Genomic DNA, 72089 nt, shown 5'->3' on the forward strand with positions numbered 1-72089 from the left:
CCCTGTCGTGTGTCCAATTAGTGATTTATGACCACATGTATTGTTTTACCTGGAAGAAATTGCTTTACAAATGCTGGAGTGCTTTTTCTACTTTAGGCCTTGTAGAAATGAGAAAGAAATAGCTAAACCTACATTTTCTTTGATAAAATGTAGATTTTAATTTTCACGGCCTACTTCCAATAATTTCTGCAATAAACCTGTGGGGTGAAAATGGTCACTATACCCCTAGATAATTTCCTTGGGTGTAGTTTCTCAAAAGGGGTCACTTTTGGGGGATTTGACAGAACGAAAAGCGCAGTTGACTACAGTATTGATTCATTCAGGGTTCCGTTCTGACGGAAAGCTCAGATGGAACACCTGGACGGAGCCCTGACGCACATGTGAACGGAGCCTTATTAAACTATTTTTACTTTTTGAAATACAGCTGCTTTGTATTATGTATACAGAGCAGCCATATCTAGCGCTGAGTCCTGAGTCCGTCAGGTCAGTGGGACTGATGGGTTCAGTGTCAGTGGGTCCTGCGTGTCTGACAGTTCATGACTTAGATGTGATCTATAACAGGTGGATCCTGTGTGTCAGAGACCCAGGACCTGCTGACACTGAACCCATCAGTCCCACTAACCTGACGGATTCAGGTCTCAGCGCTAGATACGGCTGCTCTGTATACAGAATACAAAGCAGCTGTATCTCAAAAAGTAAAAATTGTATTTCATAAAAAGTATTTTAGAAAGTTGCACAAAACACACTGACTGATTATTTAAAAAACAAAAAAAAGATTTTAAAGGTGTGCATAGCTTTAAAGCTGTTGTCCGGAATACAAATTAAACATTTTGTTGAAGCAGCAGGAGGAGTTAAAATAAAAAAAAAAGAACTTATACTTACCTCTCTCCTCCCAGGAGTGGAATCCCCAGCCAGAGCATTGCCGACACTCTGGGTGGGGGATTCCGCTTCAGGAGAAGCCCCTCACGTCACTGTCCATATAGTCCCAGGCAGAGCACTACTACCAATCTGCCCCGGGACTCCTGCTCTGCTCCTGACCTCACTGTCCATATATGGACAGTGATGTCAGGGGCTTCCCCAGAGCCGGAGTCCCAGAGCAGAGCGCTACTATAACTTTGTCTGGGACTCCAGCTCTGCGCCTGACATCACTTTCTATATATGGACACAGTAGCGTAAGTATCCGTATAGCAGCTGCTACGGGGCCCGCAGCATGAGCCCCCCCATGGCCAGAGGCTCCGCTAGCAGCCGCTATGGCTGCTACAGCGCAACGCCACTGAAGGGGTTGTTCCTACAAAAGATATGCATCCCCTATCCACAGGATAGGGGATACATGTGGGATCGCTGGGACGACGAGCGATAAGGAGAACGGGGGACCGAAAGTCCCCCGAAGTTCTCCATGACAAACCTCAGACTTCCGAGGTCTGTCGGCAGCTCCACAGAAATGAATTGTGCACCGGTTGCGCATGTGTGACCAGCGCTCCTTTCATTTTTATTGAACTGCGCAGACCCCGGAAGTCCAAGGTTTGTCATGGAGAACTTCGGGGAACTTTCGTTCCCCTGTTCTCCTTATCGCTGCCAGCGATCACACATGTATCCCCTATCCTGTGGATAGGGGATACATCTCTTTTGTAGGACAAACTATAAGCCTTTTTTTTTGGGGGGGGGTTGGGGGCTGTATGACGCGATCTACAGGGGGGGCTGTAAGGCATTATCTATAAGGGCTATGTATGGCGCTATCTACAGGGGGCTGTATGGTGCTATCTATATGGGGGCGCTGTGTGGCAGAATCTACAAGGAGGCACTTTCTACAAGGGGGGGGGTTGTGTGATACTTAGGGGAGGGGAGTCAAAAGTCTGCTAGTTACACCCCAGTATGGACAGTGATGTCGGGAAACCCCATAGCCGGAGTCCCATAGCCGGAGTCCCAAGGCACTGCTCTGGAACTCTGGGAAAAATGGTACTAGCACTCTGCTCCGGGACTCCGTCTTCTCCAGAGCCGGAGTTCTGGAGCAGAGCTGCTTCTAGCGCTCTGCCTGGGACTCCTGCTCTGCTCCTGACATCACTTTCCATATATGGACAGTGATGCTGTGACGACAGCAGCGTCAGCCCCCTGCGACCGAGTGGGCCCACCCACCAAGGGTAGTGGGCCCCGGCAATCAGCCGGGTGCTGACGCCGACCCTGGTAAGTATGGGCTGCTTTTTTATTTGAAGCCACCCTCTCCTGCTGCCACATAAAAAGTTTAAACCCGGCCAACCCCTTTAACCTGTATGGCGGATGTGCATTCCAACAATATTGCATGTGCCACTGTGTGTTATCTGTGGTGTTACGTAGGACTGCAGGTAACCTCTGCTATATTATCTGTACTCAGAGAGTTATCACTGTGTACATAGGACTGCAGGTAACTATCTGTAATGTCTATACACTGTGTTCCAAATTATTATGCACATTGGATTTAAGTGTCATAAACATTTAATTATTAGTTTTTCAATTAGGCTGGGTTCACACGACCTATTTTCAGACGTAAACGAGGCGTATTATGCCTCGTTTTACGTCTGAAAATAGGGCTACAATACGTCGGCAAACATCTGCCCATTCATTTGAATAGGTTTGCCTACGTACTGTGCAGACAACCTGTAATTTACGCGTCGTCGTTTGACAGCTGTCAAACGACGACGCGTAAATTGACTGCCTCGGCAAAGAAGTGCAGGACGCTTCTTTGCAACGTAATTTGAGCCGTTCTTCATTGAACTCAATGAAGAGCTGCTCAAGATATACGAGCGTCACAGACGCCTCGCATAATACGAGGAGGAGCATTTACGGCTGAAACGACGCAGCTGTTTTCTTCTGAAAACAGGCTGTCATTTCAGCCGTAAATGACAGCTAGCGTGTGCACATACCCTTAGGGTATGTTCACACGATGAGAGGCATTTACGTGTGAAAAGACAGACTGTTAACAGCTGCCTCGTTTCACACGTAAATGCTCCTCGTAATTTACGAGGCGTCTGAGACGCTCTGAGACGCTCGTAAATCTTGAGCTGTGCTTCATTGAGTTCAATGAAGAACAGCTCAAATTACGTGGCAAACAAGTGCCCTGCACTTCTTTGCCGAGGCAGTCAATTTACGCGTCGTGGTTTGACAGCTGTCAAACGACGACGCGTAAATTACAGGTCCTCTGCACAGTACGTCGGCAAACCCATTCAAATGAATGGGCAGATGTTTGCCGACGTTTTGCAGCCCTATTTTCAGGCGTAAAACGAGGCATAATACGCCTCGTTTACGTCTGAAAATAGGTCGTGTGAACCCAGCCTTAGGCCTCATTTACACGAGCGTATTATACGCGCGTGCGACGCGCGTGCTTTTCACGCGTGTCGTACGCACCTATAATAGTCTATGGGGCTGTTTAGACGATGCGTGAATTTTGCGCAGCGTGAGTGCGTTGCGTAAAACTCACGACATGTTCTATATTCTTGCGTTTTTCACGCAACACGCACCCATTGACTTCAATGGGTGCGTGAAAACAACGCATGCCACACTGACGGTCCTGCGTTGCATGCGCGAAAATCACACAAGAGCTGTCAAACTCCTGAATGTAAACAGAAAAGCACCACGTGCTTTTCTGGTTACAAACATCCAAACGGAGTGTCAAATTAGAGATGAGCGCACCGAACTTCACCGGGTTCGGCCGAACTCGTTTTAACCGAACCCTGCAAAAAATGTTCGGGTACGCGACGTCAGGAGACAGTCACTGCCCACGGTGCTGAAAGACTTAAACTGTTTCAGCACCATGGACAGTGACTTTCGATCACAATATACATATACGTGTAAAAAAAAAACAGAAGTTCTGACTTACCGATAACTCCCGGCTTCTTCCTCCAGTCCGACCTCCCGGGATGACAATTCAGGCCAAGTGACAGCTGCAGCCAATCACAGGCCAAGCACAGGCTGCAGCGGTCTCATGGCCTGCCGCGTCATCCTGGGAGGTGGGGCCGGATGACAAGAGAGGGACGCGTCACCAAGGCAACGGCCGGGAGACCGGACTGGAGGAAGCAGGCAGTTCATGGTAAGTGTGAACGTCTTTTTTTATTCACAGGTTGGTGTAGATTGTGATCGGCATTCACTGTCGAGGGTGCTGAAAGAGTTACTGCCGATCAGTTAGCTCTTTCAGCACCTTGGACAGTGACGGGCGTCGACTACCTCATCTCTATGATGGCGGCTGCGCGAAAATCACGCAGCCGCGCATCATACACGGATGACACACGGAGCTGTCAATTGCCTTTTGCGCACGCAAAACGCAGCGTTTTTTTGCGTGCGCAAAACGCACACGCTCGTGTAAATGAGGCCTTAAACTCATGGATGGTATTGTGTCTTAGGGCTCTTTAGATCATTGTAATCTATCTCAGACACCTGTGATAATTAGTTTGCCAGGGGTGCCCAATCAAAGGAAAACTACTTAAAGAGGCTCTGTCACCAGATTTTCAAACCCCTATCTCCTTTTTGCAGCTGATCGGCGCTGCAATGTAGATAACAGTAACGTGTTGTTTTTTTCAAAAACGAGCATTTTTGGCCAAGTTATGACCTTTTTTATATTTATGTAAATGAACCTTTCTTATGTACAACTGGGCTTGTTTAACCCCTTCCCGCATTTGGACGTAACTGTACGCCCGAAAACCAAGTGAGTTCCCGCAGACGGGCGTACAGTTATGCCCTGGAGATAAAGCGAGCACAGGAGCTGTGCGCGCTTTATCTTCAGCGGCTGTCAGCTGTTATACACAGCTGACATGCCGCTGCGATGGCTGTTACCGCCAATCGCAGCCATTTAACCCCTTCGATGCGGCTGTCAATGACGTCCGCCGCATTGAAGTGGTTGACAGAGGCGGTGGCGATTGTTGCTATGGTAACCAGGAAGCCGTTACTAGGCTTCCTGGTTGCCAAGGTACGGAAGCCTATTAGGTCCTGCCCGAGGCAGGACCTAATCGGCTAACCGTCAAATGAAAAATGACAGTTACGATGCACTGGACTACATAAGTAGTGCAGTGCATCGTACTGGGGATCAGAAGACCAGATCTTCAAGTCCCCAGGTCAGTGTAAAAGAAAAAGTAAAAAATGTAAAAAAAAATGTGAAAGAAAAATAAATAAATAAAAGTTAATAAATAATAAATAAATAATAAAAACAACACTTGCCCTGTTTCCCTGATCAACTCCTTTATTATTAAAAAAACATGAAAATCTGAAAAAAAACTATACATAATAGGTATCGCCGCGTTCGGAACGGCCTGATCTATAAAAATATCACATTACTTTTAGCGCACGGTGAACACCGTAATTTTTTTTAATAAAAAACAATGACAGCATTTTATTTTTTGGTCGTCTTGTCTCAAAAAAAATGTAATAAAAAGTGATCAAAAAGTTGCAAGTAACGCAAAGTGGTACCAATAGAAACTACAGTTCGTCACGCATAAAACAAGCCGTCCCGCAGCGATATTAACGAAAAAATAAAAAAGTTATGGCTGTCAGAAAATGGCGACACTAAAACATGATTTTTTTAGAAAAGAGTATTTTTATTGTGGGATCGCAGTGAAACGTAAAAAAAACAATATAAATTTGGTGTCGCTGTAATCGTCTCGCCCCGCAGAATAAAGTTAACATGTTGTTTATACTGCACGGTGAACACTGTAAAAAAAACAAAAAAAAGACACGTGCTGGAATGGCTGTTTTTTGGTTTCCTCATCTCCCAAAAAATGGAATAAATAGTGATAAAAAAATTGCATGTACCCCAAAATGGAACCAACAAAAATGACAGCTCGTTCCACAAAAAACGCGCCCTCACACACGCCCTAACGGAAAAATAACACGTTATGACTCTCAAAACGCAATGATGCAAAATGATTCTAAATGACGGCCCAGACTCATTTTTAGGTCCAGTAGAATTTCACTAAATACCCCACATTGTCATTTGCTGGACCCCACAGGTGGACCCTGTAGATGCAGCGGAGATGAGGAAACTTTAGGGCCTTGTGCTTATAGGGCTAGTGAAGAAGTCAAACATTAGGCAACACTGGAGCGCAGATATTTTGTAAAATACCGAATAAACCCGGCCTGTGCATAAAGGATTGGTTCACAGAGTACCACACCAATCCATGGATTATTCATTCACCCCATTATTACATCATCCTATTATGCCCTGATGCACTCCGCCCAGCTTACATATACCCTGATGTACTCCGCCCAGCTTACATATACCCTGATGTACTCCGCACAGCTTACATATACCCTGATGTACTCCACATAGCTTACATATACCCTGATGTACTCCACATAGCTTACATATACCCTGATGTACTCCGCCCAGCTTACATATACCCTGATGTACTCCGCCCAGCTTACATATACCCTGATGTACTCCACATAGCTTACATATACCCTGATGTACTCCTCACAGCTTACATATACTCTGTACTCCGCCCAGTTTACATATACCCTGATGTACTCCGCACAGATTACATATACCCTGATGTACTCCGCACAGCTTACATATACCCTGATGTACTCCGCACAGTTTACATATACCCTGATGTACTCCTCACATATTACATATACCCTGATGTACTCCGCACATATTACATATACCCTGATGTACTCCTCACAGTTTACATATACCCTGATGTACTCCTCACAGCTTACATATACCCTGATGTACTCCGCACAGCTTACATATACCCTGATGTACCTGCACAGATTACATATATCCTGATGTACTCCGCACATATTACATATACCCTGATGTACTCCTCACAGATTACATATACCCTGATGTACTCCTCACATATTACACATACCCTGATGTACTCCGCACATATTACATATACCCTGATGTACTCCTCACATATTACATATACCCTGATGTACTCCGCACATATTACATATACCCTGATGTACTCCTCACATATTACATATACCCTGATGTACTCCGCACATATTACATATACCTTGATGTACTCCGCACAGATTACATATACCCTGATGTACTCCTCACAGATTACATATATCCTGATGTACCCGCACATATTACATATATCCTGATTTACTCCTCATAGTTTACATATGCCCTGATACCACATATGGGGTAGTCTGGAGAACCGGCTTAACAATTTATGGGATGTGTGTCTACGCTGGTACAAGCTGGGCACAACTCATTGGCCACTGAAATGGCATATCTGTGGAAAACAGCAATTTTCAATCTGCAACATCTATTGTTTACTCATTTTTGCAAAACACTTGTGCAGTCAAAATGCTCACTACACCCCTAGATCAATTCTTTGAGGGATCTAGTTTCCAAAATGGGGTAATTTTTCTGGGGGTTCCACTGTACTGGTACTATAGCTCAATGCAACATGGTGTCAAAAAATTAATCTTATAAAATCTCCACTCCAAATACTAAATGGCGCTCCTTCCCTTTAGAGCCTTGCTGTGTGTCCAAATAGCAGTTTATGACCACGTGTGGGGTATTTCCCTACTCTGAAGAAGTTGCTTTACAAATGTTACGGTGCTTTTTCTCCTTTATTTGTTGAGAAAATGAAAAATTTTTAACTAATGCTGCGTCTTATTGGAAAATAATGTAATTTTTCATTTTCACTGGCCATTTCTAATAAAATATATGAGACACATGTGGGGTCAAAATGCTCACTAAACCCCTATATGAATTCCTCAATGGGTGTAGTTTGCCAAATGGAGTCACTTTTGGGTAGTTTCCACTGTACTGCTACCTAAGGGGCTTTGCAAAAGCGACATGGTGCAGAAAAACCAATCCAGCAAAATCTGCTCTCCAAAAGCCAAATGGCGCTCCTTCCCTTCCGAGCCCTGATGTGTATTCATACAGTACTTTATTACCACATATGGGGTATTTCCGTACTCTGGAGAAGTTGCTTTACAAATGTTATGGTGATTTTTCTCCTTTATTTGATGAGAAAATGAAACATTTTTACCTAAAGCTACATCTTAGTGGCAAAAAATGAAATTTTTTATGTTTACTGCCCAATTCTAATGAAATCTATGAAACACCTGGGGGGGGGTCAAAATACTCACTACACCCCTAGTCGAATTCCTCTAGGGGTGTAGTTTCCCAAATGGAGTCACTTTTGGGGGGTTTCCACTCTACTGGTACCTTTAGGAGCTTTACAAATGCGACATGGTGCCGAGAAATCAAACCAGCAAAATCTGTACTTCAAAAGCTAAATGGCGTGCCTTCCCTTTAGAGCCTTGCCGCTTCCCCAAACAGCAGTTTGTGACCACATGTTGGGTATTTCCGTACTCTGGAGAAGTTGCTGTACAAATGTTGGGGTGCTTTTTATCATTTATTTGTTGAAAAAAATAAAAATTTTGAGGTAAAGCTACATCTTATTGGAAAATAATGTAATTTTTCATTTTCACTGCCCAATTCTAATGAAAGGGTATAGTTTCCCAAATGGAGTCACTTTTGGGTGGTTTCCTTTGTTTCGGCACCACAAGACCTCTTCTAACCTGACATGGTGTCTGAAATATAATTTAAGAAAAGGAAGGCCCAAAAATCCTCTAGGTACTCCTTTGATTCTGAGGCCGGTGTTTCAGTCCAGTAGCGCACTAGGGCCACATGTGGGATATTTCTAAAAACTTCAGAATCAGGGCAATAAATATTCAGTTGTGTTTCTCTGGTAAAAACCTTCAGTATTACATGAAAAATGGATTAAAATGGAATTTCTGCAAAAAAAAATGAAATTTGCAAATTTTCCTTCCACTTTGCGTTAATTCCTGTGAAACGCATAAAGGGTTAAGAAACTTTCTAAATGCTGTTTTGTGTACTTTAAGGGGTGCAGTTTTTAAAATGGGGTGATTTGTGGGGGTTCCTAATATATAAGGCCCTCAAAGCCACTTCAGAACTCAACTGGTCCCTAAAAAAATAGGCTTTTGAAATTTTCTTGAAAATGTGAGAAATTGCTGCTAAACTTATAAGCCTTGTAACGTCCTAAAAAAATAAAAGGATGTTCAAAAAATGATGCCAATCTAAAGTAGACATATGCTAAATGTTAGCTAGTAACTATTTTGTGTGGTATAACTATCTGTCTTACAAGCAGATACATTTGAATTTAGAAGATGCTATTTTTTTGAACATTTTCTCTAAATTTATGTGTTTTTCACACAAAAATATTGAATATATCGACCAAATTTTTTCACTAACTTAAAGTACAATATGTCACGAGAAAACAATCTCAGAATCACTTGGATAGGTAAAAGCATTCCAGAGTTATTACCACATAAAGTGACACATGTCATAAGGTCCAAAAGTGGCTGCGTCCTTAAGGGGTTAAAGTTATTTCCAACTGGGCATGTATTGTGTGTGTACATCTGGGCATTTTTACTTGTTTTACTAGCTGGGCGTTGTGAATAGAAGTGTATGATGCTGACGAATGAGCATCATCCACTTCTCTTCGTTACCACCCAGCTTCTGGCAGTGCACAGACACACAGCGTGTCCTCGCGAGATCACGCTGTGACGTCACTCACTTCCTCCCACAGGAACTTCATTGCGTCGGATGAGCGAGGACACGCTGTGTGTCTGTGAACTGCCAGAAGCTGGGTGGTAACGAAGAGAAGTGGATGATGCTGATTCGTCAGCATCATACGCTTCTATTCACAACACCCAGCTAGTAAAACAAGTAAGAACGCCCAGATGTAACGAACACAATACACGCCTAGTTGGACATAACTTTAAACAAGCCCAGTTGTACAAAAGAAAGGCTCATTTGCATAAATATAAAAATGGTCATAACTTGGCCAAAAAAGCTCGTTTTTTAAAAAATAAAAAAAGTTACTGTTATCTACATTGCAGCGCCGATCTGCTGCAATAGGAGATAGGGGTTTGAAAATCTGGTGACAGAGCCTCTTTAAGAAGGACGTTCCACATTATTAAGCAGGCCACAAGTTTCAAGCAATATGGGAAAGAAAAAGGATCTCTCTGCTGCCGAAAAGAGTGAAATAGTGCAATACCTTGGACAATGTATGAAAACATTGGATATTTCAAGAAAACGTAAGCGTGATCATCGTACTGTGAAAAGATTTGTGGCTGATTCAGAGCACAGACGGGTTCATTCAGATAAAGGCATAATGAGGAAGGTTTCTGCCAGACAAGTTAATAGGATTAGGAGAGCAGCTGCTAAAATGCCATTGCAAAGCAGCAAACAGGTATTTGAAGCCGCTGGTGCCTCTGTAGTCCTGCGAACCTCAAGGTGTAGGATCTTCCAGAGGTTTGCAAGTGTGCATAAAGCTATTATTCGGCCACCCCTAAACAATGCTCACAAGCAGAAACGGTTGCAGTGGGCTCAGAAATACATGAAGACTAATTTGTGATGATAGTGATGATATTGATGAGTGCCGTGCAACCCTGCATGGTCCAGATGGATGGAGTAGTGGATGGTTGGTGAATGGATACCATGTCCCAACAAGCCTACAACGTCAGCAAGGAGGTGGTGGAGTCATGTTTTGGGCTGAAATCATGGGGAGAGAGCTGGTAGGCCCCTTTTGGTTCCCTGACTGTGTGAAAATGACCTCTGCAAAGTACGTAGAGTTTATGACTGACCACTTTCTTCCGTGGTACAAAAAGAAGAACCGTGCCTTCCGTAGCAAAATTATCTTCATGCATGACAATGCACCATCTCATGCTGCAAAGAATACCTCTGTGTCATTGGCTGCTATGGGCATAAAAGGAGAGAAACTCATGGTGTGGCCCCCATGTTTCCCTGACCTCAACCCTATTGAGAACCTTTGGAGCATCCTCAAGCAAAATATCTATGAGGGTGGGAGGCAGTTCACATCAAAACAGAAGCTCTGGGAGGCTATTCTGACATCCTGCAAAGATATTCAAGCAGAAACTGTCCAAATACTCACAAATTCAATGGATGCAAGAATTGTGAAGGTGATATCAAAGAAGGGGTCCTATGTTAACATGTAACTTGGCCTGCTAAGTTTTTTTTGATTGAAAGAGCTTTTGATTTCTGTAAATATGACCTCCTGATGCTGCAAATTCAACAAATTACCATTTTAGTTCTCTTTATAACCTTTAAAATGTTTCGATCTCTGTTGTGCATAATAATTTGAAACAGTGCATTTTGAGTTTAAGGCTATGTTCACACGGAGTATTTTGGGGGAGGAATATCTGCCTCAAAGTTCCAAACGGAATTTTGAGGCAGATATTCCTCCCCCAAAATACTCCGTGTGAACAGCAATTATCGCGCCGTTTTTCGCCCGCGGCCATTGAGCGCCGCGGGCATAAAACACGCTTTCTCCTGCCTCCCATTGAAGTCAATGGGAGGTCGGAGGCGGAAGCGCCCGAAGATAGGGCATGTCGCTTCTTTTTCCCGCGAGGCAGTTTTACTGCTCGCGGGAAAAAGACGCCGACGCCTCCCATTGAAATCAATGGGAGGCGTTCTCGGGCCGTTTCTGCCGAGTTTTGCGACGCGGTTTCCACGTCAAAAAACTCGGCAAAAGACCCCGTGTGAACATAGCCTTTTACTTCTAAAAAAAAATCTGTTATCATTAGGAGATTTGTTCAATAAAATTTGCATTATACTCCAACGGTTCATGGCTTGAAGATTATACTGACTGTCATTTGCATCGACTATTTAGGAAAATCAGCGAAAAATAACATTTGCATAATAATTTGGAATGCGGTGTATACTGTATGTGCCTGTGTGGGTATATTTGGGTCTGTATGTCCATATATTTACCTACATGTATTTGTATATGACCTATTATGTGTGTATACATGCCTCGTGTGTGTGTGTGTGTGTGTGTGTGTGTGTGTGTGTGTGTGTCTGTATATATATATATGTATGTATATTTGCCTGTATGTCTAAATATGTGCCTCTATGTATGAATAGTATATATGTTTCCATATGTGCGTGTGTGTATATATATATATATATATATATGTATATGGGGTTAATTTTTTTGGTTTGTGGAGGGCAGCAATAGAGAATACCACACAGGGCGCCACCTAACCTAAGGCCGTCCCTTCTCATCGGTACCCTGGCAATTTAATTGCCGGGGTTCTGGTGGCTGCAATGGCAACTGAAGGCTTAATACTGGCCTCCCGGTCTGCCTAGCACAAAAGCCATTCAGGCCATGCCTGGAGGCAGGGTCTGAAAGGCTTCCGTAGCCGACGGCAAGATGGCACCAGCTCAGGAGCTGAGCCAGCGTCATCAGCGGTGGATGTCAGCTGTATGTCACAGCTGACATCCACCTGTAACTGCAGGAAACGGAGCTAGCTGCGATCCCTGCCATTAAGCCCTTGCGATCGCTGCATCTTAGAAGTTGCTAGCAGATCGGCAGCCCTGCCAGGCGATAGCAGGGCTGCCGACTGCTGCTACGGCAACAGGAGGCCTAACAATGGCCTTCTGCTCTGCCATTACGAAAGCCGATTAGGCCCCGCCGGGAGGCGAAGCCCAATAGGCTTGCTGTCAGTGAATGACTGACAGATCTAATACATTGCACTACATAGATAGTTCTAAAACATATAATAAAAGTTTCAAGTAATAAAATAAAATAAAATCGCCCTTTTCCCTTATCAAGTCCTTTATTATTGAAAAAAAAAATACACCATACATATTTGGTATCACCACAATCGTATTGGCCTGAACTATTACAATTATTATGTTAATTATTCCACGCTGTGAACAACGTAAAAAAATTTTAAAAAAACTATACCAGAATTTCAGGTTTTTGGTGACTTTGCTCTACAAATATTGGAATAAAAAGTGATCAAAAAGTCACATGTATTGTAATTAATTGTACGTAATGTAAGTAATTGTACCTATAAAAACTATAGTTTGTCTAAAAAAAAAAAAACCTTCATACAGCTCCGTCGCCGAAAAAGTTTAAACTTTATGGTTTTCACAACTTGGCGACAGAAAAAATACATTCTTTTTAAAAAAGTAATTTTATTGTGCAAAAAGTTGTAAAACTGCTATAAGTTTAGTATCGCTGGAATTGTACTGACCCGCAGAAAAAAGTTAACATTTAATTTATAACGCATGGTGAACTCTTTTTACAAATAACTAAAAAAACTTTGCCAGAATTGCAGTTTTTTGCTCACCTGGCCTCCCAAAAGATAAGATAAAAAGGGATCAAAACGTCGCATGTACCCCAAAATGGTACAAATAAAAATATGCAGTTGTGCAGACCCGAGGGGAACATTTCTAGAGGCGAATTATCAATTCCCTAAAATTAGGGAACTAGGAAGGGGAGGGCCCAAACATATCTCCTGGAAGCGAGGCTGCCCGCATTATACCAGGACAATACTTTCCAGTAAAATTCCCCAAACTGCAAAGGTGCGGAGTGTGGACCAAAATGGGGATAAGAAACGACACCATTTATCAGTGCGACACCGGCCTGTGCAGAAAGGATTGCTTCACAGCGTAACACACATCTATGGATTACTTTATTGTTTTTTTTTACCCCATTATTATACCACCTGACTATGCCCCTGATGTACTCTACCCAGCTTACATGTACCCCCACATTATAAACTGAAATAGCAGTAATACTCTAAACAAAACTTCTACCAAGCGAAACCAAGCTCCAAAATCAAATGGCGATCCCTCCCTTCTGAACCCTACAGCGTGCCCAAACAGCAGTTTACTTCCACATATATGGCATCGCCATACCCGGGAGAACCCTTTTAACAATTTTTGGGGTGTATGCCTCCAGTGGCACAAGCTGGGCATGACATATTTTCCACTGAAATGGCATATCTAGGGAAAAATGTAAATTTTTACTGTGCACCATCCACAGCGCAATCATTTATGGAAAAGACCTGTCGGGTAAAAATGCTCACTACACCCCTTAACAAATGCCTTGTGGGGTCAAGTTTCCAAAATGGTGTCACTTCTCATGGGTTTCTTTTATTACCTCACATCAGAGACTCTGCAATTGTGAACCAATACTTAGTAATTAGGCCTCAATTTTACATGGTACTCTTTCACTCCTGAGCCATCTTAAATGTCTAGGCAAAAGATTAGAGCCACATGTAGGGTGTTTCTAAAACCGGGAAACACAGCATAATAATTAGAGAGCCGTTTTGTTATGGTGGCACAAGCTGGGCACCACATATTGGCATATCTATGGAAAAAATCCAATTTTCACTCTGCACCATCGAGTGCACACTAATTTCTGCAAAACACCTGCGAGGTTAACATGCTCACTACAACCTTAGGTGAATACCTTGAGGGGTGTGGTTTCCAAAATGGGGTCACTTCTGGGAGGTTTCAACTGTTTTGGTCCCACGGGGGCTTTGCAAATGCAACATAGCGAAACCAATCCAGCAAAATCTGCACTCCAAAAGCCAAATGCCGCTCCTTCCCTTCTGAGCCCTACCGTGTGCCCAAACAGCAGTTTATGACCAGAAATGGGGTATTTCCGTACTCGGGAGAAATTGCTTTACACATTTTGGGGTTCTTTTTTTCCTTATTATTGAGAAAATTAAAAATTTTGAGCTAAAGCTACGTGTTATTGAAGAAAATGGATTGTTTTTATTTTCACTGCCCAACTCTAATAAATTCTATGAAACACCTGTGGGGTCTAAATGCTCACTACACCCATAGATAAATTCTTCAAGGGGTGTAGTTTGCTTAATGGAGTAACTTTTTGGGCGTTTTCATTGTTTTGATCCCACAGGGGCTTTACAAATGGGACATGGCCTCCGCAAACCATTCCTACTAAATTTGAGCTCCAAAAGCCAAATGGCCCTCTTTTCCTTCTAAGCCCTGCTGTGTGTTCAAACAGCCATTTATGGGGTATTGTTTTACCTGGAAGAAATTGCTTTACAAATGTTGCAGTGCTTTTTCCCCTTTAGGCCTTGTGGAAATGAGAAAAAATATTAGCTAAACTTACATTGTCTTTTAAAAAATTTAGATTTTCATTTTCACGGCCTACTTCCAATAATTTCTGCAAAAAACCTGTGCGGCCAAAATGCTCACTATAGCTCTAGATAATTTTCTCAATGGGTGTAGTTTCCAAAATTGGGTCACTTGTGGGGGGTTTCCACTGTTTTGTCCCCTCAGCGGCTTTGCAAATGCTACATGGCCTCCGTAAACCATTCTTGCTAAATTTGAGCACCAAAAGCCAAATAGCGCGCTTTCCCTTCTGAGCCCTGTCGTGTGTCCAAATAGTTATTTATGACCACATGTATTGTTTTACCTGGAAGAAATTGCTTTACAAATGCTGGAGTGCTTTTTCCCTTTTAGGCCTTGTAGAAATGAGAAAGAAATAGCTAAACCTACTCTTTCTACTTACAATAATTTATGCAATAAACCTGTGGGGTCAAAATGCTCACTATACGCCCAGATCATTTCCTTGGGTGTAGTTTCTCAAAAGGGGTCACTTTTGGGTGATTTCCACTGTTTTGGCACCGCAAGAGCCTTTCAAACCTGACATGGTGCCTAAAATATATTCCAATAAAAAGAAGGCCCCAAAATCCACTAGGTGCTCCTTTGCTTCTGAGGCCTGTCCTTCAGTCCATTACCGCACCAGGGCCACATGTAGATATTTCCTAAAACTGCAGAACCTGGGCAATAAATATTGAGTTGCATTTCTCTGGTAAAACTTTCTGTGTTACAAAAAAAATTGATTAAAAATGAATTTCTGCAAATAAAAATGAAATTGGTAAATTTCACCTCTACTTTGCTTTAATTCCTGCAAAACGTCTAAAGGGTTAAGAAACTTTCTAAATGCTGTTTTGAATACTTTGAGGGGTGACGTTTTTAAAATGGGGTGACTTATTGGGGGTCTCTAATATATAAGGCCCTCAAAGCCACTTTGCAACTGAACTGGCCCCTGTAATAATAGCTTTTTGAAATTTTATTGAAAATGTGAGAAATTTCTGCTAAAGTTCTAAGCCTTGTAACATCCTAGAAAAATAAAAGGATGTTCAAAAAACTAGGTTACTAGGTTAGGTTAGTGAGTTCTTTGTACGTCACCTTACACAAAGGCTGTCACAACAGCTTTTTAGGGTGCAGTGCCTTTTTAGGTACCTTGATAGTCTGGAGCCCTTTATTCTCCTTACCTTTTGTAGCGTCCATGGCCGCGGGCTGTCGGGTCCACTCACCTCCTGACGCAAGCAAGCGATCTTTGAGGAACCTGGGAAAGTTTCTTCGGCTGCTGTATCTCTGCTAATCCTACACCAGGGAGACCTCTCCATGGGCGAGTATGCCATTCAGTTCCGTATCCTGGCTGCTGAGTTAACCTGGAACAACGAGGCTTTGGTGGCCAGATTCTGGCAGGGACTGTCTTCTGGGATTAAGGATGAGCTGGCCACTCGCGATCTGCCATCTACCCTGGACGATCTTATCCTACTTGCCATCCGGGTTGACATGAGGATCCGGAAGCGTTCCCAAGAGGTTCTCCGGGAGAGAGAACTTCCTAAGCTGGATTTTACTTTCCCGCAATCCTCCTCAGTCGTCCCACCAGAGGATCCTATGCAGATGAACCATGTCAAATTGTCTATCCAGGAGAAACAATGCAGACGCACTTCGGGACTTTGTCTGTATTGCGGCCTCGGAGGCCATATTGTGCGTTTGTGTCCCCAGAGGCCAGAGAGACCCGATTGCCTAGGATTGATTGGAGAGACAACCCTAGGTGGAATGGTAACTAATAAAGCATTCTGTTCCAAGCTGACTATTCCTGTGACCCTAGTATCCGGCGAGAGGACGCATTGGGTTTCTGCCTATCTTGACTCTGGGTCTGCTGCAAACTTCATACAAAAGGAGCTAGTGGATCATCTTCAGTTGCCCACAGTTCTCCTGGAGACATCTTTGGCTGTTGCCTCATTGAATGGACTGCCTCTGCCTGATCCCATCAATTCTAAAACCAAGCCGTTGAAGCTCCAGGTTGGAGTCCTTCATTCTGAACTAATTTCTTTCCTTGTTTTGCCCAAGGCCATCAATCCCGTTCTGCTGGGCCTGCCTTGGCTTCGACTACATGCCCCAGTCCTGGACTGGAATTCCGGAGAGGTTCTCCAATGGGGCTCCAAGTGCCTTGGTCGTTGTCTGTTGCAGATCCATCCTGTCCAGCCCCCTCTACCTCAGTCATTGGCGTGACTGCCCCCACAGTTTGCTCAGTTTCCAGATGTTTCTCAGCAAAACGGAGGCTGAGACGCTGCGTCCACATCGGACTTATGACTGCCCCATTGAACTGGTTCCTAATGCCTCTCTCCCCCGTGGCCGAGTATATCCTCTCTCCTTGCCAGAGCCTCTATCCATGTCGGCCTATATCAAGGAGAATTTTCATACAAAAGTCTTCCTCCCGGGCCGGGGCTGGGTTCTTCTTCGTTAAAAGAAAGACGGATCCCTTTGACCCTGCAATGACTACCGTGCTCTCAACCAGATCACGGTCAAGGACAAATACCCGTTGCCACTAATATCCGACCTGTTTGATCGCATACGAGGAGCCAAAATTTTTTATAAGCTAGACCTACGGGGGGCTTATAACCTAATCCGGATTTGCCAGGATGATGAATAGAAGACGGCATTTAACACCCGTGACGGACACTACGAATACCTAGTGATGCAGTGTTTCAGGAATTTGTTAATGATATCTTAAGAGATCTCCTCTATATCTGTGTTGTTGTTTATCTCGATGATATTTTGATTTTCTCCACAGATCCGACGATTCATCGGAGGCATGTCCGTCAAGTTCTACTACGATTAAGGGAGAATCGTTTATACGCCAAGCTGGAGAAGTGCGTCTTTGAGAGGAGTTCTCTGCCCTTCCTGGGCTACATCATCTCGGATTAAGGTCTCAAGATGGATCCTGAGAAAGTGAGAGCTGTCCTGGAGTGACCACGTCCTCAAGGCCTAAGGGCCAAACTTCTCATCTCTGACGGCTCCCATCTCTACCCTTGCCAAGAAGGGTGTGAACGCCAAGGTGTGGACTCCAGAGGCAGAGTCCACATTTATTAGCCTCAAAAAAGCCTTCACTTCAGTTTCGATCCTCCATCATCCTGACGTATCTCGGCAGTTCTCACTGGAAGTGGACGCTTCCTCTGTTGGTGCTGCAGCATTTCTGTTCCAGAGGAGCTCCACAGGGAAAGGCAGTAGTATGTGGCTACTATTCTAGACTTTTTTCTTCTGCTGAGCGCAATTACTCTATTGGAGATCGGGAGCTACTGGTCATCAAATTGGCTCTAGAGGAGAGGAGACATCTTCTAGATAGAGCAGCTCACCCCATCCTGATCTTCACCGACCACAAGAACCTTACCTACCTTATTTGCTCAACAACTGAATCCCCGTCAAGCCAGGTGGTCGCTGTTCTTCGCCCGTTTCCAATTTGTGCTCCACTACCGTCCCGCTGACAAGAATGTGGGGGCCGATGCCCTGTCCAGATCGTTTGAGACGGAAGACACGGTGGAGTCCCTTCAGACTATCATAGACCCGTCCTGCATTTTCACTGCTAATCCTCTGCAGGTTAGAGACATCCCTCCGGAGAGGACTTTTGTTCGGTTGGCAGACAGGAGAAGAATTCTCCGCTGGGGACACAGTTCTAAACTGGCTGGGAACGCTGGTGTCCGTAAAACCCGAGACCTGATTGCTCGTCACTTCTGGTGGCCCACGCTACCTAAAGATGTTCTGGACTTTATCTCTTCTTGAACGGTGTGTGCTTCTAACAAAGTTACTCACTCCAAGTATGCCGGCCTGCTTCTACCTCTGCCTGTACCGAATGCCCCCTGCGATGCACATTGTGATGGACTTTGTCACAGACCTTCCCCCTCAGCAGGATGCAACACTGTCTGGGTGGTGGGAGACCGGTTCTCTAAGATGGCACATTTTATCCTGTTGACCGGCCTACCCTCTGCTCCCTGAGTCTCTTCATTCAACACATCTTTCGCTTGCATAGCTTGCCTTTTCACAATGTGTCCACCTGGGGGGTTCAGTTTACTTCAAAGTTCTGGAGAGCCATCTGTAAACTCCTGGATGTGAGATTGGACTTTTCCTCAGCCTATCACAACCAGTCCAATGGGCAAGTTGAGAGGATCAACCAGATCATGGAGAATTATCTCCGCCACTTCATCTCTTTGCAGCACGATGACTGGGTACATCTTCTTCCATGGGCCGAGTTCTCATACAACAACCACACAAGTGAGTCCACCACTTCCACTCCATTTCACATTGTGTACAGTCAACATCCTAGAGTCCCTCTTCCAGTGTCGACTACATCTCAGGTACCCGCTGCTGACTCTGCATATGGAGACTTTCTGCAAATCTGGCAAAAGACCCGGTCCTCTATTTTGCTGGCAGTCGATCGCATGAAGCGAAAAGCAGATACAAGGAGAAGAGAGCCGACTCAGTATCTTCCGGGTGCCAAAGTCTGTCTGTCCTCTCGGAACATTTGTTTGAAGGTGCTTTCATACAAATTTGCTCCCAGGTTCCTTGGTCGTTTCGAAATTCTGCAACAAATAAACCCTGTCACCTATAAGCTGCTGCTGCCTCCTACCCTCAGAATCCCCAACTCCTTTCATGCGTCCCTCCTGAAATCTGTGGTCCTGAACCGCTACAGCAAGACTTCTACTTCCACAGTTGCACGCAGCGGTTCTTCTGATGTGTTCGAGGTGAGGGAGATCCTGGACTGCAAAAGGGTAGGAGGAAGGACTTTGTAATGATGGGGTAAGGAGACAGACAGGTGAGCCCTAATCTACCCGCCACTCAGTCCCTGCCTACTTGCTCGACCCATACTAGGCGAAGGCGTACAACTGGGCGACGGTCCTTACACTCAATACGTGCACGAGAGACAAACAGACAAGGGTACACAGAAGGTAAGGGAAATGGGGCAGTTGCCCACGGCAACACCGTGAGTAATAAAAGTAGTGAACGAGCCGAGTCAAACCAGGAGTGTACGAGGTACCAAACGCAGAGCAGGGGCGTAGTCAGTAAAGCCAGGGTCAAAATTAAGCTGAGGTTAATAGTAATAGCTGGAACAGCAGAGCCAGGAAACAAGAGAGAATCACAGGCAAAGACAAGAAGCAAATGAAGGTATACATAGACCGAGGGCGGGAGCTAGAACCGTCTGGCCAGGCTGTGATAGGTTCTCCCACTGCAGACTGATTAACCACGGACGTCGACACAGAAGCTGTGTCTGGCAGATCCTTTACAGTAACCCCCTTTTATGAGGGGCCACTGGACCCTTCCTAAGTGGACCTGGCTTATTGGAGAACCGAAGATGGAACCTCCTGAGCAATACCCCAGCGTGGACATCCCGGGCAGGTACCCAAGTCCTCTCCTCAGGCCCGTATCCTCTCCAATGGACCAAGTACTGGAGGGAGCCTTGGACCATCCTGCAGTCCACAATCTTGGCCACCTCGAATTCTACCCCTTCAGGGGTGAGAACAGGGACAGGTGGTTTCCTCGAGGTAACCAAGGACGGGGAGCAGCGTTTCAGGAGGGAGGCATGAAACACGTCGTGTATTTAAAAAGACGGGGGCAACTCCAGCCGGAAGGAGACAGGATTAAGGACCTCAATGACCTTGTACGGCCCTATAAATCGGGGAGCAAATTTTTTGGACAGAACCTTAAGGCGCAAATTTATTGAAGACAGCCACACCAGATCCCCGACCACAATAAAGGGGTTAGCAGAACGTCTTCTATCTGCCTGAGTCTTTTGTATGCTCTGGGACACCTCTAGGTTCTTCTGAACCTGGGCCCAGACTGCACAGTTCCCGATGAACGACATCTACCTCGGGATTCTTGAAACCACCAGGTGAAACGGAGGAGAACCGTGGATTAAACCCAAAATTACAGAAAAAGGGGGAGACCCCCGACGAGTTACTGACCCGGTTATTAAGGGAAAATTCGGCGAGGGGAATGAAGGACACTCAATCATATTGACAGTCAGAGATAAAAACACCTTAAATATTGTTCTAGAGACTGATTAGTCCTCTCAGTTTGGCCATTAGTTTCAGGATGGAAGGCCGAGGAGAAGGACAGATCGATCTCCAACTTTTTACAGAAAGCTCTCCAAAACAATGAAACAAATTGTACCCCTCTGTCAGAAACAATATTGACAGGAACCCCATGGAGACGCAGGATGTGTTTTACAAACAAGGTAGCTAACGTCTTGGCATTGGGTAGTTTCTTGAGGGGCACAAAGTGAACCATCTTACTAAAGCGGTCTACTACAACCCACACCACCGACTTGCCTTGAGATGGAGGCAGATCGGTGATAAAATCCATGGAGATATAGGTCCAAGGTCTCTGGGGAATGGGCAAAGAACATAGTAAGCCCGCTGGTCGGGACCTGGGAGTCTTGGACCTAGCACAAATTTCACAAGCGGCGACCTAGGCCTTAACGTCTTTAGGCAACCCAGGCCACCAATAGTTTCTAGCAATGAGGTGCTTGGTACGCAGGATGCCAGATAGTGCAGAGTCATGATTTTCCCTGAGTACCCTTAGCCGGAATTGCAGGGGAACATACAGCTTGTTCTCAGGAAGGTTCCCGTGATCAGCCGCAATTTCGGAGACTAAGTGAGAATCAACAGAGGATATTATTATACCTGGGGGCAAAACACAAGCAGGATCTTCCTCCGAAGGAGGGCTGGCCATGAAGTTACGCGACAGTGCATCAGCTTTAATATTTTTAGACCCAGCCCTATAGGTGACCACAAAGTTGAATCTAGTAAAAAACAACGCCCATCGAGCTTGTCTCGGGTTTAGCGCCCGGGCAGATTCTAGGAAGACCAGATTCTTGTGGTCGGTAAGGACAGTTACCTGGTGCCTAGCCCCTCCAAGAAGTGGCGCCACTCTTCAAATGCCCATTTAATGGCTAAGACTTTGCGGTTGCCCACGTCATAGTTACTCTCAGCGGGCGAGAACTTCCTGGAGAAGTAGGCACAGGGACGGAGATGGGTGAGGGACCTGGTACCCTGGGACAAGACAGCACATACTCCCACCTTGGAGGCGTCAACCTCCATGATGAATGGCTCCATTTGGTTAGGCTGAATCAGCACTGGGGCAGAGATAAAGCACTTCTTAAGGATCTCAAAAGCCTGGACCGCCTCCGGAGGCCAGTGGAGGAGATCAGCACCTTTGCGAGTAAGATCTGTAAGAGGCTTAGCGGTGACCGAGAAGTTAGCAATGAATTTCCTGTAATAATTAGCAAACCCCAGGAAGCACTGTAACGCCTTCAGGGAGGCAGGTTGGACCCATTCAGCCACAGCCTGAACCTTGGCAGGGTCCATGCAGAATTAATTAGGAGTGAGGATTTGACCCAAAAATGGTATCTCCTGCACCCCAAACACACATTTTTCAGATTTAGCAAAGAGTTTGTTTTCCTGAAGGGAAATTCTGGAAGACCGCGGGAGCATTACACAACCAAAAGGGCATGACGAGGTATTCGAAATGACCTTCGGGCGTGTTAAACGCAGTCTTCTACTCATCCTCTTCTCTGACTCAGATAAGGTTATAAGCCCCCCGAAGATCAAACTTAGAGAACCATTGGGCCTCCTGAACCTGATTGAAGAGATCAGGAATCAAAGGAAGGGCATACTGGTTCCTTACAGTGACCTTATTCTAGTTTCGGTAATCGATGCACGGCCTAAGACCACCATCCTTCTTCCCTACAAAGAAGAAGCCAGCACCTACCGGAGAAGTAGAGGGGCGAATGTAACCCTTGGTCAGGCTTTCCTGGATATATTCTCTCATGGCCTCACGTTCAGGACAAGAGAGATTAAATATCCTACCCTTAGGTAGCTTAGCTCCTGGTATCAAATCGATTGCGCAATCGTATTCTCTATGAGGAGGTAACACTTCAGAGGCCTTTTTAGAAAAACCATCAGCGAAGTCCAGAATAAACCCAGGTAAAGTGTTCACCTCCTCAGGGAGAGAAATAAAATTAACAGAAAAACAGGACGTCATGCATTCATTACCCCATTTAGTAAGATCCCCAGTACTCCAGTTAAACGTGGGATTATGCATCTGCAACCAGGGAAGGCCTAAAACCAAATCGGACGATAATCCCTGCATCACGAGTACAGAACACTGCTCCAAATGAATGGAGCCAACAATGAGTTAAAAAACAGGGGTATGCTGCGTAAAATAACTATTAGCAAGTGGAGTGGAGTCTATACCCACTACCGGGACAGGTTTAGGCAAATCAATCAATGGCATAGCTAGAGACATAGCAAATTCCACAGACATAATATTAGCAGACAACCCTGAATCCACGAAGGCACTGCCGGTGGCAGACCTACCCTCAGAAGAGACCTGAAAGGGAAGCAAGATCTTATTAGGTTTCATAATTACGGGAAATACCTGTGCGCCCAAGCGACCTCCCCAATGGTCACTTAGGCGCGGAAGTTTTCCGGCTGCTTATTCTTACACCTAAGACAGTTGTTCACTTGATGCTTGTCATCCCCACAGTAGAAGCAGAGACCATTCTTCCTGCGGAGCTCTCTACGTTGTGGGGAGACACGGAGGCCCCGAGTTGCATTGGTTCATCTGAGTTTTCCGTGGAAGAACGAAGCAACGGAACCTCGGGAGCCATCATGGGGGAGCCAGAGGAGAAGGCACAAAAACGTTCAAGTCGTCGTTCCCTGAAACGTCGGTCAAGACGTACCGCTAAAGCCATAACCTGATCTAGAGAGTCAGAAGAGGGATAGCTAACTAACAGGTCTTTCAGGGCGTTCGACAGACCCAATCTAAACTGGCACCTCAAGGCAGGGTCATTCCAGCGAGAAGCTACACACCACTTCCTAAAGTCAGAACAGTACTCTTCAACGGATCTCTTACCCTGACGTAAGGTCACCAGCTGACTCACGGCAAAGGCAGTCTTATCAGTCTCATAATAGATGAGCCCGAGAGCGGAAAAAAAAAGGTAAACAGAGGAAAGTTCAGGGGTGTCAGGAGCCAAGGAGAAGGCCCATTCTTGGGGGCCGTCCTGGAGCCGGGAGACAATTATACCCAATTGCTGGCTCTCAGAACCTGAGGAGTGGGGCCTTAGACGGAAATAGAGTCTATAACTCTCACGAAAGGAGAAAAAAGTCTTCCAGTCCCCTGAGAACCGGTCAGGCAACTTGAGGTAGGGTTCAAGAGGTGAGGTGGAGGGCACTAGCTGGTTAGCATCACGCTGGTCGAACCTCTGAGCCAGGGCTTGGACCTGTAGGGAGAGACCCTGCATTTGCTGAGCCGGGGTCTCAAGGGGGTCCATTGTAGTAGGAACCAGGGTAGAAAAGGTATATGGGCCTGTGATTATGTAATGATGGGGTAAGGAGACAGACAGGTGAGCCCTAATCTACCCGCCACTCAGTCCCTGCCTACTTGCACGACCCATCCTAGGCGACGGCGCACAACTTGGCGACGGTCCCTACGCTCAATACGTGCACGAGAGACAAACAGACAAGGGTATACAGAAGGTAAGGGAAATGGGGCAGTTGCCCACGGCAACACCGGGAGCAACAAGAGTAGTGAATGAGCCAAGTCAAACCAGGAGTGTACGAGGTACCAAACGCAGAGCAGGAGCGTAGTCAGTAAAGCCAGGGTCAAAATGAAGCTGAGGTCAATAGTAATAGCTGGAACCGCAGAGCCAGGAAACAAGAGAGAATCACAGGCAAAGACAAGAAGCAAATAAAGGTATACATAGACTGAGGGCGGGAGCTAGAACCATCTGGTCTGGCTGTGATAGGTTCTCCCACTCTTCAGCCTACCAGCCTGAGTGGTAGCAGATCAAGTCACTCTAACAGACCTAGGAGCAGATGCAGACTGATTAACCACAGGTGTCGACACAGAAGCTGTGTCTGGCAGATCCTTTACAGACTTTCTATTTGGTGGACTGGAGAGGGTTTGGTCCTGAGGAGAGTTCCTGGGAGCCAGGAGAGAACCTCAGTGCTCCTGCTCTTATTAAAAAATATCTCTCTCGCTCTGGCCCCAAGAAGAGGGGGCGTAAGAGGATGGATATTGTAGCGTCCATGGCCACAGGCCGTCGGGTTTACTCACCTCCCGACACCCGTAGCCATGGATCCGTGAGCACTGGTCCCCATCTCCTTCCCTGTTAGCTGTGCCTGTGTCCCGTGCTGTGTTCTTGTTCCTGTGCCTACCAGTTGGAGCCGGGTCTACAGCACCTGCTGTTGCCTTGCCATGTCCTGTGTCATCTGCCACGTCCGGAGGGATTCGCCACGTCTGGCGCAACCTGCGGCACCTGTGTCATCCGCCACGTCTGACGTTACCTGCTGCACCCACCTCCATCCGTGCCAGAGCTGCGGCCACTGTCTGGACTGTCCAGGTACTCTTCTGCGGGACTTTGTATTACTGGGGTGTTCTGTTGTTTGGCCAGCTCCCTCCCTGCTACGGCGGTGTGGCCTAGTGGGTCCATATACCCACAAACTGTGACAGCACTCACTCTCTCTTTCTGGTAAGAGCTGAGATGGGAGCGGTAAGGGATGAGCAATTTGGGATGAAATGACGATAAAAATTAGCGAATCCAAGAAATCTCTGTATAGCTCGGAGACCCTGAGGACGTGGCCACTCTAAGACGGACTTCACCTTTTCCGGATTTATTTGAAGGCCACGATCTGAGAAAATATAGATACTGAGAAAGTGAGAGTTGTCCTGGAGTGGCCACGTCCTCAAGGTCTGAGGTCCATACAGCGTTTCCTGAGATTCGCCAATTTCTACCGGCAGTTTATCTCAAACTTCTCATCACTGACATCTCCTATTTCCACCCTTACCAAGAAGGGTGTGAACGCTAAGGTGTGGACCCCAGAGGCAGAGTCCGCATTTATTAGTCTCAAAAAAGCCTTCACTTCAGCCTCGATCCTCCATCATCCTGACGTATCTCGACAGTTTTCTTTGGAGGTGGACGCCTCTTCTGTTGGTGTAGGTGCACTCTTGTTCCAGTGGAGCTCCAAAGGAAAGGCAGTAGTATGTGGCTACTACTCAGGACTCTTTTCTTCTGCAGAGCGCAATTACTCTATTGGGGATCAGGAGCTACTGGCCATCAAATTGCGCTTTGCTCTGCTGTAAGTACCACAGAAACGGTAACGAAGTGCAGGGATTGTGAATAGACATCCCGTCCTGGCTGAAAGGAATGTCTACTCACTGTCTAAACACTTCAGTAACGTTAATATGTCAGTATAAGTCAGCACATAGTGAACAACGCAGTGTCACTATGCGCTGACTAAATGAATGGACAGAAGTAGACTCCTCTGTACAACGCCCACTTGGGCATTAAGAAACTAGTTAGCATAAAGCTAAAATCGCTAATAACGATGTAAAAATAGATCGTTTTTCTAAATAAAAAGCACTGCTGTTACCTACATTATAGCGCCCATCTCCTTATGTAGGAGATAGGGCACTTATAATGTGGTGACAGAGTCTCTTTAATCAAGCCTTTTTTGACACGTCAAATACATGCTATGTGAAAAGGGCCTTAGAATAACAAATAAAGTCATGGACAACAATATTCCTTTAAGTGAACGGGTTCGGTCACAGCTTTTATTCATTAAAAAGCAGGAAATAAAACTGCGAGGCCTTGCCAAGTGATTAAACCTCTTAGAAAATACTATAGGAAATTTGAGGCCTATGTCATCCTGAATGCCAGTCATCCTTTTCCTAGGTGGGCATGTCCTTGAAGTTCAATGATAACTTGATGCCAAGTCAAGGTTCTCCATTCTGCCAAGCTGTGACATCTACTAAAAAACAGAATAGCAGTATCATATAATAAACATCTTAAATAAAGCCATTGTACAATAGTGTTTTGTTTTTTTAAATAAACAAATAAAAACATGGAGGGTGGGCTGGTAAAAACAACACTCTTCACCAGATCATGCTGGGTGAGCGCGAGTCCCTAGCGTAGCTCTATATAAGCCCTCCCCTTAGCCCAACCCCACTAGTGCTAGGCCAATAGGGCTGCCTGAAAAGCCTGGCAAAAAGATTAACCCTTAAATGCTTCCCCCTCAGTATGAAGGCACTAGGCCTAAACTTCCCCACACATCATGTTTGGACCATATGCCACAGATATGCAAATTAATACTGTGCCATTTACATAATGTTACTCACCCTCAGCATGAACAAACATTCAATGACTGCAAGTAGAGATCTTGAAAAACTTGAGGAATTGATACGCAAAGTATATTACAAAATTGCATAACTTTTCATTTTACAATGGATATGATAAAGAGTGTATATACTTGTTTAGCATTCTCTCCCCTCTCATCCAAGCACCCTTCCCCAGTGCCAGTCTCCTCCAGGTGCTCTGAACTTAATCACATGGTTTTAACTTTATTTAAGGTTATCTACACCTTAAAAATAAATAAATAAATGGGTATCAGTGTGTTTGGTGCAACTTTGTAATTATTTCATATTAAAAATTATTTTGACTTTTTGAGATACAGCTGCTTTGTATTCTGTATACAGAGCAGTTGTATCTAGTGCTGAAATCTGTATCTGTCAGGTCAGCGGCACTGACAGGTTCAGTGTCAGTGGGTCCACGCAGGATCGAGCTGTTACCGTTCATATCTGCACAGCTGCTCTGTATACAAGTAATTAGAAAGTTGCACCAAACAAACTGATAGACATTTTTATAAAAAACAAAACAAAACTATCGGTGTACATAGTCTTTAAATGTTGAGAGTGAATTTTCCATTTTAGACAGTATTATGGCACATTTTTCATATAAAATGGGACAGTGTAGGTTGGATTTCGCTTTGTGATTCATGAAATAATTTATTTTCATTTAAATTCATTGCACAACCGTCCAGAACTACAGTTATTCACATCCTCATGGCTACGTGTGTGTAAATGTGATTTGCTGGTCTGCTCTGTGACCCATGAAAAGAAATTACAACTGGACCAATAAATAAAACGATTAACCCGTTAGTGACCGACCCATCGTGTTTCTACGTCGGTCACTAACGGGCCTTATTCCGATGCCATAGACTTTTTACGTCGCGGCATCGGAATAAGTTTACAGAGCAGGGAGCTATCAAATATTAGTATCGATCTCACACGTTTAACCCCTCAGATGCGGTGCTCAATAGCAAGCACCGCATCTGAGTGGTTTTGGAGGGAGCTCCCTCTCTCTCCCACCGACACCCGGCGATACGATCGCCGAGTGTCTGTGTCTCTAATGGCAGCCGGGGGTCTAATAAAGGCCCCCAGGTCTGACTGGAGTGAATGCCTGCTAGATCATGCCGCAGGCATGACCTAGCAGATGCCTGTCCGTGTTAAACGGACAGGCAGTAATACACTGCAATACAAAAGTATTGCAGTGTATTATAATAGCGATCGCAGAATCGCATATTATAGTCCCCTAATGGGACTAGTAAAAAAGTGAAAAAAACGTTTAATAAAGTTAATTTAAAAAAAAATGTGAAAAAAAATGAAAAACCCAGCTTTTCCCTTACAAAATGCTTTATAAAACCAAAATAAAGTAAAAAAGTTACACATATTTGGTATCGCCGCGTCCGTAACGACCCCGACTATAAAGCTATCACATTATTTAACCCGCACGGTGAACGCCGTAAAAAAAATAAATTAAAAACTATGGAAAAATTGCTGTTTTCTGTGAATACTGACTTTAAAAAAATGTAATAAAAAGTGATCAAAAAGTCGCATCTACTCCAAAATGGTACCAATAAAAACTACAAGTCGTCTCTTCAAATGTGGAGACACAAAAACAAATAATTTAGAAAAAAAAGCGTTTTTACCGTGTAAAAGTAGTAAAACATACAAAAACTATACAAATTTGGTATCGTTGCAATCGTAACAACCCGCTGAATAAATTTATTGTGTTATTTATACCACACAGTAAACGGCGTAGATTTAGGTCGCAAAAAAGAGTGGCGAAATTTCAGATTTGTTTCTATTCCCCCCCAAAAAAAAGTTAATAAAAGTTAATCAATAAATAATATGTACCTAAAAATGGTGCTATTAAAAAATACAACTTGTCCCGCAAAAAACAAGACCTTATACAGCTATGTCGACGCAAAAATAAGAAGGTTATAGCTCTTGGAATGCGACGATTGAAAAACGTAAAAAATAGCTTGGTCATTAAGGTCCAAAATAGGCTGGTCATTAAGGGGTTAAACTGCTGGTTAAACTAGAATAAAATGTCTAGAATTGAAAAGTATAAAGTAAGGATTATGGGACCGGTACAGTGTCAGACTGATGAGCCCAGCAAATAAAATGATTCCAAGGGCCCACCGTCCATCTACATAGATATTTTCACTTCAATTGTACAGTACCTTCCATACCAAATGTATGTTAGTAAGAGTTTGAACACCAATGGAAGGCAATATCACTGTAGGATTAGACCATACAGGGTTTGATTGTTTGTTGTCTGTTACCTTGGAAACATATAGACGTGCATAGGAACTGTAGATACAAACGGTAGGTAATTTTTAATTAAGACTATTTTCAAAATTGTTTTATTTTTTATTTTAGATGAATTGGAACATAAATAAATTGATTGTGAAGGTGGGCATAAACTTTAAAAGTGTTTTGGAGATTTTGGTTGGAAAATAATAAAAAAATATAATTATACTTTCCTTACTGATACCTCTTCCGTTTCCCCAATGCCCTCTGGCTCTTGCCTCTTCTCATGTTGTTTACAGTGGAGCATGATGACATCTGACCTTATCAGTACCTAACCATGATTGACCGTCACCCACCACCACCAGAGCACTTAAAATGCATGATAGTCCACCAGATTAGTTTTAGTCAGCAGTGCAGTCATATGGGACAGCAGAGCTCTAAACAAGGAGAATTAAGCTACAACCTTTAATATAACCTAATAATGAAAGCTTCAGAGTTACTTATTCTGCCACATTATTAAAACCTCTTGAAGGAGAACTGAGAGGTGGAGGCCCGTTGGTGGTAGAGGCTCATGCAGTGTTGTAACAATCCTGCCTGCAAGCGAGCATGGAAGGGGGCCGACCCAGATCCCCTCAGGCTGCCAGATAAAGACCCGTCACATAAGGTCTGTGCCGTGGTGCATACACGGTCCTGACTCCGGGCAGCAGCAGAATGTTGACGGGACAAGAGAAGACATGAGCGGTGACTAAAAAAAAATTTATGTCCAATCTGGCGGATCAGATTTGCATGAGGTGAGGGGCGGGCGATCTGGGTTTGGCACGGGGCCTGGCACACTCTTGGTACGCACTTGGTACAGCCCTGCTGCTATTGCCAATAATCCATACCTGGGTAGGGTTGTCTACTGCTGGACCTCATGGGACATATATATTTAAGCCTGCATTAAATGGCTTTTACCACCATCAACATTTGTCATCGTGTTTCATCTAGTAGAGTGAAATTATACTTGTGCATGTCAAAAATAACTTTCTAATCGCCTTTCATCCAAACCATGTGTCCCGCATCTCCACTCCCTGGTCATTCGTAATTTTCGGGCGATGGGCGGTACTTCCACATGTAGTAACATGACTATTTCTCTCAGGTCTAGGAATACATATCCGAGCACTGTCCTCTCACATACCCATGCGCGCTACCAAGGACTTGAAGTAAAGTAGTTGCAGTGATTTATTGTATATAGTTTTGCTGGAGCAGATCACACAACACGGTCTGGACAGCAGACTAGGTTAAATAAAAACGGAAGTATACTTTAATGATAAATAAATTATACAGGAAATGTGCTGCTTTGACTATACACTTTATTTTCAGTAGAGGGAACACTCAGGAAATTCCGAAGAGTGACGATTGCTGCCGAAGTATATCAGTAGTGTTCTGCTGTACTGCGCATGCTCGGCCAAAGCACAGATTGGAACAGGGCCGGACTGGCACTGATATTCAGCCCTGGCATTTGAAAGTCTACAGGCCCACTTCTGTGTTATGGTGAACATGAAATATGTTTTTGCGCTTGTGGGTTATGGCTGATTGGGATCTATGAGTGTAAGTATGTGCAGAGTAATTATCGATCAAAGTAGATAGTGCCACACACACCCTTGTAGATAGTGCCACACACTTGTAGATAGTGCCACACAGCCCCCCTTGTAGGTAGTGCCACACAGCCCCCCTTGTAGGTAGTGCCACACACAACCCTTCTAGACAGTGCCACATCCCCTCTTGTCCATATATGGACAGTGACATCAGTGGCTACTCCTGAAGCGGAATACCCTGCCAGAGCATTGCCGACGCTCTGGCCGGAGATTCCTCTCCAAGAGGGAACCCCTAAGGTCACTGTCCATATATGGGCCAAACCCCAGTAGATAGCGCTATCCCGAAATCCCCAGCCAGAGCATTTTTGATCCTAGAGGGAACCTGTAATGATGGGGGTAGGGAAACAGACAAGTGAGCCCTAATCTACCCGCCACTCAGTCCCTGCCTACTTGCAACGACCCGCCCTAGGTGACGGGGTACAACTGGGCGACGGTCCCTACACTCAATAAGTGCACGACAGACAAACATACAAGGGAACACAGAACCTAAGGGAAACGGGTCAGTTGCCCACGGCAACACCGTGAGCAACAAGAGTAGTAAACGAGCCGAGTCAAACCAGGAGAGTATAAGGTGCCAAACGCAGAGCAGGAGAGTAGTGAACAAGCCGAGTCAAACCAGGAGAGCACGAGGTACCAAACGCAGAGCAGGAGAGTAGTCAGCAAGCCAGGGTCAATACGAAGCAGGGACAAATAGTACAAGAAGCTGCAGCAGGGCCAGGAAACCAACAGAGAAGATTCACAAGCAAGGAGGAACAGGAAAGGCAGGTATAAATAGACAGAGGGCGGGAGCTAGCTCCGTCTGGCCAGGCTGCGATAGGCTCTCCCACTCCTAAGCCTGCCATCCTGAGTGGTGGAAGATGGAGTCAGTCTCACAGACCTAGAAGCATGTGCAGACTGATTACCTATGGGCGTTGATAAAGAAGCTGTGCCTGGCAGATCCTTTACAGAACCCCTGTTATCACTGTACATATATGGACAGTGACCTCAGAGGCTCCTGCTAAAGTGGAATCCCTGACCAGAGCATCGGCAACGCTCTGTTAGGGGATTCCACTCCAGGAGTAGCCCCTGCCGTCACTGTCCATATATGGACAGTGATAACAGGGGTTCACTCTAGGATCAAAAATGCTCTGGCTGGGGATTTCAGGATAGCGCTATCTACTGGGGTTTGGCCCTATCTTTAAGGACACTGTAGAACTATATAGGGGCACTATCTACAGGGGACACTGTGGCACTATTTACATGGGCACTGTGGACACTATCTACATGGGCACTGTGGTACTAACTACGTGGGCACTGTCACTTTATATGTGGGCACTGGCACTAGGGGCAGCTAAGGGGGCATTATACTGTATGAAGGCAGCTAAAGTGGCATTAAACTGTATAGGGGCAGCTATTGGGGCATTATACTGTATGGTGGCAGCTATGGGGGCATTATACTGTATAGTGGCAGCTATTTGGCATTATACTGTGTACGGGCAGCTATTTGCAATTATACTGTGTGGGAGGCACTATGGGAGCATGATACTGTGTGGGCTGAATCGGGTATGTATGGGCGGGGATTGGGTGGGATTCGAGGCGTGGCTTAAAAGAAAAAACAATTGCCGCGACGCGCTATGCGTGCCACATCAGTTGTCCCCCTTTGTGATACTTTAAAGTTGGGAGGTATGTTATTTGCACATGTGCAGACTTATGCGCACTCCCGCATCTCAGCATACAGAAACACTGGGAAGAAACTGCGTAGATGTAATAGACATCAGGTGGACGTAACTATTAGTTACAAGGTATAAACATTGCTTGGTATACTGGATAGAGGTAAGCATGGATTAGGAAAACTGTTCATTTTAGAAAATAAAATATATTTACGAAGTTTCAGATCTTGCTCGTATCTTTTATTCAGAATCTATTTGCTATCCTAGTAAAACCCCTTTGAAACAATGTCACATCCCTGTTTTTCAATTCCCTTTATACATGTAGAAATAGGCTTCTACCTGGCTATACACTTTGTGCCTCATGACGTACACACTATCCCTCCATGTTTCACACACTTGCACCCCACTATCCATTTATTTCTATTGAGGCACTTCACTCATTACTGCCCCCTACATTTCACTTATAGTATTACACTTGCACACACACTATTCATTTATTATTTCTTACTACATATCCCATGCACCACACACCACTCCCCTCAAGACCAGTGGGAGTGGCTATTATTATTTAAAGCACCTGTTCACTCCTTCATCAGCATTTCTGACCTGGCTGTGTCCATTTGTAAGTATGGCCTTTTTCGGTGGTTATGTAGCAAATTGTGCAGAGGTTTATAGTATAAAATACCAAATCCTTGGATGTTTCTTAAGGTGTTTTTAAGTACTGTTGGTAATATTTATACACTCACAATTTTCATTATATTAATAATATTACGCAGAACAGTAAGGGTATGTTCACACGCACTAATTACGGACGTAATTCGGGCGTTTTTGCCCCGAATTACGTCCGAAAATAGCGCCTCAATAGCACTGACAAACATCTGCCCATTGAAAGCAATGGGCAGACGTTTGTCTGTTCACACGAGGCGTAATTTACGCGGCGTTCAAGCGTTCAAGCGCCTGCACATGCCGTTACGGCTGAAATTACGGGGATGTTTTCAGGCTGAAACATCCCCGTAATTTCAGCCGTTACGGACGCCCTCGTGTGAACATACCCTTACTAACAAATTCCAGCAATAAGCAATTGTTGCAGCATTCAGCTCTTTCCACTGGGTGTCACCATTGAGTTATTGCAAATAATTGACTTCTTTGTCATTAGTAAGGCTAGATATAATGGCAGGTTCAGTTAGGCAGAACTTTACTGATGGGGTCATTTTGAGATTCATATAAGAAACATGGTGCTCCAAATCCTATAAAGATGTATGTTGCAAAGTGGAGGGCTGGGGGGGCTCTGAGTCAGTATATTCTTTTAACCTTTGTTTTTGCATTTCTATATTGTTATTATGCTTTTATTACTCCAGTTTTGTGGGTAATCCTCATCACATCAGTAGCTACTGTGGTAGCCAGTGGCATTGCCAGCACCAGACACACGTAACATGTGGCCTGGGTGATGTGCACAGGGCCCCAGTCAGGGCCATTTTAACACAATGATGGGCCCAGTGAAAGGTTTCATCAGTGGCCTACCCCTCCTGAACATTATTTATTGTTTTCTTTTCTTCTTTATCCGGCCCAGACTGACATGAAGACATCTTCCAGCCACATCTCATCGCTTCAGAGATTGCTGCCCAGACATTTTTGGCTCCTCACATCTTCACCTTCTCTACACAAACTCCCCATCCTGCTGCTGCCCCCAATGCTGTGCTGCCCAATTTGTTAACATAATTGCACCTGCTGTGTTGCACAGTGTCCACAAATACTGTACTTCGAAATATCGGAACAAATTAAAAAATCCAGTAACAGAAATATATGTAAAAAATAATAGTGCAACACAGATAGTAAACCCAAAATAATAGTACCAGACATATAGTGCTCCTTAAACACAGAGGCGTAGCTACGATCTCCAGCACCCTGGGCAAAGATTCAGTTTGGCGCCCCCCCAACCTCTTTCCCGACTTCACCATCCAGTCGCCGTGTTTGTTTTCTCTACCAATCAATGACGTGTCATTTCCTTTCCACATCTCTTATTATATAACTCGAGCATAAAAACATTTGTACATTTTACAAGCAATATAGTTCTATACACAACACCAGAACCAAGCTTATTACATATATACAGCACCAGAGTCAAGGTCAGTACATAAATACAGCCCCAGAACCAAGCTCAGTACATATATATATATATATATATATATATATATATATATATATATATAGTACCAGAACCAAACTCAGTACATATATACTGTACAACACCAGCACAAATACAGCTCAATTTAGTGCAATCCCTGCCATATAGGTTTGCACTAATTTGTTTCCAGCTCCCAGCATGGCCCGAACAATGGTAAGGATATGCTGGGAGATGCTGTTTCGCAAAAAAAATCATATCATAATCATACCACGCATCATCTCGCTGCAGACCATACAGTGATTACAGTGCTGATTAGAGGCAGAATAAACATTTACATTAAGTGACTCACCGGTGACGTCTCAGATTCTAGTTATTTTTCTCCATCCGGCTCAGACCTCTATGATGACTTCTCCCGGTCACAGCCCATTTATGCAGTTTGCCGCTCAGATGTCTTCAGCTTCTCACTTTTCCAACATTTCTACACTTATAAACAAAGATAAAGTTCTCATTATACCACACACTACGCCCCTAAATATAACAGCGCCATACACTGCACCTCTAATTATAATAGCACCATACACTGTTTCCCACACACACACACACACACACACACCGTGCCCGATATAGATAGTGCCTGCCATAGTGCCCCCTGTAGATAGTGCCCCCATATAGCCCACCCCTGTATATAGCCCCCCTGTAGATATAGCCCACCCCTGTATATAGTGCTCCACATATAGTCCACCCCTGTATATAGTGCTCCACAGATAACCCATCCCTGTATATAGCCCACCCCTGTATATAGCCCCCCTGTAGATATAGCCCACTCCTGTATATATTGCTCCATAGATAGCCCACCCCTGTATATAGCCCCCCTGTAGGTATAGCCTACCCCTGTATATAGTGCTCCACAGATAGCCCACCCCTATATATAGCCCCCTGTAGATATAGCCCACCCCTGTATATAGTGCTCCACAGATAGCTCACCCCTATAAATAAACTCACCTTAATCCCGTTCCCACGCCGTCCGGCAGCAATGGAGACCTGCTCTCTTCTGCGCAGGTCTCCTGGGATTGAACGAAGCGTCTATGAAAGGCGATGATGGCAGGGCAGACTGACTTTCCCTGTCAATCAGCGCCTTTCAACGATGCAAGCGGCACACTCGTAGAAAGGCGCTGAATGGCCCGGGCACGGAACGTACGCGGCCATTCATTGCTTCTAATTGTACCTGTGTCCTATAAACGCAGGTACAATTATAGTGCAGGAGGGGGTGGCGCCTGCCCCCCCTAGCTACGCCCCTGCTTAAACAATAGTGCCAGATAGATAGTGATCTAAACAGTAATCATGCTCCACACAGCAATAGCGGCCTTCTTTCTGCCACAACACAGTAATAATGCCCCCTTTTATGCCCCCACCAGAATAATAGCCCTGAAAATAAACAATTAAAAGAAACTGACCTAACTGCATACCTACAACCAGCGGAGCAGCTGGGGCTTCTTCTGGCTTATGCTGTTATCGGCTAGATGCAGTTGGTGAGACTCCGTGATGTCATCGGACCACTGAAAGCACAGGACATTGACAGCACATTGCAGTAAAGTAATGGCACCGGCTCGCCGATGTCTTGTGCTCCCAGATGCGCCTAGATGACTTTGACCCACTCTGTGAGAGAGAATGGCCAATGGCTCCCTGCTCTGCCATAGCTTTCAACAGTAGAAAGGGGGACCATGCAGAAACACATTTTGTCCTACGGTTAAAGCAACCCTGGCCCAAGCGCCTAGGGCGGTGAATGCAAAAACGTTAAAACTAGTAGGGGGAGCAGCCACGACCATTAGGTCATGGCTGCTTCCCCATTTCAAAGTAACTGACGTCGTTGCCTTGGGGAACCTCAGAGCAGTCAATGCACATTTTAAAGGCCCTATTACGCCGGCCAATAACCGGCTGGTATTATACACAAAAAGGGCTCCTCTAGCAAAAAGTATCACGGGTTAGATGCTATGGGTGTGAAGCATACTACCAAAGTAATCTATTGGGAAGGCACTCCTAGATAAACATTTTATACACAAGGAAGAACAGGGAGTATAGAAGCCATATGATAAAAATAAACCTTTATTACATAGGGTATACACATTACATAGAAAAATTTAAAAAGGTACAATTGGAAAGAATGACTCTGAAGTTTCCAATGCAGACGGGCAGGCTCAATAAGTAAGGTGTAAACATACATGAGGATTAGCACTAACATATGTGAGCAAAAGCAAACAAGGATACTGAAGAGCATGACATGATATAAATATAAATATAAATGTAGGAATACAAATCAGAAACACAAAATGCATGTGCAGGTTTCCGAGTCGTATCCCATAGTAAGTAAAGTATAACAGTCAAAAATCAATCTCAAGATAATTAAGGTTTGCGAATATGACCCACATAAAGAAGTGTATCTTACCCATAATGCAGAGTATTTGGAGCCTGCCGGACGTATGGAACACCCCAACGCGCGTTTCGCGATGTGCTTCCTCAAGGGGTATGCAGTGTCTAGTTCGGAACAGCCTTAAATACTATAGAAAACAGGTGTGTGCGGTATCACCTGATCCGAGGAGAGTGCAGCGCATATCTTCCGCCGACAGCCGGATGTGAGGCATGCCCCACTTCCATACCCCAGCGCCATAGCGCATATCCAGGGTCCCCGACGCGTACAGGGACCCCGGACATGCGCAGTGCGCTACAGGGGCGGGAACGGGCGTCAACACAGCGGTGACGAACGGGAGAGACGCGCATCTCATTGGACAAGGGACACGACGGAGAGGTAAAGGAATCCCGTAGGTCAGTTTTACGTTCTGACTGGATATCATGTGTGTTGTGTCACTTTACAAATTCTATGAAAAACGAGGAGTATATGCATACACAATTTAAAGTGAATGCATAGATGTGAGTGATCAAAGAAAAAAGACACATTGTACTCTCTTCATAGAAGAGATAGAGTGTCTTAAAATATGTAAGTATATAGTGATTACCACTAACGTAGTTAGAATTTGTAAAGTGACACAACACACATGATATCCAGTCAGAACGTAAAACTGACCTACGGGATTCCTTTACCTCTCCGTCGTGTCCCTTGTCCAATGAGATGCGCGTCTCTCCCGTTCGTCACCGCTGTGTTGACGCCCCGTTCCCGCCCCTGTAGCGCACTGCGCATGTCCGGGGTCCCTGTACGCGTCGGGGACCCTGGATATGCGCTATGGCGCTGGGGTATGGAAGTGGGGCATGCCTCACATCCGGCTGTCGGCGGAAGATATGCGCTGCACTCTCCTCGGATCAGGTGATACCGCACACACCTGTTTTCTATAGTATTTAAGGCTGTTCCGAACTAGACACTGCATACCCCTTGAGGAAGCACATCGCGAAACGCGCGTTGGGGTGTTCCATACGTCCGGCAGGCTCCAAATACTCTGCATTATGGGTAAGATACACTTCTTTATGTGGGTCATATTCGCAAACCTTAATTATCTTGAGATTGATTTTTGACTGTTATACTTTACTTACTATGGGATACGACTCGGAAACCTGCACATGCATTTTGTGTTTCTGATTTGTATTCCTACATTTATATTTATATTTATATCATGTCATGCTCTTCAGTATCCTTGTTTGCTTTTGCTCACATATGTTAGTGCTAATCCTCCTGTATGTTTACACCTTACTTATTGAGCCTGCCCGTCTGCATTGGAAACTTCAGAGTCATTCTTTCCAATTGTACCTTTTTAAATTTTTCTATGTAATGTGTATACCCTATGTAATAAAGGTTTATTTTTATCATATGGCTTCTATACTCCCTGTTCTTCCTTGTGTATAAAATAACCGGCCGGTGTAGCGAGCGCCGATCAATGAGACATCGTTGATCGGTGCTCGTTTGCTCCTGTCACATGGAGCTATGGATGGGGACGAGCGGTCGTTACTCCAATCGCTCGTTATTACATTATGCATACGTTATTTTCATGCCGGCAGCGCGTCTCCCTGTTTACACAGGGCGATGTGCTGCCGACAACAATATTTTACTTTTTTAAAACGATACGACCAGCAGATAATTGAGCATTTGCTCGTTCATCTGCTGATCGCTGCCCTGTTTACACAGGGCAATTATCGGCAACGAGTGTTATATGAACGTTTGTCTGCCCAATAATCACCCAATGTAAATCCCCTATATAAGGACCCCCTAGGTACAAAACATTTATACACCTTAGTGAAAGCATATGCGTAAATAAATTCTTTTGAAGCGCTCACAAAGTCTGGAGTTCTGTTCGTACATTTTTCTTGGTTGCAATTCAGTGGATCCATTGGCAGTGGGGATCAGTAGGTGCACCCAACACAATGTACAGATACAACAAACCAGGGCAACCACTAAAATACTGCTCTTAGAATTTGTAAGGCCCTTTTCTTCCCAGGAACCCAGAGTCATTTGAGACGTTCCAGTTTATGGCATTTCTGTTGGCTTTAGAACATTTAGAGCCTTTGCCTATTGCTTATCCTTTCATATTCCAGCATCATTGATGAAGTGGGTGATGTAGAAGTAAAGAGGGTCAATTTATGATACTTAGTATTTATTCTAACAGGATACTATCAGCAAGATGGCTGATTAACACTGCACAAGATTGTAACGTAAAACTCCACTAGTTCGGACTACAGAGTTACTTTACCCAATGAACCACACTAAATATATATATATATATATATATATATATATATATATACACTACCGTTCAAAAGTTTGGGGTCACCCAGACAATTTTGTGTTTTCAATGAAAACTCACTTATATTTATCAAATGAGTTGCAAAATGACTAGAAAATATAGTCAAGACATTGACAAGGTTAGAAATAATGATTTTTATTTGAAATAATAATTTTCTCCTTCAAACTTTGCTTTCGTCAAAGAATGCTCCATTTGCAGCAATTACAGCATTGCAGACCTTTGGCATTCTAGCTGTTAATTTGCTGAGGTAATCGGGAGAAATTTCACCCCATGCTTCCAGAAGCCCCTCCCACAAGTTGGATTGGCTTGATGGGCACTTATTGCGTACCATACGGTCAAGCTGCTCTATGGGGTTGAGATCTGGTGACTGCGCTGGCCACTCCATTACAGATAGAATACCAGCTGCCTGCTTCTTCCCTAAATAGTTCTTGCATAATTTGGAGGTGTGCTTTGGGTCATTGTCCTGTTGTAGGATGAAATTGGCTCCAATCAAGCGCTGTCCACAGGGTATGGCATGGCGTTGCAAAATGGAGTGATAGCCTTCCTTATTCAAAATCCCTTTTACCTTGTACAAATCTCCCACTTTACCAGCACCAAAGCAACCCCAGACCATCACATTACCTCCACCATGCTTGACAGATGGCGTCAGGCACTCTTGCAGCATCTTTTCAGTTGTTCTGCGTCTCACAAATGTTCTTCTGTGTGATCCAAACACCTCAAACTTCGATTTGTCTGTCCATAACACTTTTTTCCAATCTTCCTCTGTCCAATGTCTGTGTTCTTTTGCCCATATTAATCTTTTCCTTTTATTAGCCAGTCTCAGATATGGCTTTTTCTTTGCCTCTCTGCCCTGAAGGCCAGCATCCCGGAGTCGCCTCTTCACTGTAGACATTGACACTGGCGTTTTGCCGGTACTATTTAATGAAGCTGCCAGTTGAGGACCTGTGAGGCGTCTATTTCTCAAACTAGAGACTCTAATGTACCGTATTTTCCGGACTATAAGGCGCACCGGATTATAAGGCGCACTTTCTATGAGCGCCTTGTAAGCAATCATGTTTCATATATAAGGCGCACTGGATTATAAGGCGCAGCACATTACCGTTAAATAAACCATTGCTCAGACTGCAAGTCAAAATTTATTACACTTTTTAACAATAACTTGCAACTGGTTCAGCTGTAATTGCAAATCAAAACGTTAAGGGTATGTGCACACACACTAATTACGTCCGTAATTGACGGACGTATTTCGGCCGCAAGTCCCGGACCGAACAGTGCAAGGAGCCGGGCTCCTAGCATCATACTTATGTACGACGCTAGGAGTCCCTGCCTCGCTGCAGGACAACTGTCCCGTACTGTAAACATGATTATACTACGGGACAGTTGTCCTGCAGCAAGGCAGGGACTCCTAGCGTCGTACATAAGTATGATGCTAGGAGCCCGGCTCCTTGCACTGTGTTCGGTCCGGGACTTGCGGCCGAAATACGTCCGTCAATTACGGACGTAATTAGTGTGTGTGCACATACCCTTACCGTACTTTTTCAGTTCATTCCTCCACCAGAAATCCATCAAATCCGTCATCTTCAGTGTCGGAGTTGAACAGTTGGGCGATTTCGGCATCAAGCATGGGGTCCTCCTCTTCATTATCCGAGTCGGTTTCGTTGCTGCTGCTAGGCTCTTCAGTGGTGATTCCAGCCTTCCTGAAAGCTCGGATGACACTGGAGACTGATACATTCTTCCAGGCATCCACGATCCACTGGCACATAGTGGCATAACTCGCACGGCGTTGCCTCCCTGTTTTGGTGAATGTGTGGTCACCTTCTGTCATCCAATGCTCCCATGCAGCTCGCAATTTAACTTTAAATGACCTGTTGATGCTGATATCTAGCGGCTGGAGCTCTTTGGTTAATCCACCAGGGATGACAGCAAGCTCCGAATTAGTTTTCTTCACTTGGGCTTTGACAGTATCGGTCAAGTGGGCGCGCATCGAGTCACAGACCAATAGGGATGGGGATTTGTGAAAAAAGCCACCCGGTCTCTTGACGTAGACCTCCCTCAGCCACTCACTCATCTTCTCCTCATCCATCCAGCCCTTTGGGTTAGCCTTAATGATGACACCAGCAGGAAAATTTTCTTTAGGCAAAGTCTTCCTCTTGAAAATTACCATGGGTGGTAGTTTCTGGCCATTAGCCTGACAAGCGAGAACTACAGTGAAAGATGACTTCTCATTTCCTGTGGTACGTATAGATATCGTACTGGTCCCTGTTTTCTCAACAGTACGGTTTACGGGGATATCGAAAGTGAGGGGAACCTCATCCATGTTAATAATGTGTTCTGGCTGGATATTCTTTTCATTTATCTTGGTTATGCAGTAGGTGCGGAAAATGGCCAGCTTCTCTTCATAATCCTTTGGTAATTGCTGGCACACAGTAGTTCTGGTGCGAATGGAGAGATGACGCCTTTGCATGAAACGAAAGCACCATGAAGGACCTCCTCGAAAGTCCTTGATCTCCATGTCACGTGCTAAAGCAGTGGCTTTGAGTCTAATAGAGACAGTGGAGACGCTTCTACATGCGTTTCTCTGTTCCATAACCCACTGTTCTATTTTGTCCTCCAACTGTGGCCACCTTGCTTTGTTTCCTCGGAAACTCAGTTTGGTCTTCTTTACTTGGCGGAGGTCATCTTCTTGTTTTCTCCACTTACGCACCATGGATTCATTAATGTTGAATTCTCTTGCAGCTGCCCTATTTCCATGCTCTACTGCATAACTTATAGCTTTAAGCTTGAAACCTGCATCATAAGCATGTCTCTTAACAGGAGGCATTTTTTGGGGTAGTGGGTATAGTTAACGCTAAAGCAAAGATATATTGCAAGGATCCTACAGAGCTGTAAGTATCACTCAGTGTGGCTCCTGATTACGGTGGCCGTAATGCTCAATCCATTTATGGATACTGTAAAAACCCAAGTGAAGAATAAATTCATAGGCGCACGGGGGGGAGGAGCATGGTGTGTGCTGTGGTATGCCGCCGCCGACCCCTGCCGCCCACGATAGAGGTAAAGGATCCTGTATGAACCCCTCTCTTTACTGTCGGGTTCATATATAAGGCGCACCGGATTATAAGGCGCACTTTCTATTTCTGAGAAATTCTCAACATTTTATGTGCGCCTTATAGTCCGGAAAATACGGTACTTGTTTTGTTGCTCAGTTGTGCAGCGGGGCCTCCCACTTCTCTTTCTACTCTGGTTAGAGCCTGCCTGTGCTGTCCTCTGAAGGGAGTAGTACACACCGTTGTAGGAAATCTTCAGTTTCTTGGCAATTTCTCGCATGGAATAGCCTTCATTTCTAAGAACAAGAATAGACTGTCGAGTTTCACATGAAAGCTCTCTTTTTCTAGCCATTTTGAGAGTTTAATCGAACCCACAAATGTAATGCTCCAGATTCTCAACTAGCTCAAAGGAAGGTCAGTTTTATAGCTCCTCTAAACAGCAAAACTGTTTACAGCGGTGCTAACATAATTGCCCAAGGGTTTTCAAGTATTTTCTAATCATCCATTAGCCTTCTAACACAGTTAGCAAACACAATGTACCATTAGAACACTGGAGTGATGGTTGCTGGAAATGGGCCTCTATACACCTATGTAGATATTGCATTAAAAACCAGACGTTTGCAGCTAGAATAGTCATTTAGCACATTAACAATGTATAGAGTGTATTTCTTTTTAATTTAATGTTATCTTCATTTTTCTTGCAAAAATATGGAAATTTCTAAGTGACCCTAAACTTTTGAACGGTAGTGTATATATATATATATATATATATATATATATATATATATATATATATATATACCAGTGTTATGAGTTTTTGGACCCTTACCAGCCCATAGTAAGAAATCCCTAATGCCGCTAGGAACTGTCTCAAAGCTGTGATATCCTAAACTTAACTTTGCAGACACCAAACCATATGCCTAAATGTGGCCACACACCTTCAATAACTGTCGGCCGAACGCTCGTTCATCCGACAGCTATTCCTAACCAACTCCCTATATACATGCATGCTTAGCTGGCCAAGTATGCATGTGTTTTTTCATTGGGGAAGAGGAGAGTAAGAGCTGGTTTACACAGGCAGATTTCTGCCCATAACGAGCGCCGATCGACCATATACTGGGGCGGATTACAATGAGGGCAATATGTGCAAATGCCCGGGGCCCGAGGCTGGAAGGGGGCCCAGGACTACTTCGATGACGGCGTTTTTATTATCAATAAAATGGTTAATGAGGGTTGTCTGGGTGGTTTTTATTTCAATAAAATATTTTTTCTATGTCTTTGTTTGTTTTTTAAACTTTATTACTACCGCCTTAGTAATGTATGCCGGCTGATTGACAGCGTCCATTACTAAGGCGAGGCTTAGTGTTAGCCGGTACAGAGGCTAACACTAACCCCCATTATTACCTCGTTACCCACCGACACCAGGGGTGTCGGGGAAAGCCGGGTATGATCCAGTACCTGACCATCTGTAGTGATGGTCGGGCAATGGGGCGGCCGCAAGCTGGTATTATTAGGCTGGGAAAGGCCAAAAACTGTGGCCCTTCCCCCCTGGTAATGTTAACCTGCTGCTGCTGGCTGGTTATGAAAAATGGGGGGGACCCCGCCAGATACAATAGCAGCAGCCCAGCATTACCAGGGGGGGAAGCGTCACTGTTCTTGGCCTTTCCCAGGCTGATATTTCCAGCCTGTGGCTGACCCTGTTCCCGACCATCACTACAGATGGTCGGGTACTGGTTCGTACCCGGCTCTTCCCAGTACCACTAGTGGCAGTGGGTACCGGAGTAATGGGGGTTAGTGTTAGCCTCTCTGCCTGCTAACATTAAGCCTCGCCTTAGTAATGTATGTTGTCAATCAGCCAGCAGCTATTAAGACGGTAATAATAAAGTTTAAAAAAATACAAGGAAATAACATTTTTTTTTTATTGAAATAAAAAAACAAACACAACCCTCATTAACCATTTTATTGAGAATAAAAAAAACGCTGTCATTGAAGTAGTCCTCGAATCCGACGTAGTCCAACAACCGAACCTGTAAAATAACACTAACACACAAAAATAATTAGTAACACATAAAAAAGCAAAACAATTCTTATACTGGTCCCTATATCTAATTCTATCATGTGTGATACTGTCTGTTGAGCTACTGTATCTAATCCTATAATGTGTGATCAGTGGCGCATCTGCCATGAGGCCAGGTGAGCCAACGGCCTCAGGCGGCACCACCTACCCAAACGGGGGGGGCGGCATTTTCAGCCCTGGACGGACTAGACCGGGGAGAGACGTGCCGAACGTCTGTAATACTCCTCCTCCTCTCTGACGCTGCACACAGCACATGCAGGCAGAGAGGAGCAAGTCTGCAGGAGGAGCGACGAGCAGCACCAGAAGCACGAGGTAAGTTCCTGCCTTGCTGGGACCGGGACCCGTGACATGAGTATACTGCAAGGGGGGTCTGGGCATTTTACCGACAGCAGAGGGCTCTATGGGGCTGGAATAATCCACCCCATAGAGCCCTCACATCACTATAATGGAAGGATTAGTGTGGGTGGGGGAGGGTCTGAGTGTCTGACTTACTGCAGAGAGCTCTATAGGGGGGATTCTGCCCCCCCTTTAGAGCAGTCAGTCAGATGCTCAGACCCCCCTAACCTTTCAGTATAGTAACTAGTCAGGGCTCTATGGTGGGGGGATAATTCCCCCCTATAGAGCCCTCTGCTGTCAGTAAAACGCCCCCCCCCCCCTTTGCAGTATACTCCTGGCTTTGTAGCTTTCCTGTGCTTAATTAGCATGGGAAAGCTACAAACAGGGCTGTGACTGGTGAGTCTCACAGTCACTCACAGTGCACACTGAATGCGGCAGCCAGTCTGACTGTGAGTCTCTGACCAGTCACCACCCACACGCAGCAGAGAGACAGGAGAGACTAATAGTAAACCCTCAACTACTACAGTTTCACAGGTATTGTCTATGTTAGCTTCTATAGTGTAGTGGTTAGATTGTCTGCCTCACACATGGAAGGTTGCTGGTTCAAATCCCAGCTGGGTTTTTGTTTTTTGTTTTTTTGTTTTTTTTTATTTATTATATTAATATCTTGTATTGGGCTTTGTTCACACTAGCATTAATATACGTTTACCTCTCTTCCGTCAGAGGGAGAGGATCGATACGTTAAACGGAAAGCAACGGTTCCATTAGAATTACCATTGCTTTCAATGGTAATTCTTTTGTATCAGTTGCTTTCCGTTTGTCTCCGTTCACTAGGTTTCCGTTCTTTTGAATGGAAATAAAAGTTCTGCAGACTGCACTTTTGTTTCCTTTAAAAAATACGTAAACTTAGCGAACGGAGACAAACGGAAAGCAACTGATACAAAAGAATTACCATTGAAAGCAATGGTAATTCTAATGGAACCGTTGCTTTCCGTTTAACGTATCGATCCTCTCTTCCTCTGACGGAAGACAGGTAAACGTATATTAATGCTAGTGTGAAAGAAGCCTTAGGGCCTGTTCACATCAGCGTTGGCTTTCCGTTCTGGGGTTCCGTTGGAGGTAACCCCGCAACGGAAAGTCAAACTGAAACCACAGCATCCGTTTCCGTCACCATTAGCGCAGTCGACTGCGCTATTGATTCCGTCACAAAAACGGAAACCTGCCGGAATAGTGACGAACGGAAACCATTAGCAATGTTTCCGTCACCATTGATTTCAATGGTGACTTAAACGGCAGCTGTGGTTTCAGTTTGACTTTCCGTTGCGGGGTTCACCCGACGGAAACCTCCCACGGAACCCCGGAACGGAAAGCCAACGCTGATGTGAACAGGCCCTAATCCTTCCCCATAAACCTGCCCCCGCTAATTAAAATAAATATATTATATAATGTATATAGCGCTGTATCCTGTATCCGTCAGGTCAGCGGGTCCTGCAGGATCAAGCTGTTACCAATCACATCTAAGTTCATAACTTAGATGTGATCGGTAATAGGCGACCTAATGGATTCAGGTCTCAGCGCTATATACAGCTGCTCTGTATACAGGATGCAAAGCAGCTGTATCTCAAAAAGTACAAATCATTTTCAATAAAAAGTAATTAAAACTTGCACCAATCGCAGTAATAGATATCTTTATATATCATAGGGACATGTCCGAAGTTTTCATCGGTGGGGGACCGAGCACTGAGGCCCCCACCGATCGCTAAAACGAAGCAGCAGAAGTGCTCGGGTGAGCGCTATGCCGCTTCATTTATGATCGACTTTCAGCCGAGTGAGCGGTGTACGGACTCCTAGACTTTCTATTGAGCCTGTACACTGCTCCAAGGAAAGCCAAACAGAATTGAAGCGGCACACCGCTCACCCGAGCACTTCTGTTGCTTAGTTTTAGCGACTAGTGGGGGGTCTCAGTGTTCGGACCCCACTGATCAAAACTTCTGACATGTCAAAAGTTTTTAAAAAAGTTGTTACACTTTAAAGAGAATCTTTCACCTGCCCACAGATTTGCATTTGAGTGCAGCGTGCAATGGTCAGGGCTGCACAAACTCTGGGGCACTTTACATTTTTTTTCCTACCCTGTTTCCTTACTTAGATATCGGTGCCGTAATGTTTGGCGCCGATATTTAAATAACCCCATGAACTGCCAATGGGGCGGTAATTGGCAAGGGGGCGTGTAACATCGCTGTGACACTGTCCAATCAGCTACGGACAATGTCAACAGCAAGAGCTGGAGAAAGGAGATCATGTGCGCACGCCCGCTCTCACTCTTCAGCTCCCAGCAGGCAAGTACAAGACTGTGATCTCAGGTGAGAGATCAGTCTTGTCGTCCTTGTCTGCCGAGAGCTAAAGAGTGAGAGCATGCGTGCGCGCACAGCTCCGATGCCATGAAACAGAAGAAGAAGAATTCACACTCTTCTTCTGTTCCTTAGTGGTGGCGGAGCTGCGCGCTCGCGCGCACGCGCTCTCTGTCCAACTCTTGCTCTGAAACTGTCTGTAGCTCATTGGACAGTGTCACAGCGATGTTACACGCCCCCTTGCCAATTACCTCCCCATTGACAGTTCAGGGGGTTATTTAAAAATCGGGCACCAAATATTACAGCACCGATATCTAAATAACAAAGGAGGCTAGGAAAAAAATGGAAAGTGCCCCAGAGTTTGTGCGGCCCTCCCCATTACATGCTGCACTCAGCTGTACATGTATGGGGAGGTGAAAGGTTCTCTTTAAAAGAAAGGTGTTATAATTTTTTATTTTTTATTTGATATGTTTTATTTTATGGGCCTAATTTTTCTATTTATTGTAATATGTTCCCGAAGGTAGCTATTTATTCATATGTCTGTGGGGGCAGCCAACTTTATTTTTATTTTTTATACTGCTCATTTTTGTTTTGCAGGTTCCGCTGGACCATTTGGACTACGTCGTAGATTCGTTGGACTACTTCGCTGATGTAAGCTTTTTTTCTTTTTTTTTATAATAAAATGGTTAAAGTGGATTGTGTGGAAGAGTTGTCATTTCAATAAAATAAATTACTTTGTCTCTGTTTTTTAATATTTCATTACCGCCTTAGTAATGGCTGCTGTCTGATCGAGAGTGTCCATTACTAAGAAGGGGCTTAGTGTTAGCCAGTAATAAGGCTATCACTAACCCCTATTATTACCCCGGTACCCACCGCCACCAGGAGTACCGTGAAGAGCTGGATACGATCCAGCACCCGACCATCTGAAGTGAAGGGTACTTGGGTGGCCGCAGGCTGGTACTATCAGGCTAGGAAGGGACAAAAACCATGGCCCTTCCCACCCTGGTGATGCTAGGCTGCTGCTGCTGCTTTATTGTATCTGGCTGGCTATGAAAAATGAAGGGGATCTCACGTAATTTTTTTTTCAATTTATTTTTAAAAAATGACGAGGGGTTTCCACAATTTTTCATAACCAGCCAGATACAATAAAGCAGCTGCAGCCTAGCATCCCCAGGGTGGGAAGGGCCACTTTTTTGGCCCTTCCCAGCCTGATAATACCAGCCTGCGGCCTAACAGTCGTTTCAGATGACCAGGTACTGAATCGTACTCGACTCTTCCCGGTATCCCTGGCGGCAGTGGGAACCGGGGTAATAATAGGGGTTAGTGACAGCCTTTTTACTGGCTAATGCTAAGCCCCAGCCTTAGTAATTGAACGCTGTCAATCAGACAGCTGCCATTACTAAGGCCATAATAAAGTATTTAAAAAAAACAGACATAAGAATTTTTTTTTTTTTTAAATCAAAACTCCCCCATGCAACGCTCTTTCACAATTTTTTTTTTTTAAAGTAGATCATTGAAGTAGTCCAATGAATCTACGACGTAGTCCAAACGGTCCAGCGGAACCTACCAAAAAAAAGTTAGCAGTATAAAATGTAAAAAAAAAAAATAATTTGCCACAATAGAAACCCCTGCTCCGCCGTTTGCTCTTGTAGGCCACAGCCTGGTTTAGGCCTGAGGCCTACACGAGATCGGGAGCACGCTGATGACGTCAACTGCCCGGCACGATGACGTCACTGCATCATGCCGACCACGCCGGGCCACTGAACTCGGTTAAAAATCATAAGTCAATTAGGTAATAAAAAGGGGGCATAGAAGATGTTAAACCATTTTCAGTGTTAATGCTGCGTTGCTGATCTATGATACTAAAGTAATACAGTAAAAAGAGTTCTTTAAATCTTCTCTATACATTAAACAGCACTTTACAAATAAACAACAAATGTTTTCCTATTATTTTTTTTTTTATATATTGCGTGTTTGATGTGTAAAGGTAGTAATGAGAAAACTCCGATAGATTGGGGGGGGGGGGCGCCTTTTTATAGTTCGCCTCAGGCAGCAGAGGGGCTAAGTTCACCCCTGTGTGTGATACTGTCTGTTGAGCTACTGTATCTAATCCTATCATGTGTGATACTGTGCTGAGCCACTGTATCTAGTCCTATCCATAGTTTGTAGGGTCATAGTGCTATAGATATGCTGTCTCCTATACACACATACACACACACACACACACACACATATTCAGGGGCACAGTGTATAGTACTATTATATTCAGGAGTACAGTGTATAGTACTATTATATTCAGGAGTACAGTGTATAGTACTATTATATTCAGGAGTACAGTGTAAGTGTATAGTACTATTATATTCAGGAGTACAGTGTATAATACTATTATATTCAGGGGCGCAGTGTATAGTATTATTATATTCAGGAGTACAGTGTATAGTACTATTATATTCAGGGGCACAGTGTATAGTACTATTATATTCAGGAGTACAGTGTATAGTAATATTATATTCAGGAGTACAGTGTATAGTACTATTATATTCAGGAGTGCAGTGTATAGTACTATTATATTCAGGGGCGCAGTGTATAGTACTATTATATTGAGGAGCGTAGTGTATAGTAATATTATATTCAGGAGTGCAGTGTATAGTACTATTATATTCAGGAGTGCAGTGTATAGTACTATTATATTCAGTAGTACAGTGTATAGTACTATTATATTCAGGGGTACAGTGTGTAGTACTATTATATTCAGGAGTACAGTGTATAGTACTATTATATTCAGGGGTACAGTGTGTAGTACTATTATATTCAGGGGCGCAGTGTATAGTACTATTATATTCAGGAGCACAGTCTATAGTACTATTATATTCAGGAGTACAGTGTATAGTACTATTATATTCAGGAGTACAGTGTAAGTGTATAGTACTATAATATTCAGGAGTACAGTGTATAATACTATTATATTCAGGGGCGCAGTGTATAGTATTATTATATTCAGGAGTACAGTGTGTAGTACTATTATATTCAGGAGTACAGTGTATAGTACTATTATATTCAGGAGTACAGTGTAAGTGTATAGTACTATTATATTCAGGAGTACAGTGTATAATACTATTATATTCAGGGGCGCAGTGTATAGTATTATTATATTCAGGAGTACAGTGTATAGTACTATTATATTCAGGGGTACAGTGTATAGTACTATTATATTCAGGAGTGCAGTGTATAGTACTATTATATTCAGGGGCGCAGTGTATAGTACTATTATATTGAGGAGCGTAGTGTATAGTAATATTATATTCAGGAGTGCAGTGTATAGTACTATTATATTCAGGAGTGCAGTGTATAGTACTATTATATTCAGTAGTACAGTGTATAGTACTATTATATTCAGGGGTACAGTATGTAGTACTATTATATTCAGGAGTACAGTGTATAGTACTATTATATTCAGGGGTACAGTGTGTAGTACTATTATATTCAGGGGTGCAGTGTATAGTACTATTATATTCAGGAGCGTAGTGTATAGTAATATTATATTCAGGAGTGCAGTGTATAGTACTATTATATTCAGGAGCACAATGTATAGTACTATTATATACAGTAGTACAGTGTGTAGTACTATTATATTCAGGAGCACAGTGTATAGTACTATTATATTCAGGGGAACAGTGTATAGTACTATTATATTCAGTAGTACAGTGTATAGTAATATTATATTCAGGAGCACAGTGTATAATACTATTATATTCAGGAGTACAGTGTATAGTACTATAATATTCAGGGGCGCAGTGTATAATACTATTATATTCAGGAGCACAGTGTATAGTACTATTATATTCAGGGGAACAGTGTATAGTACTATTATATTCAGTAGTACAGTGTATAGTAATATTATATTCATGGGCACAGTGTATAGTACTATTATATTCATTGTATGATACTATTATAGTTAGGAGCATAGAGTGTGACATCATGAGAATTTTATCTTCGTTTACAGGTGCGGAAATGTTGGAAAAGTGAGGAGCCGAAGACATCTGAGCTGCAAACTGCAGAAATGGGCCGTGCCCGGGAGAAGTAATCATAGCGGTCTGGACCGAATGGAGAAGAAAAGAGAAAAAGAACTAAAAAGAATCTGAGGCGTCACCGGTGAGTCACTCAATATAAATGTTTATTCTACCTGTGACTGATCAGTACTGTAGTCACTGTATGATCTGCAGCGAGATGACGGATGGTAGCATGGTAGCACAAACCCCACAATACTCAATCAAAATGAAATAAAACATGACAACAGTTTCTTTGGATAAAAATGGCCACGGTGTTTATTAAGGGTAACCTAAGATAAAATAATTCGAAGAGAATAACCATAAATAATCGAATAAATAATAAAATATAAATATTTTGACCAATAAAAACCAAGTCCGCCCAGCATTAGCTGGGTGACAAACCCCTCTAACAAACAACGTGACGTGAAGGAATTTAAGAACAATAGGGCGGGAGGGTGGGCGACGGTCCAATCTTCAAAAACTGGCTGCTTGACCACGATGAACTGCTCCTTTTATGTCCAATTTTCCCGCCTTTAGGATTTTATCAATGACCAATCAGCTGGCCTTCCACAAAACTGCCTGGAGATAGAATCTGCCAGAACCTGCTCATGCAATTGCACAGCTGACCTAGGTCCAATCAGCTGGGACCAACTCCAAACTGCCCAGAGACAGAAACATCTGGAAACCGGCTCGTGCCACCAGCACAGCTTACCTGGGGGACACCAGGATGGTAAGTACCATTCTAATATAAAATAACAAATGGAGAAAAGAGGGAAAGGGGGAGAGAAAAACATACCAAGCAAAAAAAACATATTTTATTAACAACTTATGGGGGGGCCGTGCGACCATGTGTCCCACAGGCAATAGCCTGGGGGGCCCCTGACATGGTAGCACAAACCCCACAATACTCAATCAAAATGAAATAAAACATGACAACAGTTTCTTTGGATAAAAATGGCCACGGTGTTTATTAAGGGTAACCTAAGATAAAATAATTCGAAGAGAATAACCATAAATAATCGAATAAATAATAAAATATAAATATTTTGACCAATAAAAACCAAGTCCGCCCAGCATTAGCTGGGTGACAAACCCCACAAGCCATGACATTACCAAGACATGGCCCCCCCAAAACACCGCAGCCATTCTTCAATTAAATTCTGCAGGCCCAAATTGAAAATGTCGATACCCACATCAGAAAGATGTATACAATCATTTCTGAACAGCCCGTCTGTGAGGTCTTCAAGGTCACTGTGTCTATAAGAAAGACCACCGAGGACCGACATGTATTTAGACATGGCTCTATTAATCCTTTTACGGATTCGATTCAAAAACTTATAATTTCCAGAGGACCATAGCAGTCTTGGAATAATCTCTGAAAAGGAAATAGTAGCGTCAGGGAAAAGACATTTTATCAAGGCTATATCCCTTCTCATTTCCCAAAGTAAGTCCAAAGTCTTTTCTTTACCTAGGTCATTGCCTCCAGCATGGATGATAATTAAATTCGGATCCGGCCAATAAGAACTCAGTGATTTAACTAAAGAAAACACGTTCTTCCATTGCAAACCCCTTACCCCATGCCAAAAAACCGAAAAAACTAGCGGATCCATAGACAAATTTTCTGTATAGGACCTTCTCGCGGCTCTCTTCTGTGCCCAAAATATAAAAGAGTGGCCAAGGATCCAAACAACCAAACGCTTACCTGTGGATATATAATTACACTACTAACAAGTCTGGTCGAACATAAAGTTTAAATCTATTAGACTCCCACCTTCCAATTCTTTTTATAATCCCTTCATCAATTCCTAACTGTGCAGCTTCCGTAGCTGCACCTATTCTAAACGAATGGGAGGATATTTTTAAATGCTCCAACTTCAGGGACTTCAAACATTTCTTTAAAACAGAGTTAAACTGAAATCTGGACAGCTGATCCCCATTCTGATGAATCAGGAAAGCAACCCCAAGACTCGGCCTGATTGACAACCAATGTTTAACATTAGAAACTGGGCAAAGAACAGAACCCGAAAACTGATTAATTCTAACCAAACGACCTTTTCCTAATTGATCTGTCTTAGATTTTTTTAACAATAACAAAACATGGTCAATTTTGCAACTAACATCCTGAAATGAAAGGCCTGGGACTGAAACTTTACTCTCTGCCACCAGTTCGCTTATTCTCAAGGCTGCAAAGAACATTAACACAAATGCTGTTCTAAACAAACACACTTCAAAATTACTAAAACAAACTAAATGTAACACATTGAATAATTTTAACAACAAATCTAATGAAATAGGCCTTCGTCTTTCCACAACCGGAGCTGACCTATGGTAACCTTTCAAAAGCTGCTTAACTGGGAAGAGCGAAGAAATAGCCGGACAACTGTTTAATTTAAGAAAGAAAGAGATGCCTGCCAGAGACTTAGAAATGGAGGCAAATGACAGCCTCCTACTAATCAGGCTACATACAAATTTTAAAACTAGACCTACCTCATTATGAAAGAAATTACAGTTCTCATTAACACAGAAATTAACCCACTCCTTCCAAGCAGCTGAATAATCAGCCCATGTTCTTGGAGCCAAGGATCTCTGAATATTAACATAGATTAGTCCCAAATCAGATTCCATAAATGAGGAGGACACGGAATTCCACAAAGCTCCGCTTCTGGTGCCATCGTTCTGAACCTCCGCCACTGACAACGAGATAATGAATCTGCTATATCATTCTTTTTTCCTTCTATATAGCTAGCTTTCAACCAGATGTTCAACTTCAGACAACATAAAGTTAAATGTCTTAATATCTTAACTACTAATTCACATTTTGAAGATAATGTGTTAATTGCAAAGACCACACCTTTGTTATCCGTAAACAACAAAATTCTCCTATTCTTAAAATAATGACCCCATACAACTATGGCTACCAAAACCGGAAATAATTCCAATAAGACAATATTTGAAGTAACTTTGCTTACACGCCAAGCACTGGGCCATAACTCAGCCGACCATTGACCATTAAAGAATGCCCCGTAGCCCATACTACCGGCTGCATCCGTAAATAAAGACAAAGAGTCAGAATCCTCAAAATTAAACTGCCAGCAACTGCGTCCATTAAATTTAGATAAAAATTCTAGCCATACAGCTAAATCTTCTTTTAGCTGAACCGTTAACCTAATATGGGACCTAGGTGACTTAAGACCCCTTGTTGAAAAATACAGTCGCTTTGAAAAAACTCTTCCCATAGGAATAACTCTAGAGGCAAAGCTCAACAACCCTAACAGTGACTGCATATCACGTAATGAACATTTCTTCCTAGCTAACATACTGACTAAAGAAACCCTTAACTTTAACAATTTTTCCTCTGGTAAACTAAATTCCATTCTCTCAGAATCTATTCTAATACCTAAAAATTCTAATGACCTACATGGAAACACAGTCTTCTCTTCAGCTAACGGAACACCAAAAAATTTCATAAACTCGACAAATTTTAACAATAAGGAATAACATAACTCAGAACTAGCATCACCTATAAACAAAAAGTCATCAAGATAGTGCAGAACACCTCCATCCGGAATTTGCTTCTGCACTACCCAATGTAAAAAGGATGAAAATGCCTCAAAATAGAAACAAGATAAAGAAAAACCCATTGGTAAACATTTGTCATAAAAATAATCACCTTCAAATTGAAAACCTAGAGAGTTGAAACCTGCAGGGTTAACTGGTAGTAAACGGAAAGCTGATTTGATATCAGCTTTTGCTAAAAAAGCATTTTGACCAAACTGTCTCAATAAAGAGACAGCCTGATCAAATGAAGCATAGTGTACTGTCGCTTTAGACTTGTCAGCATCATCATTTAATGAAGCCTTAAACGGGTAAGAAAGGTGATGTATTAAACGGAATGAATTCAATTCCTTCTTAGGGACAATTCCTAAAGGTGAAAGTCTAAAGTTTGTAAACGGCGGATGTATAAAAGGACCAGCGATCCTGCCAGTTTCAAGCTCTTTCAGGATTTTCTGATGCACAATATCCTTATGCTGCTGGATGGATTTCAAATTATCCACCCAGCAACAACCAGATCCTTTGAAAGAAGGGATATCAAAACCAAACTTAAAACCGTTAAAAATTAAATTAGCTTTCTCCCTGTCTGGGAACATTTCTAGCCAAGGCGCCATTCTTATTAATTTCACTGGCGTCCATGCTTTTGGATAACTGTTCTTTGGAACTAGGGGGTTGAGACTGGTTTGCTCTTTTAAAACAGCGACACATTGGGTGCGAACCCCCACAAAAGGAACATTCATGTTTATACCGACAATTGTTCAACCATTTACACTGAGCTTCATTATAAGCAAAGCAAACTCCTTTCCTCAACGTATTCTGAGAACTAGGCTGCTGCTTGGGCACTGACCTTTGTGGAAGCATTAAACTAAGCCACAAACCAACATCCTTAGTGCCCCATTTTAATGAAGGGTACACTGCCATCTTCTGGCGAAACATTTCATCATAATTGTACCATGCTAAACCACCAAACTGGCGGTAAGCCTCAAGAATAATGTCTACATGCTGAAATAAATTACTAGAATTAATGAAAGACTTTTCCCCTAAAACTGAAGCATAGATACAGAACGCCTGTAGCCAGTTAAAGAAAGACTTAGGAGGAGAACGTTTTTTATAACCTCATCTTTATCAGACTTACCATCCTGCTTGACAAGAGTCTCCTTCGCAGATGGTAATAAAGAAAATAATCTATAAACTCGTTCCTCCAAATACGCTCCTTAATTGCTGGCTGTAAATGAAAACCTAATGGCGAAATATCGCAAGACATCACTTCCTTACAACAAGTTTCCGAAACACCAATTCCTTTCTCTAAAACAGGAATATTACTAAAACCAGCATTCTGTAAATGCTGACTACTATGCTTCCATACATCAGCGGGGGAACTAGCAGGAACAGCCGACTTACTGACCAAATCAGCTAATAATTTTAAAATATCAAACATTACATTAGAATTGAGGGGAGGGGGGATGGGGTGGGACAGATAAGGGGTAGCTGGCATCTCACCACTCTGTTCCACCTGTCCTGGGTCGTGCACCACTTCTGCTACCTCCTGCTGCGTGCCTGTAGATCCTGGGGAAACTTGCTGACAGGAAAGTTGACTCCTGGGACCTCTTCTTCTCCTTGATACTGGCGGGGGTGGGGAATAAGCCACCCTAGACTTCCGGCTCCTCTTCCTCGGTTGCAGCTCTGAAGAAAAGTCCTGCGCCGCCTCTAAAACCAGTGAGGCCGGCGCTTCCGCTGTGTCCTCCACACCATCCTTGGAGCAGGAGGGGGTACCCGACCAACCTGTTGTCTCCCGTTCTCTGACTAAACTTCTGGCCAGCGGGTTAGCCAATTGCGCCGGCACTTGCTGCGCACTTCCGGCACTGTGCGCCACCTTCTTTGATGACACGGTCGGCCGCCTCCTCTCAAGCTCCGGCACCTGGAGCGAACGTCCGGAACTGCGCTCCACCCTCAGTGATGACTCTGCTGCAGACTTCATCCTCTTGGCTGCAGCTGATGACGGCACCTCGAGCGACGACCCAGCAGGAGACACTGCTTCCTCTATGTCGTCTTCCAGCCGAGTAAGTTCGCTTCTTCCCTCGACTTCCCTCGACGGCGCTGCTGCTAGGCATTGCCTCAGCCAGTTTTCTCCTCCTTCCGACTCCGCTCTTCTGATCAGCTCCATCAGCAGGACATCCATGGCGACGGTCCAATCTTCAAAAACTGGCTGCTTGACCACGATGAACTGCTCCTTTTATGTCCAATTTTCCCGCCTTTAGGATTTTATCAATGACCAATCAGCTGGCCTTCCACAAAACTGCCTGGAGATAGAATCTGCCAGAACCTGCTCATGCAATTGCACAGCTGACCTAGGTCCAATCAGCTGGGACCAACTCCAAACTGCCCAGAGACAGAAACATCTGGAAACCGGCTCGTGCCACCAGCACAGCTTACCCGGGGGACACCACGATGGTAAGTACCATTCTAATATAAAATAACAAATGGAGAAAAGAGGGAAAGGGGGAGAGAAAAACATACCAAGCAAAAAAAACATATTTTATTAACAACTTATGGGGGGGCCGTGCGACCATGTGTCCCCCAGGCAATAGCCTGGGGGGCCCCTGACATTCTTTTTGTTAAACAGCAACTCCCAGCATATCCTAACAATTGTTCAGGCTATACTGGGAGCTGTCGTTTTATGATGTACAAATTTATATGGCTGGGGTTTAACTGAATTTGCAAATGATCTCTGTACTGACCACTTCAGTGTCTCAAAGTATTCCACTTTCTTTCTTCTATATGGCTCATTCTGCTTTTACAGCTAAATTAAAACCATGCCAGATCTGTGGCCGCCAAGACAGAAATCTGCAAATACATACGGTACAGCATCTTCGGAGATCGCGGGGGGGGGGGGGGTCCAGACCTGAAAAAGTGCCTGGGGCCCATGGTACCCTTAATCCGCCCCTGACCATATAACAAGTAGATCGGCGCTTGTTAACTGGCCCTTTTACACGGGCCGATGCTATACTGTATGGGGACAAAATGATCAGTTTGCATTATTGATGGCAGCACATTTCTTGTTTACATAGGGAGATGTGGTGCCTAAAACGATGATTTTATAGGCCATATAGACTATGTGATCAGTAGACTCATGGATGAGCGTTTGTAAGAACGCTCATTCGGCTGATTATTGGAACGTGCAAATGGGCCTTAAGCCGCTGTCAGACACCTCTGGCGGCAGCTCTTCTTCCTTGAGAACAAAAGGATTTGGCGTTAAAATTCTTTCCCCCGACATCATCTGTCAGGTGAGAGTCAGGAGCTCCCATACACATTACATGGTTGTCAAATTCAGCAGGTTCGGCCGGCATTAATCTAATGTGTATGGCCACCTTTACTCTAAAAGTAGTTGGTTGTGACAAAATAAATGCACTGAGCTTCCTGAAAGGTATTTTGTGGAGCTGCTTCACTCATCGGAAAATAGGCTGAATTTTTTTAATCTACCTCTCTTGACTGTCGGCCCGATCAAGGACATAGAAATGGAGTAGAAGGATGGATGGCCAGAAACTTCATCTACAATGAAACAAGTGGAGTGGAAGAGATAATGTGAAATCTGATGTGGATGATGGTGATGAATGGTTGTAATAAATACCTATACAGAGTTTAGCAAGCCGGCACTTCTTTTTAAGAGAAATCTGTCCATGATCCCTGCCATAAAAATGAGGAGATAGTGTAGTCATTGTGCAGAGCCTGCAGCAAGTAAAGACGTGAGGTCTTCTGCCGGTAATCTGGGACATGGTTTATGACATAAGTATAATTTGTCGTTTTCTGATATGGATGCACAGAGGAGGATTCACTGATGCATAGAAAATAAGTACAGATGATGCTGAGCCTGAGACCTAGTTACTATGTCCGTCCTAGCATAACTAACATGTTACTGGAATAAGGTGACCTCAATATCAAGAGCGGCCTTGTTACATGAAGCAATTATTAACCCTTTCTTCTAGCTCCATTCATCGGCCTTTCTAGGATACGTCTAGTTCAGAGGCATTATGGATATTCTTTATTTACTTCCCCTTTAAAGAGAACCTTTTGGGCATGACCACACATGGCGGAATTCCTCCGCAACTGTCCGCATCGATGCCGCACAGAATCTGCGTTGCAGATTCTGCAGCGGATCTGCACAAAATGTGCAGTACATTGATGCGGACTAGCTGCTGCAGACTGCGGGAAAAGTGCTTCCCTTCTCCCTATCAGTGCAGGATAGAGAGAAGGGACAGCACTTTCCCTAGTGAAAGTAAACGATTTTCATACTTACCGGCCGTTGTCTTGGTGACGCGTCCCTCTTTCGGCATCCAGCCCGACCTCCCTGGATGACGCGCCAGTCCATGTGACCGCTGCAGCCTGTGCTTGGCCTGTGATTGGCTGCAGCCGTCACTTACACTGAAACGTCATCCTGGGAGGCCGGACTGGAGACAGAAACAGGGAGTTCTCGGTAAGTACGAACTTCATTTTTTTTTACAGATACATGTATATTGGGATCGGTAGTCACTGTCCCGGGTGCAGAAACAGTTACTGCCGATCGCTTAACTCTTTCAGCACCCTGGACAGTGACTATTTACTGACGTCTCCTAGCAACGCTCCCGTCATTACGGGAGCCCCATTGACTTCCTCAGTCTGGCTGTAGACCTAGAAATACATAGGTCCAGCCAGAATGAAGAAATGTCAAGTAAAAAAAGCAAGACGCATCCGCAGCACACATGACATGTGCATGACAGCTGCGGACTTCATTGCGGAACTTTGAATCTCCATTGAAGTCAATGGAGAAATTCCGCCATGAGTCCGCCACTGCTCCGCAACAGACAGAGCATGCTGCGGACACCAAATTCCGCTCCGCAGCCTATGCTCCGCAGCGGAATTGTACGCATCGTGTAAACGAACACTGCTAAATTAAAGTGAAAGTCAATGTAGAAACGGCTCCGCTGCGGATTAACGCTGCGGAGTGTCCGCAGCGGAATTTAAGTGCAATTCCGCCATGTGTGAACCCGCCCTTTACCATCCCATATATGTGCAGCTGAGTGCAGCATGTAACGGGCAGGGCTGCACAAATCCTGGGCCACTTTAAATTTTTTCCCTACCCTCCTCCGTTATTTAGATATCAGTGCCTTATATTTGGCGCCCGATATTTAAATAATCCCCTGAACTGTCAATGGGGCGTGTACTGGCCACCGCCGCTCTGCCGTGTCTATAGTGAACACCACCTTTTTGTGTGAGCATTGACATATGGGTGTTACAATTCCCCTTTTCAAAGGGCTGTGTCCCTACATACTGACAGTCTCCAACCATCACTGACAGTATCACACTGTGTAGGGACACTTCCTCTTGACAATGGGAATGGTAACACACATTTGTCTATTAGTCCTACACACTGGCGTAGCTATAGGGGTCGCAGCGGTCGCAATTGCGACCAGGCCCCGAAGCCAGGGGGCCCACAGCCCCCCCGCACCACATCAATAAAAAGTTTCTATAGTAACTTGGGCCGCGGGCCCCTGTTACTATAGTAACAGACTGTACTTACCTTCCTGGTTCCGGATCACAGCAGAGGTCCTGACGTCAAGCGCTGTGCGCAGCGCATGACGTCACCTCGCTATGCGCCGCGCACAGCATCGAGACGACAGAACTACCGCCGCGGCTGAAGAGGAAGGTAAGATTAGCCCTGACTGGCGGGGTCCGACTCCCGGGACCCGCCAATCAGCTGTTTTGAAGGGGCCGCAGCACTCGTACGAGAGCTGCTCCCCTTCATTCCGGTCACTTCATTCCGGTCACACTGTGAATCGGTGTCGGCGATTCACAGTGTGAGCGAGTAGTGAAATGAAGGGGAAGCAGCTCTCGTACGAGTGCTGCGGCCCCTTCAAAACAGCTGATTTGCGGGTCCCGAGAGACACATCAGCTATTGATGGCCTATCCTGAGGATAGGCCATCAATGTTTAGGGACTGCACAACCCCTAAGCCTACGATGTAGCAGGCTTAGGGGGCCCATGAGACAGGATCACAGATTGTGTGATGCTGTCTGCTGGGCCCTGTATCTAAGCCAATCACATGGTAGGCTTAGATACATGGCCCATGCGTGATCCTGTCTGCTGGGCCCTGTATTTAAGCCAATCACATGGTAGGCTTAGATACATGGCCCATGCGTGATCCTGTCTGCTGGGCCCTGTATATAAGCCAATCACATGGTAGGCTTAGATACATGGCCCATGTGTGTTCCTGTCTGCTGGGCCCTGTATATAAGCCTACCACACTGTAGGTCTAGATACAGGGCCCCAGCACACAGTAATCTTATACTGTATAAGATTACTGTCTGCTGGACCCTGTATCTAAGCCTATGTTGTGGTAGGCTTAGATACAGGGTCCCACAGACAGTATCACACATGGGTCCTGTATCTAAGCCTAACACGTGTTACTAATCGGTTTTTTTGTGTGTTTTCTTACAGGTTCGGTCGTTGTACTACGGCGGATTCCAGGACGGCTTTTTTTTTATTATCAATAAAATGGTTAATGAGGGTTGTGTGGGTTTTTTTTTATTTCCATAAAATATTTTTTCTATGTCTTTGTGGTTTTTTTTAAACTATATTACTACCGCCTTAGTAATGGCCGCCGGCTGATTGACTGCGTACATTACTAAGGCGGGGCTTAGTGTTAGCCGGTGCAGAGGCTAACACTAACCCCCTTTATTACCCCGGTACCCACCGCCACCAGAGGTGCTGGGAAGAGCCGGGTACGATCCAGTACCTAACTATCTGTAGTGATGGTCGGCCACTGGGGTGGCCGCAGGCTGGTATTATCAGGAGGGGAAAGGCCAGATACAGTGGCCCTTCCCACCCTGGTAATGCTAGGCTGCTGCTGCTGCTTTATTCTATCTGCCTGGTTATGAAAAATGGGGGGGACACCACGACATTTTAAAAAAATAATAAAAAAAAATAATTGGAAAGAACGATGTGGGGTCCCCCCCAATTTTCATAACCAGCCAGATACAACACAGCAGCAGCAGGCAGCATTACCAGGGTGGGAAGGGCCACTGTTTTTGGCCTTCCCCAGCCTAATACTACCAGCCTGCGGCCACCCCGGTGCCTGCCCGTCACCACAGATGGACGGGTACTGGTTCGTACCCGGCTCTTCCCAGTACCCCTGGTGGCGGTGGGTACCGGGGTAATAATGGGGGTTAGTGTTGGCCTCTGCACCTGCTAACATTACGCCTCGCCTTAGTAATGGAGGTTGTCAATCAGCCAGCGGCCATTACTAAGGCGGTGATAATAAAGTTTAAAAAGATACAAGCACATAGAAAAAATATTTTATTGAAATAAAAAAACACAACCCCCATTAACCATTTTATTGAGAATAAAAAAAACGCTGTCATTGAAGTCCTCGAATCCGAAGTCCAACAACTGAACCTGTAAAAAAAACAAACACACAAAAATAATTAGTAACACATAAAGAAGCAAAATTATTATTCTTACCTTTCCTGGGTCCAGCGCTAGAGCCGCAATGTCAGCGAGCTGGGCCATGTATCTAATCCATTCATGTGTGATACTGTCTGCTGGGCCCTATATCTAATCCTATCATGTGTGATACTGTCTGCTGAGCCCTATATCTAATCCAATCATGTGTGATACTGTCTGCTGGGCCCTTTCTCTAATCCTATCATGTGTGATACTGTCTACTGAGCCGCTGTATCTAATCCTATCATGTGTGATACTGCCTTCCGAGCCACTGTATCTAATCCGATCATGTGTGATACTGTCTGCTCAGCCACTGTATCTAATCCTATTATGTGTGATACTGTGTGCTGGGCCCTATATCTAATCTAATCATGTGTGATACTGTCTGCTGGGCTGCTGTATCTAATCCTATCATGTGTGATACTGTCTGCTGGGCCACTGCATCTAATCCTATCATGTGTGATACTGTCTGCTCAGCCACTGTATCTAATCCTATCATGTGTGATACTGTCTGCTCAGCCACTGTATCTAATCCTATCATGTGTGATACTGTCTGCTGAGCCAATGTATCTAATCCTATCCATAGTTTATAGGGTCGTAGTGCTATAGATATGCTATGCTGTCTCCTATACACACTTTTTTTTTTGGGCGGACACATATGTATTAGGGCTATTTCCCCTGACATTTTAAGCCCTGAGGGTATGTTCACACGGCAGTGTCCATTACGGCTGAAATTACGGTGCTGTTTTCAGGAGAAAACAACACCGTAATTTCAGCCGTAATGGCATGTTGCAGGCGTCTTTCGCTGCGTCCATTACGGACGTAATTGGAGCTGTTTTTCTATGGAGTCAATGGAAACCGGCTCCATTTACGTCTGAAGAAGTGACAGACACTTCTTTGACGCGGGCGTCTTTTTTACGTGCCGCCTTTTGACAGCGGCGCGTAAAAAAAATGACCATCGGCACAGAACATCGTAAGACCCATTCAAATCAATGGGCAGATGTTTGCCAACGCTTTTGAGCCGCATTTTCGGACGTAATTCAATGCTAAAACGCCCGAATTACGTCCGTAAATAGGGTGTGTGAACCCAGCCTTAGTGACACCCCGGCTGCTAGTGCTGCATTGTTGGGTCACTTAGGAGACCCAGCGATGCAGCTGAAAGCTGCGGACCGTCGGCCATGACTAGTTTGCGGGGGGGGGGCCCAATAAGAACTTTTGCATCGGAGCCCATGAGCCTTTAGCTACGCCCCTGGTCCTACAACAGACATGTCAGGAGAGGGGACAGATCCCCTATAGATCCAGTGACTCACAAGTGATGTCTTCTCTGATGGGAGTCGTTTTCTTTTCTTCTCCATCTGACACAGACCGTTATGGCAACTTCTCCTGATGAGACATCTTTGCCCATCACTTCTGCAGCCATTTCCAGCGTCTATAGAAACACACAAATTTAGACACCAAGGCCCAGGACCATACATTAAAGGGGTTGTCCGTGCACAGACCGTTTTTTATACTGAAGACCTATCGATGTGACTCAGGCACGTCTACTAGAAGTACCGCCCACCACTTTCCACTAGAGGAGCCTGACGGAGGGAGAGGAGCCATTAACGCTGGGCAGGGTAAGTATTTCTTATATAGTTTGTTAGCAATTGTGTGAGAGCTAGATCCAGGGGAATACTGGAAGTTGCAGTACTCTCCTCTTATACCCCACCCTGTAATGTCCTCTGATATCCCATAACAGTCTGGACATTCTGGGAGTTGTAGTCCTCTTCACTTATACCCCTCCCTGTAATGTCCTCTGATATCCCATAAGAGTATGGACATGCTGGGAGTTGCAGTTCTATCCTCTTATACCTCCTCCCTGTAATGTCCTCTGATATCTCATAATAACAGCCTGGACATGCTGGGAGTTGTAGTTCTCTCCTCTTATACCTTCTCCCTGTAATGTCCTCTGCTATCTCATAATAACAGCCTGCACATTCTGGGAGTTTTAGTTCCCTCCTCTTATATGTACCCCCTGTAATGTCCTCTGATATCACATAACAGCCTGGAAATGCTGGGAGTTCTAGTTCTCTCCTCTTGTCCTTCGATATCCCATAATAACAGTCTGGACATGCTGGGAGTTGTAGTTCTCTCCTCTTATACCTCTGCCCTGTAATGTCCTCTGATATCCCATAATAACAGCCTGGACATGCTGGGAGTTGTAGTTCTCTCCTCTTACACGTCCTCCATGTAATGTCATCTGATATCCCATAATAACAGCCCGCACATGCTGAGAGTAGTAGTCCTCTCCTATTATACCTCCTTATTTATTCCTTCCCAAGGAGTAAGCACACTTTCTCTCTGTGATGGTCACTTTACTAGAGGGGCTGATGATCCTTTTACTGGGGGGGGAGACTGATGGTCTCTTTACTGGGTGGGCTGATGGTCTCTTTACTGGGGGCTAATGGTCAATTTACTGGAGGGGGCTGATGGTCACTTTGCTGGAGGGGGCTGATAGTCACTTTACTGGAGGGGGCTGATGGTCACTTTACTGAAGGGGGCTGATGGTCACTTTACTGGGGGGGACTGAGGCTGATGGTCACTTTACTAGGGGGGCTAATGGTCACTTTACTGGGGGGGCTCATGGTCAATTTACTGGAGGGGGCTGATGTTTACTTTTCTGGGGGGGCTGATGGTCACTTTACTGGGGGGGAAGATGGTCACTTTACTGGAGGGGGCTGATGGTCACTTTACTGGGGGGGCAGATGGTCACTTTACTGGAGGGGCTGATGGATACTTTACTGGGGGACGACTGAGGCTTATGGTCCCTTTACCAGGGGGGGGGCAGCTCAGCCCGGCACTTGACCAGGAGAGCACGGGATACAGGAACGGGGAAACACTGGGAACTGGAAAACACTAGGAGACCGTTTGCATAGACAAACTTGGATGCGACAAACAACACTCAGGCAAGGGAGGAAGGGGCTGACCCCTTCTTATAGTCCAGGGTACTCATGGGCTAATTTGAACATTAACTTCAGGTGCGCGCTGGCCCTTTAAGAGCGTGCGCGAGCGTGCGCGTGCACCCTACGGGGGGCTGATGGTCACTTTACTGGAGGGGGAAAATGGTCACTTTACTGGGGGGCTGAGGCGGATGGTCACTTTACTGGGGGGCTGATGATCATTTTACTGTGAGCGGACGGCTGATGGTCTCTTTACTGGTCATTTTACTGTAAGTGGGGGTCTGATGGTCATTTTACTGTGAGTGCGGGTCTGATGGTTATTTTACTGTGAGTGCGGGTCTGATGGTTATTTTACTGTGAGTGGGGGCTGATGGTCATTTTACGATGTGTGGGGTCTGATGGTCTTTGAGTAGTTTCCGCCTCTGACCTCCCATTGAAATTAATAGGAGGCAGAAAAAACCTGCGGCGCTCGTTTGGTGCTTTTTTGGCTCTGGTTTTTGCATTAGCTTCAACGGCTTAAAAAAAAGTGGGCTAAAAAACACAGCGAAAAAAGCGTCAAAGATGTTAATTCAAAATCTGCCTCAAAATTCCAAAAGGAATCTTATGTCAGATTTTTTTTTCTGCCTTACAAAAAAAAGCCGTGTGCACATACCCTAAGAGTGTAGTGCTTGTTTTTAGCTGTTTTTTTGTCGTTTTGTAAACAATTTTTGGTAGGGGTGCCCTGAGGAAATTTTTTTTTTACAGGGGTGCCTCGAGCATGAAAAGGTTGGGAAACTCTGCTGTAAGTATTATGTGGGATGTTTTCTATTGTGTCAAAGGTAAATAGAGTGGAGGCCACAAGTTTGCAAAGGCTTCCTAAATCACCCGTCACCAAAGAAGAAAAAAAAGTAATAAGCATTAGATTATGTTAACATCACATTTGTGAACTACGTTCTATGTATGCGCCAGGAGAGCTCCCAGTGCATACAAACAAACGTATTTTCAAAGTTTTTTTTTAACAGGATAGCCGATAAATGTATGATCACTGGGGGCCCCACCTCTGGGACCGTCACCGATCAATAGAAAAGGGATCCCCACACCCGTTCCTCCTCCATTAACTCCTTACTCCTCCTCACTACAATCGTGCAGTGAGGAGGACGGTGATCCCAGTGATCGGTGGGGTTCCAGTGGTGGGCCCCCAGCGATCATACATTTATCACCTATCCTGCAGATAGGTGATAAATGTGCTTAGTGGGAAACCCCTTTAAGACCCCAAACACTAAGGGTATATGCCACGGTTTTGCCACAGTGGTGTAATTTTGAGGCTCTCTGCTGTACCATACCGACCTGTGTGAATACACCCTAAAAATCTAGCCCAGGAATTATTGAGATAGTTCTGGAGTATTGCCACTGTCCCAGGACACAACACACCTGTGATCCTTTCTGCTGATCTCTGACTTCAGCGATCTGGTCTGGAAGAGATCGATATCTTCAAGTGTCTGCTGATTGGCCGCTTGTATGGAAGTTCCTGTTAGGATAGTAGAGAGCAGCGCAGCAACATAGAGGAGATATGTTAGCTGCATCATAGGGGCACTGTAGCTGGTACATTTGTATGTGCTCTGCTGTAGCAGTAGGTATTCAGTGGGTACTGCTATATCATTAGAGCTATATAATTAGGAAACTGTTATGTGGCTGGTATAATAAATATGGGTAATCCTCGATGGACAGACATTGATATACGCCATTCTGTGTTAAGGTAAATATTGCCTTGACACTACTATTAGTATACACATATTCATGGGCACAAGTGGTTAATACAGTAGCTGTAAAGTGACACAATTTCGTAGGTACTATGAGATATGATAAAAGATGATCTTGCTGGACACTGAGGACCCATCACTGGTGCCAGATCTATTTTCTTAGAAGCAGTCATTTAGCACATTATGTTCTTCCATGACTGATAATTTCCATTATTAAATCAGATCTGGAGTGGCAGCCCGCAGTTGCCAAGTGTGCAACAATGTGTATGAATTCCTTGACCTTCCAAGAATGAATGAATAAATTTGTTATTTGAGGTTGATCTCTGCTCCTAGATTCAACCCATACGTAATGCTTTGCTAATTTGCCTTTTGTGAATCATGCCCGAATTTTTCCTACAATGATGACCTTTTGGAGGACAATGGGGTGAGAAATGGGCATGTTCCTGCTACAATGTGTATCTGGAGAACAAAAACAAAGCCTGATCAGCCATAACAGCAAAACCACCTGTCTAATATTGTGTAGGTCTCCCTCATGTCATGTCAGGCATGGACTCCACAAGACCTCTGAAGGTTCCTGTGGTATCCGGCACCAAGATGTTAGCAGCAGATCCTTTAAGTTCTATAATTTGTGAGGTGTGGCCTCCATGGATCAAACTTGTTTTTTTAACGCATCGCACAGATGCTAGATCGGATTGAGATCTGGTAAATTTGAATGTCAAGACAACACCTTTAATTCTTTGTCATGTTCCTCAAACCATTCCTGAACAATGTTTGCAGTGTGGCAGGACGCATTTTCCTGCTGAAAGGGACCACTGCCATTACGGAATAAAACTGTCATGAAGGGGTGTACTTGGTCTGAAGCAATGCTTAGGTAGATGGCTGAGATAGTCGAGTTCTGTACTTGGATATTTCTATCAGTCCCATAAACATTGAACTGAGCAGTATGCACGTGTGACCACCACAACGCTCAAACGGGGGACACGGGATCGTAATTGGTGGTGCTCCCAGTGGTGGGACCTGAGTGATCATACATTTATCATCTATCCTTTGGATAGGTGATGAATATTTTTCAGGGGCCCACGCTATTAAATCTTATGTGAAGAGAAGCAGGAGACTTGTATCTCTGTATCCGGAAAATGGAGCTTGGTGCCCTATAAAGATATTAATCAATTGAAAATAAAATGGTAGATACACTTTAAATGTTATCTATGGCTTACTGATGTGAAGTTAGGGTGCTTATTATAAAAAAATATATATATTTGTTAATCTGATTGCAATAGAAAACTTTTGTGCTATTATTATTGAGAGAGCAGACACAAGATTAAAAATGACAAAGTCTCTGTCCATCAGGAGAGGAGCTGAATAAAGCACAGTGTTTTCCTTCTTAATAAATCTTGCACCAGTTGGTTTGGGCTTAGCGGATAACTAAAACCATAAAAGTGGATTAATTCAAGTGGCTGCACTTATACCAACAGGGAACAATTTTGCCTTGATTTAAAAGCAGACTGTCTCCTGGGCTTGTGAATGGATAAAGTATTTATGAAACACAAGGAATATGTGGCTGGATAGACAGGAATCTCATACAGTGCCCTTGTTTTTTTTTATAGAAAGGTACAAAAATAAACACGTTTGATTTGGGTAAATTCCCCCAAAAAATAATTATATATATATACATTTTTGTACCTAATTATTTAACTGGAAAAAAGTACAGTAATTTTCAATGGCATTGTCTTAGATCAGGGGTTTCAAACATGTGGCCCCTGAGACTGTCATCTGTGGCCATCGGGGCACCGTAGCTCTCTCGGGAGAGGATAAAGCAGTCTGAAGGAGGAGTGCGCCGGCGCTCCTTCATGCCGTCACACAGCCCCCTGTAGTAGATCCCTCTATTGGGGCTCGCTCTAGGAGTGGAATCCCCAGCCAGAGTATTGCCGACGCTTTGGCCGGGGATTCCTCTAGTGGAGGAGCCCCTGAAGTCACTATATATATATCTATACGTGCTCTGCGGAAGACCCTGACATCACTGTCCGTATATGGACAGTGATGTCAGGAGCAGAGCAGGAGTCCCAGGCAGAGCGCTAGAAGCAGCTCTGCTCCGGGACTCCGGCTTTCCCAGAGCAAAGTGCTAGTACCATTTTGCCCAGAGTTTCAGAGCAGAGTCTATACTAGCGCTTTGCTATGGGTCTCCGACTCTAGGGTTTCCCCTGACATCACTGTCCATATATAGACAGTGATGTCAGGAGCAGAGCTGGAGTCCCAGGCAAAGTGCTATTAGCACTCTGCTCTGACACTCTGGCTCTGGGGAAACCCCTGACATCACTGTCCAGAGTTCCGGAGCAGAGCCTATACTAGCGCTGTGCTATGGGACTACGACTCTGGGGATTCCCCTGACATCACTGTCCATATATGTGGCTAGCACCGGATGGGGCCCTGGTGCTAGCGACAGCCACATTCACTTGTATCTGCTTCCTCAGGACGCAGGTACAAATTAATATTATAGGCTGCAGGCTAGAATCCCTGCGCAGGCTGGCATGATGACGTCACTGCATCACGCAGGTCTGCACACACGTCCTGTCCAGAGGCTTTGCATCGCTCTGTCCGTCGCGGGAACGGGGCAAGGTAAGTACAAATTATTTTTTGGGGGAGGCTGTGTGGCGATATGCAAGGGGAAGCGCTGATTAACAATATATATAAGGAGGAAAGCACTTTGGGGGGGAGCTCTCTGAGACTATATACAAGGGGGAGCAGCGCTGTATGACATTATATACAAGGGGGAGCGCTGTGTGACACTACATACAAGGGGGAGTGCTGTGTGACACTATATACAAGGGGGAGCATTGTGTGACACTATATGCAAGGGGGTGCTGTGTGACACTATATACAAGGGGGGTGCTGTGTGACACTATATACAAGGAGGGGAGGAGCACTGTGTGACACTATATACAAGGGGGAGTGCTGAGTGACACTATATACAAGGGGGGAGCACTTTGTGACACTATAAACAAGGGGGCACTGTGTGACACTATATACAAGGGGGAGCACTGTATGGCACTATATACAAGGGGGGCGCTGTGTGATACTATATACAAGGGGGGAGGAGCCCTGTGTGGCACTACATACAAGGGGGGTTTCTGGGTGGCACTATATACAAGGGAGGCAGGCTGTGTGGCAATATACAGGGGGGAATGCTGTGTAGCACTATATACAAGGGGGACTGTGCAGCACTATGTAAAAGGGGGGGTTCTGTGTGGCAGTATATACAAGGGAGGGGGCTGTGTGGCACTATATACAAGGGAGGGGGCTGCCTGGCAATATACAGGAGGATTGCTGTGTCAAACTATATACAAGGGGGGCTGTGTAGCACTATGTAAAAGGGGGGGTTCTGTGTGGCACTATATACAAGGGGTGGGCTGTGTGGCAATATACAGGGGGGATTGCTGTATAGCACTATATACAAAGGGGGGGTTGTGGGGCACTATACACAAGGGGGGCTGTGTCACACTATATACAAGGGGAGGCTGTGTGACACTATATACAAGAGGGGACTGTGTGGCATTATACAAGGGGGGCAGTGTGCCACTTTATACAAGGGGGCTGTGTGGCACTATATATATAAATATATATATATATACACATACAAGGAAGGGGGCTGTGTGGCACTATATACAAGGGAGGGGGGCTGTGTAGCACTGTATACAAGAGGGGCTGTGTGGCAATATCTACTAAGGGGGTGGACTGTGCCGCTATCTACAGGGGGCTGTGTGTGGCGCTATCTACAGGAGGCACAAAGGGGGCATTATTACTGTGGAGGCACAGTTACTGATGGGGCACTTTTATGGTGTCGAGCACTGAGGGATCATTATTAGCATCTGGGGCACTGTGGATTACGAATTTGTTTAGAGGATGGGGTATAGGTGGGGAGAATGCTTGAAAAGCGAGGAACCAACATGTCTGTGTGTCAAATTCTGCAGAGATGAGTGGGGGCTGGAATAAATCGTCACAGTGGTCTGGGCCAGATGGAAAGTGAACTACTCTAATCAGAGAAAACATTACCTGTGAATCACTAGGTATAAATGTGCTGTAATCGCTTATATAGTCTGCATAGCTCCTGAGTACCACTGGCATCTACCACTATATGGTCACTACATGGTGGTAATATTATATGGTCTGCAGAGCTCCTGTGTATAACTGGCACCTACCACTATATGGTCACTACATGGTGGTAATATTGGTCTTTTTATAGTGGTCTTTATTTAGTAACAGTATGGGATTATTATTCAGTCACTAGGTGGTCATGGTGTGGCGGTATTATTCGGTAACATTATCGGCTTTTATTCCGTCACCATGTGGTTATGGTGTGGCAGTATTATTCAGTAACAGTACGAGGGTATTATTCACTAACGGTATGGGGGTTTTATTCCGTCACTATGTGATTATGGTGTGGCAGTATTATTCAGTAACAGTGTGCAGGTAATATTTTATCCGGTATAGTGGTATGATTTCATAACTGTATATGTATATAGATAATGTTCTTTGTGTGAGATGGAGGACATATGCTCTGGGTCTTGCAACACTCCTAGATGCGCTAGAAATCAGTGATGCAGTTCTCCGCACACCGCCTTCTGAATTGACTGTATTATTGATACAGTAAGGGTGTGTTCACATCTGCGTCGGGCTTCTGTTCATGGGATCCGTCTGACCTTTCTGTCGGGGGAACCTATGAACGCAAACCAAACATAAACCATGGCTTTCGATTTGCATTACCATTGATTTCAATGGTAATGTTTCAGTTGCAAATGGTTTCCGTTTGTCTCCGTGCGGTAAACATAAGAACAATGGCAGAATTGCCGTTTTTTGTGTTAAAAAAACATTTATTTTATAAAAGTTGTTCAATACGCCAAGATGGCGCACGCAAAATACAACTCATCCTTCAAAAAACATGCCCACATACAGCTATGTTGACAAAAAAAACAACAACAAAGTTATGGCTTTTGGAATGCGGTGGTGAAAAAAATGTAAGAAACTCCAAAAGATGGGTGATAATTATCTAACCGCTG

General features: G+C 44.5%; 1 protein-coding gene across 1 annotated transcript; it reads right to left on the reverse strand.

Moving 5' to 3' along the window:
* Window positions 1-36197: 36197 nt before the first annotated feature.
* On the reverse strand, window positions 36198-57150 carry LOC142741708 (uncharacterized). The gene is made up of 3 exons (XM_075851050.1): window positions 56383-57150; window positions 53818-54020; window positions 36198-36287 (listed from the first exon to the last, which is right to left on the reverse strand). Exons 1-3 carry the CDS (start codon window positions 57059-57061, stop codon window positions 36198-36200), a joined length of 972 nt encoding a protein of 323 aa, XP_075707165.1. The 5' UTR covers window positions 57062-57150.
* Window positions 57151-72089: the final 14939 nt, after the last annotated feature.

This window comes from Rhinoderma darwinii, chromosome 2, assembly GCF_050947455.1.
Source record: "Rhinoderma darwinii isolate aRhiDar2 chromosome 2, aRhiDar2.hap1, whole genome shotgun sequence".
NCBI classification, from domain to species: Eukaryota; Metazoa; Chordata; class Amphibia; order Anura; family Rhinodermatidae; genus Rhinoderma; species Rhinoderma darwinii.

Bases quoted from the DNA above. Each gene is read 5' to 3' on its own strand.
- LOC142741708 (XM_075851050.1), bottom strand. From the start codon at position 57,061: ATGGATGTCCTGCTGATGGAGCTGATCAGAAGAGCGGAGTCGGAAGGA. The intron at 54,021-56,382 runs GTGAGATGCCAG...TCTCGTTGTCAG, and splicing joins AGGACAGGTGGAACAGAGTG to TGGCGGAGGTTCAGAACGAT. The intron at 36,288-53,817 runs GTAGGTCTAGTT...CTGTGCTTTCAG, and splicing joins GTAATTTCTTTCATAATGAG to TGGTCCGATGACATCACGGA.